The 72,089-nt window shown below is 41.0% G+C and overlaps 3 protein-coding genes and 1 non-coding gene across 4 annotated transcripts in view; all 4 read left to right on the top strand.

Annotated features, from left to right (window-relative positions):
- Positions 1-5,284, top strand: part of LOC124130953 (beta carbonic anhydrase 1-like) — a 15,915-nt gene extending 10,631 nt beyond the window's left edge. The window contains exons 2-4 of the mRNA XM_046494008.2: positions 1,202-1,426; positions 2,493-2,723; positions 4,912-5,284. Coding sequence (XP_046349964.1) covers positions 1,202-1,426; positions 2,493-2,723; positions 4,912-5,121 — 666 coding nt within the window. The 3' untranslated portion in view covers positions 5,122-5,284. The remainder of the gene's footprint in view (positions 1-1,201; positions 1,427-2,492; positions 2,724-4,911) is intronic.
- Positions 5,285-26,896: 21,612 nt separating this feature from the next.
- On the top strand, positions 26,897-49,889 carry LOC124130925 (monocarboxylate transporter 2-like). The gene is made up of 6 exons (XM_048390383.1): positions 26,897-27,092; positions 27,232-27,264; positions 27,582-27,725; positions 28,643-29,041; positions 29,403-29,453; positions 49,522-49,889. The coding sequence occupies exons 1-6, from the start codon at positions 26,897-26,899 to the stop codon at positions 49,887-49,889; spliced, it is 1,191 nt and encodes a 396-aa protein (XP_048246340.1).
- Positions 49,890-50,003: 114 nt separating this feature from the next.
- On the top strand, positions 50,004-50,696 carry LOC124130924 (protein fem-1 homolog C-like). The gene has a single exon (XM_046493980.2). The coding sequence runs from the start codon at positions 50,004-50,006 to the stop codon at positions 50,694-50,696; it is 693 nt and encodes a 230-aa protein (XP_046349936.2).
- A 4,999-nt stretch (positions 50,697-55,695) lies between these two features.
- Positions 55,696-55,767, top strand: Trnaa-ugc. The gene has a single exon. It is a non-coding gene; the product is annotated as a tRNA-Ala (tRNA).
- Positions 55,768-72,089: the final 16,322 nt, after the last annotated feature.

The raw sequence follows: 72,089 nt of genomic DNA, 5'->3' as shown, positions 1-72,089 counted from the left end.
CACACCCTACTATTGTACAATTTGATAATCTGTCTGTCTGTCTGTCTGTCTGTCTGTCCATCCATTTCATCCATCCATCCACACCACACCCTACTATTGTACAATTTTTAATAGATTCGGAAATGCATACCACCTGTGGTCTTAACTTTTGAAATTATCAGAAATTTTGAAATTTGTTTTATCATATTTCAAGGTGGAACTTAAAATCTTTTTCATGTCTATATACATGTTTGTATGTGGCTGTTGGTCCGGAAACAGATAACCCAATTGCACTTCTTATTTTGGCTGCTGCTACGAGACAATCGGTGGATGGACTGCAAATGTTAACATGGTTCAGTTTGTTTTAGGCTCCCTGTCCACCGGGCATTGGATGTAGTATCATCTGTTGTTTGTTTGCGTTCCTGGTGCTGGTGTTGTTTGTTTGTGTTCCTGGTGCTGGTGTTGTTTGTTTGCGTTCCTGGTGCTGGTGTTGTTTGTTTGCGTTCCTGGTGCTGGTGTTGTTTGTTTGTGTTCCTGGTGCTGGTGTTGTTTGTTTGCGTTCCTGGTGCTGGTGTTGTTTGTTTGCGTTCCTGGTGCTGGTGTTGTTTGTTTGCGTTCCTGGTGCCGGTTAAAGTGTTAACTAGGGCTGGGACGAGTCCAAATTTACTACCCGGGTACCCACACCCCTATGACCCGACCCTACCGGGGTACCTGCTGTTGGTGTCAAGAGTTAGGTACAAAATGTCCGAGTGGGAATAGTTTGACAGTAGCCCTGGCAGAATGTATCTAGATACACGTATAAAAAGATGTGCTCATGCATACACCATGTACACTGAAGTTGAATGAAGTTCTAGCTTTGTGCAAACATATATAAGTCAGAAGGAACGTGTTTGTTGTCATAAAGAAATGTGAACATTAGAGACTTAAAATTGTTGTGTAACCATGTAGTTATATAGTGAATTTTCGTCATGAAACTATATATCATGTGACTAACCACGGGTCGGGGTAGTACTGTGGGTACCCGGGTCCTTCTCAGGACCCATCCGACCTGAGTACCCGAGTTACCCGTCCCAGCCCTAGTGTTAATGTGTTGCAGTCTAATCATGTCTAACTGCAGTTGAGAAGGAGTATATCTTTCATCTTCTAGATTGTACAGGGAAAATATTCAGCTTTTTTTTATCCGAAGAACAGAGTCATGAATGTCTGCACTTTCTGCTCTCAGCCTAGCTCGGTGTTCTTCACATGCATGGACAGCCGAATGCTGGCATCGAGGTTCACCACCAGCCATGTTGGGGACAACTTCTTCGTCCGTAACGCCGGGAACCTCATCCCCAACGCCAAGCACTTCAGCTACGAGTCTGTCACCACAGAACCAGGTGCTCTAGAGCTAGGCTGCATCATCAACAACATCAAGCATGTGGTGGTTTGTGGACACTCCGACTGCAAGGTGGGTGGCATAGCTAACACATTTGTACATTGCTGGTGATTATAAATTTTGTTTTATGAACAGGTTGGGAAATCTTATTCGTAGGACAGCGGTATACCGGTAAAGTGCGATATACTTTTCAAACTCTATCAAACTTCTGTGTTCTGGTAGTTGGAGAAAAAAATATGTAAAATGTTTCTTATTATTTGTATTGTAAAAACTAAAATCTACACAGAAATTCATTCTCAAATGATGTGTCGCTCCGAAATTTATTGACAAAATGGCAGAAAAGCAGAAGTTGTTTTTCTCTCTTGTTGTTACCTCCCCTGTATCCATGACTACAAAATGGCAGAAACGCGAAAGTGATTCTTCTCTCTTGTTGTTATCTCCCCTGTATCCATGACTACAAAATGGCAGAAACGCGAAAGTGATTCTTCTCTCTTGTTGTTACCTCCCCTGTATCCATGACTACAAAATGGCAGATACGTGAAAGTGATTCTTCTCTCTTGTTGTTACCTCCCCTGTATCCAGGACTACAAAATGGCAGTGACTGACAATATTTACTTTAGTATGTAGAAAAGAGAATCTACATGTACAATCTGTCAAACACTGTCAAACACTTCAGCTCCCAATCTATTGCATTACAGATACCTGTATTGCGATATATTGCAATACAAATTGTTTGCCGATGCACAGCCCCAGTCTTTACAACATAGGAGGTAACATATCTGTTGTAAGGAATATATTATGATATAGCAGGATCTTCCCTGAAAGACCTCTTACCAAGCAGGACCGTCTCCATGATCTAGTGGAGAGCAGAAGGTCCGGGGTTCGATCCCTGGCCGCATCATAGCAATAATGGTACTTGTTGTTACCCTGTATGGCACTTGCCATTAAGGGAATCAAAGAAGGACTGGTTGCCTCAGAATATCGTATACTGTGTCTGAGTCTGGTATCCATTTTAAACTGCGACATGCACGCACGCATGCACAGACGCACGCACGCACAGACGCACGCACATCATAATATCAGTGCAATAATCTTGAATGGTATGTTAAACCCCATTTCATCTCACCTTTTATTTCAGGCTATGAATGCACTGTACGGCCTCCGACACGACTGTGAGCATCACGTGGGCACGCCGCTACAGATGTGGCTAAAGAAGCACGGCCAGCCTTCAGTGTCCAAGTTTGAGAAGCTGGTACCAGGAAATAACTACTCAGGACCTCTGATGTTCCAGGGGGAGACCGAGGAAAGCAACTTTGAGGCCTACATTGATCCAGAGAACAAGTTCTCAATGTCTGACAAGTTTTCTCAGGTAGGACAGCTGACAGTTTTCTTGATTGATTTTATACCATGTATGCATCTACACTGCATGTAATTTACACAGCATTCTTTGAAATGCTTGACTGACCATATGTTTGACCAGTATTGTGAAAGATCTTATGGGAAGATCTGCCAAATCCTCGATAGTGGGTGATGTCTATTCATCCAATTAGCATCAAGGTTTCTTAGTACGAGTGAACTATCTAATCATCCAATCAGCATCAATGCTTCTTGGTACGAGGTGAACTATCTAATCATCCAATCAGCATCAAGTTTCTTGGTATGAGGTGAACTATCTATTCATCCAATCAGCATCAAGGCTTCCCAGTACGAGGTGAACTATCTAATCATCTAATCAGCATCAAGGCTTCTCAGTACAAGATGAACTATCTAATCATCTAATCAGCATCAAGGCTGCTCGTTACGAGGTTAACTATCTAGTCATCCAATCAGCAGCAAGGCTTCTCAGTACAAGATTAACTATCTAGTTATCCAATCAGCATTAAGATTTCTTGGTACGATGAACTATCTAGTCATCCAATAAGCTTTGAGATTCTTGGTACGAGGTGAACTATCTAATCATCCAATCAGCATCAAGGCTTCTCAGTACGAGATAATATATCTAGTCATCCAATCAGCATTAAGGTTTCTCGGTACGAGGTGAACTATCTAATCATCCAATCAGCATCAAGGCTTCTCAGTACTAGATGAACTATCTAATCATCTAAACAGCATCAAGGCTTCTCGGTACGAGGTGAACTATCTAATTATCCAATCAGCATCAATGCTTCTCAGTACAAGATAATATATCTAGTCATCCAATCAGCATTAAGGTTTCTCGGTACGAGATGAACTATCTAGTTATCCAATCAGCATTAAGGTTTCTCGGTACGATGAACTATCTAGTCATCCAATCAGCATCCAGGCTTCTCAGTATGAGATAATATATCTATTCATCCAATCAGCATTAAGGTTTCTCGGTATGAGATGAACTATCTAGTTATCCAATCAGCAGCAAGGCTTCTCGGTACGAGATGAACTATCTAGTCATCCAATCAGCATTAAGGTTTCTCGGTACGATGAACTATCTAGTCATCCAATAAGCTTTGAGATTCTCGATACGAGGTGAACTATCTAATCATCCAATCAGCATCAAGGCTTCTCAGTACGAGGTTAACTATCTAATCATCCAATCAGCATCAATGCTTCCTAGTACGAGGTTAACTATCTAATCATCCAATCAGCATCAACGCTTCTCGGTACGAGGTAAACTATTTAGTCATCCAATCAGCATCAAGGCTTCTCGGTACAAGGTGAACTATCTAATCATACAATCAGCATCAAGGCTTCTCAGTACGAGATATGCTATCTAATCATCCAATCAGCATCGACGCTTCTCGGTACAAGGTAAACTATCTAGTCATCCAATCAGCATCAAGGTTTCTCGGTATGAGTTACCGAATCATTCAGAGCAGCATATTTGGTTGGCCATCTGATTGGTCCAAGAATCCGTCCATTGTTCATTTAACTTGGGGGGTCACAGTTTGATCTGTGTTCGCCTGAGACAACCTTCCCTGTAGTGGAGTAAACAAATGATTTTGATATTTGCTCAGCAAGCTTCTTCATTGTGAGAAACATTCAGATTTAATGTTCAGTTATTCCCATGGGTAACTTATCTGAAGTTCTGATTAATATTGTGAATTTTAGCTCACCTGACAGAAAGTCGAAAAAAGTTAGATTTGCAATGTGGGAGGTTATCATTATAAAAGTTCAAAAGTATCACAACTGTCGTATCAGTTTTATGAAGTGATTCCTGCATTAGTTAGAGGTCATGATATATGTCCATAAATATTGTTGCATCGAGCCCATGCCTCCCACTTTTTACCCTCAGATAAACATTCTGATTCTTTTGAGCTCCCCTTTAGAAAAATGCACTGATCACGACCACTGTCTATTTGGTGATGTCAACATTCTTCAGCTACGACGTCGTTTCTGGTGTGCCGTCACTCCGTCCTTATGTCACAATCAGATTCAAACGACGTCAACAATGCCATCCAGATGACATAAAAAATACACTGGTGTGGGTTAAGTGATATTTGTACTAATGCACATACCATTTTATTAACTGATATTTCTAACCCTGTGGGTAATAGATATAATTATGTCCCCCTCTGTTCCAGGTGAACTGTCTGCAGCAACTACAGAACATCGCCAGTTATGATTTCCTGAGAGAGAAGCTCTACCTGAACCACGTGCGACTCCATGCCATGTGGTTTGACATCTACACTGGCAACTGCTTCATGTTCAGTAGAGAGAGGAAGAAGTTTGTGGAAATTTCTGATGAAAATTATGCTCATTTGATCAAAGATGCACACAGTGATTTCCACTAGCAGCTAAAGTGTGGTACGGCCGGAATTCTAGAACAAGAGAATTTATCATCCAAAACTGGCTCCCACAGGAGATATCGCTTGGAGTAGATCAAGCGATATCTACACTGTAGATATGCCTGCAATGAAATTGCATCACAATGCTTTGCAGACCATTGTGACGTCATTGGTCACCATGACGTCACAATCAAATGACATCACTAATGGCTCTGCTACTGAAGCTATTAGCAGTACTTTTTACACTTAAGACACTGCTAATTACTATCTACAAACTGAAAAAGTTGGAAGAATGATGTTGGATGATAAATAAAATCTCACCCTCGTGTCTTTTGATATAAAATATATCAACACTTGTTGATAAGGAAAAGATCCTCGGCAAGCCTTGGAGTTTTCCCACTTTTATCAACTCGTGTTGATATATTTCATATCAAAAGACACTCGGGTGAGATTCTCTATATAATTGTACTGTGATATTACATGGACCATCTTTAAGTGACTAGTCCAGAAACTGTTATATAAGGCTAGTAAAGCTAGTTGATGATACAAACAGCCTTGCATCATGAATGGCACATATGTAGAATACTATATGCAAACTAAAAACTATATCATTGATTTCTTTTTCTCTCAAACTAAGATGCAAAGGCAAATTTATAAATAATTGTCAGTTGTTTCTTAGAGTTTAATTTAAGAAAACACACTGAAATTAAAGTTACAAGAAATATAAAAATAAAAACTTGTTTTCAGAATAGGAATTCCATCCCTTTCGGACCTGTTTTTACTTTTGCTAAACTCAGAGGAGCTCATTTGTGAAAAAAAAGATAAAAGAAAGATTATCCTTATTGGTTTCATGTTTTATCTTGATAAGAACTGAAACCAAAGACTGTGATTCTCCCAACTGGGTGCCAGCATGTAGAGGCATGGTGTTAAGCAGACGTGGGCTTAAGGCTGTGTGAATAGTGACTACACTGGTATGTTGTCCAGCTTGACTTGTGTGTCCATTATTATGTTATGCTAGAAAACTGCCAATAGAGAAGTTATAGAACTCGGTGGGGGATCCAGGGGATATTGGTAGGGGCGTCATGGGGTTCCCTCTTTGTATTATTGAATTAAACTGAAGTTAAGAACCCCACCCTAACCCCACTCTCACCCTAACACCTCTTACCTCCCAACCACCTTGCACTTACCCACCCTCAGCCCACACTTACCCTCACCCCACCCTTACCCCATTCTTACCTAATACTTAACCCACCCTCACCCCAACCCACCTTCAACCCATATCCTATCTCCACACTTGCCTCACCCTTATCCTAACCACATACTGACCCCACCCCTTTCCCCACCCCTACTCCATCCTCACCCCACATTTACCCCACCCTTATCCTAACCCCATCATCACCACACCCCACCCTTACTCCATCCTCACCCCACACTTACCCCACCCTTATCCTAACCCCATCATCACCCCATTACCAAACAAATGAATATGCATTTGTGAAGTGTTTCGGTATATAAACTTAGGTGTTTATATAAAACAAAACACTGACATAAGAACTAGTTTATTAAGTTCCTGACATATACTGCATATTAATTTTTAATGCTGCACTGCCTTGGTATCCAGACACTGGTGGCCCAGTCGCCAAGGCTCCGCGATTCGCTGTACAGAGTTGCATCCCTTGTGCACGCCAGAAACCTATGATGGTGGGTTCGAATCCCTGTTCACCCTGATTATGTTTCTTGGTTTGTCAGCACCATACCCGTGCTCGTGGGTTTCACCGAAGTGGTAAACGTCTGAGACCTGCATCACTCCGGGCTTTCCTCCCACATTAAGCTGACAGGCCGTGATATAACTGGAATACTGTTAAAAGCGGCGTTAACCCCATCACACTCACTCCAGACACTGACTGTCTTGTTGGGAAAGATATATGTGCTGCACAAACTTGATATGTGTGAAAAATAATATTTGATGTGTTTGTATGTGGAACGCCCTTTTTAGAATGCAGGTATCACAAAATGATTCCAAGAATCCTTTGATTTTTAAGAACATGTTTTTATTCATATGCTATGTAAGGATTATTTGCAATAGATACCTGATCTTACACTATTTGTAGTGTTTATTTAGCAACACTTTGTTCTGAAATATATATTTACTTCAGTGTGATAAATGTTGATTTGTTACTAAGGAAGAAGGCTGATCTATTGGGTGTTGGAAATCCAAGCAGTTGATGTGCACTACGGGTAGAAAACTTCATTGAATTGAATCACGTTTAAGAAACATCAACTACACATAGCATGTAACCTTGTAATTTCAATTCTGTATCTCCAAATGAGTCTGACACGCCATGATGTGACTGAAATGCCAAGCAGTGTTAAACCTAACTCTAATTGCGATGGTGCACAGCTTGTAGCAGGGGGCACGGGTGGCTCAGTTGTCTTAGGTGCTGCAATATGCTGTGCAGAGTGGCATCCCTTGGGCACTCAAAGCTATGCTTGTGGGTTCGAATCCCGGTTCGCTCCGATTATGTTTGTAGGTTTGTCAGCAACATACCCGTGCACGTGGGTTTCACCAAAGTGGTAAACGTGTGAGACCTGCATCACTTCGGGCTTTCCTCCCACATTAAGCTGACACGCCGGGATATGACTGGTATACTTTCAAAGCGGTGTTAAACCCTACCCTCTCACTCACAGCTTGTAACGTGTACCTGTTGCAGCATTAATGCATTAAAGCTTGTAACATGTTCATTGTTTCCCTGTTACAGGTGTACCAATTCAGTGTGTACCTGTTACAGGTGTACCCATTCAGTGTGTACCTGTTACAGCTGTTTTCATTCAGTGTGTACCTGTTACAGCTGTTTTCATTCAGTGTGTACCTGTTACAGGTGTACCCATTCAGTGTGTACCTGTTACAGGTGTATCCATTCAGTGTGTACCTGTTACAGGTATACCCATTCACTGTGTACCTATTACAGGTGTACCCATTCACTGTGTACCTGTTACAGGTGTATCCATTCAGTGTGTACCTGTTACAGGTATACCCATTCACTGTGTACCTGTTACAGGTGTACCCATTCACTGTGTACCTGTTACAGATGTACTCATTCAGTGTGTACCTGTTACAGGTGTACCCATTCACTGTGTACCTGTTACAGGTGTACTCATTCACTGTGTACCTGTTACAGGTGTACCCATTCACTGTGTACCTGTTACAGATGTACTCATTCACTGTGTACCTGTTACAGGTGTACCCATTCACTGTGTACCTGTTACAGATGTACTCATTCACTGTGTACCTGTTACAGGTGTACTCATTCACTGTGTACCTGTTACAGGTGTACCCATTCACTGTGTACCTGTTACAGATGTACTCATTCAGTGTGTACCTGTTACAGGTGTACTCATTCAGTGTGTACCTGTTACAGGTGTACCCATTCACTGTGTACCTGTTACAGGTGTACCCATTCAGTGTGTACCTGTTACAGGTGTATCCATTCACTGTGTACCTGTTACAGATGTACCCATTCACTGTGTACCTGTTACAGGTATACCCATTCACTGTGTACCTGTTACAGGTGTACCCATTCACTGTGTACCTGTTACCAGTGTACCCATTCAGTGTGTATCTGTTACAGGTGTACCCGTTCACTGTGTACCTGTTACAGGTGTACCCATTCACTGTGTACCTGTTACAGGTGTACCCATTCACTGTGTACCTTTGACAGGTGTATCCATTCACTGTGTACCTGTTACAGGTGTACCCATTCAGTGTGTACCTGTTACAGGTGTACCCATTCACTGTGTACCTGTTATAGTTGCACCCATTCACTGTGTACCTGATACAGGTGTATCCATTCACTGTGTACCTGTTACAGGTGTATCCATTCAGTGTGTACCTGTTATAGTTGCACCCATTCACTGTGTACCTGATACAGGTGTACCCATTCAGTCTGTACTTGTTACAGGTGTACCCATCCAGTCTGTACCTGTTACAGGTGTACCCATTCACTGTGTACCTGTTACAGGTGTTGTCATTCACTGTGTACCTGTTACAGGTGTACCCATTCACTGTGTACCTGTTACAGGTGTATCCATTCACTGTGTACCTGTTACAGGTGTACCCATTCATTGTGTACCTGTTGCAGGTGTACCCAACCAGTGTGTACTTGTTACAGGTGTACCCATCCAGTCTGTACCTGTTACAGGTGTATCCATTCACTGTGTACCTGTAACAGGTGTACCCATTCACTGTGTACCTGTTACCAGTGTACCCATTCAGTGTGTATCTGTTACAGGTGTACCCATTCACTGTGTACCTGTTACAGGTGTACCCATTCACTGTGTACCTGTTACAGGTGTACCCATTCACTGTGTACCTGTGACAGGTGTACCCATTCACTGTGTACCTGTTACAGGTGTACCCATTCACTGTGTACCTGTTACAGGTGTACCCATTCACTGTGTACCTGTTACAGGTGTACCCATTCACTGTGTACCTGTTACAGGTATACCCATTCACTGTGTACCTGATACAGGTGTACCCATTCAGTGTGTACCTGTTATAGTTGTACCCATTCACTGTGTACCTGTGACAGGTGTACCCATTCAGTGTGTACCTGTTACAGGTGTACCCATTCACTGTGTACCTGATGCAGGTGTACCCAACCAGTGTGTACTTGTTACAGGTGTACTCATTCACTGTGTACCTGTTACAGGTGTACCCATTCACTGTGTACCTGTTGCAGGTGTACCCAACCAGTGTGTACTTGTTACAGGTGTACCCATCCAGTCTGTACCTGTTACAGGTGTACCCATTCACTGTGTACCTGTTACAGGTGTTGTCATTCACTGTGTACCTGTTACAGGTGTACCCATTCACTGTGTACCTGTGACAGGTGTACCCATTCAGTGTGTACCTGTTACAGGTGTTCCCATTCACTGTGTACCTGTTACAGGTGTTCCCATTCACTGTGTACCTGTTACAGGTGTACCCATTCACTGTGTACCTGTTACAGGTGTACCCATTCACTGTGTACCTGTGACAGGTGTACCCATTCAGTGTGTACCTGTTACAGGTGTACTCATTCAGTCTGTACCTGTAACAGGTGTTCCCATTTACTGTGTACCTGTTACAGGTGTACCCATTCAGTGTGTACCTGTTACAGGTGTACTCATTCATTGTGTACCTGTTACAGGTGTACTCATTCAGTCTGTACCTGTAACAGGTGTTCCCATTTACTGTGTACCTGTTACAGGTGTACCCATTCACTATGTACCTGTTACAGGTGTACTCATTCACTGTGTACCTGTTACAGGTGTACCCATTCACTGTGTACCTGTTGCAGGTGTACCCAACCAGTGTGTACTTGTTACAGGTGTACCCATCCAGTCTGTACCTGTTACAGGTGTACCCATTCACTGTGTACCTGTTACAGGTGTTGTCATTCACTGTGTACCTGTTACAGGTGTACCCATTCACTGTGTACCTGTGACAGGTGTACCCATTCAGTGTGTACCTGTTACAGGTGTTCCCATTCACTGTGTACCTGTTACAGGTGTTCCCATTCACTGTGTACCTGTTACAGGTGTACCCATTCACTGTGTACCTGTTACAGGTGTACTCATTCAGTCTGTACCTGTAACAGGTGTTCCCATTTACTGTGTACCTGTTACAGGTGTACCCATTCAGTGTGTACCTGTTACAGGTGTACCCATTCACTGTGTACCTGTTACAGGTGTACCCATTCAGTGTGTACCTGTTACAGGTGTACTCATTCAATGTGTACCTGTTACAGGTGTTCCCATTCACTGTGCACCTGTTACAGGTGTACCCATTCACTGTGCACCTGTTACAGGTGTAGTCATTAACTGTGTACCTGTTACAGGTGTACTCATTCACTGTGCACCTGATACAGGTGTACCTATTCAGTGTGTACCTGATACAGGTGTACCCATTCAGTCTGTACCTGTGACAGGTGTACCCATTCAGTGTGTACCTATTACAGGTGTACCCATTCAGTGTGTACCTGTGACAGGTGTACCCATTCAGTGTGTACCTGTTACAGGTGTTCCCATTCATTGTGTACCTGTTACAGGTGTACTCATTCACTGTGTACCTGTTACAGGTGTACCCATTCACTGTGTACCTGTTACAGGTGTACCCATTCAGTGTGTATCTATTACAGGTGTACCCATTCACTGTGCACCTGTTACAGGTGTACCCATTCACTGTGTACCTGTTACAGGTGTACCCATTCACTGTGTTCATCTCCTCATATTGGAGGTTACATCTCAACACAATGATGCAGTTCAGACATATTTCTGTACATAAAATAAATTACACAGAGCTTTCATGTCAATAATCATGAGCATACTAAAATCTAAAGGCTTAAGATATTAAATTTTGAAATATATTTGTATTGTTTCAAATGTGTTGTTTATTACATATATAAATTGCTTGAAATTTGGAAATTTCACAGATTATTCAAAATTTATGTGCATTTTTCTCTTATGTCATAATACATATGCACTGTTAGTTATGTCAACAGTATCAGCTACATAGTTTCCATCTCCTGGGGTTGGTGATTAAGGAACATAAATATTTTCCACAATTTAGTATTAAGGGGCCTATGAAGATGAGGGATAGAATTGGTCTTCAGCATCCCACGCTTGCCGTAAAAGTCGACTGTGCTTGTCATAAGAGGCGACTAATGGGATTGGTTGGTCAGGCTCACTGACTTGGTTGATAAATGTCATCGATCCCAATTGCGTGTCTCGATGCTCATGATGTCAGTCACTGGATTGTCTGGTCCAGACTCAATTATTTACAGACCGCCACTATATAGCTGGAATATTGCTGAGTGCGGCGTTTCACACAGACTCATGTCATTAGCTGATGTGTGTCACAGATGAGGTGTACATAGGGTATACCTACCTGTGCAGATTTGACAATGACTTTGCGCCAGATCTTATTTTGTTGTTCATCAGACAATACTGTCTCACCATAATGACATTTTCCCAAGGCAGGGGAGTTAAGTTACTGTAAAAGTCCAGTTTCCATCCTTGCCGGACTAGGCTGCAATTATGTAGTTATATTTTGCCTGGACTAATGAGTCTATGCTTAGTACAATAAAAATTGTGTTACGAAATCGACATCCAATTCATAAATAACATTGATTTCAACGTGCAGATTTCGGTTGTCTGCATGATTTGCAATGGCTGTGTATCGTAAACTGGGCGAGGACACATTTTTTCCAAATCTTTTCATGTTTTTAATCAAGGTGTTCATGTGATTTGATGCACTTAGCAAGGTAAGACTCGTTTTATTATGATATATATCTTGATCATCGATCAAATTGTCATGACTGGGCGCCGACATTTTGTTTGAAGCAAATACAAGTAATATGAGAGGTGGAATCTGATTGGTCAATAAGGGGGACATAGAAGGGACATAACTCATAATAGCCACTGGTGGCGCTACAATCGAGCCCAGAAATTCCAGCCTAATTCGGCAAGGATGGACTTTTAAAGTCACTTAACTCCCTTGCCTTGGGAAGATGCCATTATGCTTCTAATACATCTACAGTAATACTTGTTGATTTGTTCATTCACATAGTCCATGTATGGTGCTCACATGTAATGTATATATAACATTATAATATTCTTCATTATTTCTGTATACAAAGATGTTTGTACAAATGACATATAAATAGTTTACATATGTAGTTATGATAGCTTATAATTGTTATTGTTTTAAGTAATTTTTTTCTATGATTAATGAAATTAGTAAATTATTTTTCTCTTAAAGAAATCCAGAGATGAGGTGTATTGTTTCTGAATGAGACCTTGGTACTATACTATACAGCAGTTGTCTGTATGGTACTTATGTAGGGTATACATGTTACGGGACATCTGGATACAAACTTCAGTAAACCTGTCACTAAACACAGCGTGTGTGGTGGTTGGAGTTTCGAAGTTAGAAGTGTTTGCATGGTTGAAATAAGTACCCTGCAAGCAGACCATTGGTCAAATCTTGTACATTCTTTCAAGGATCCGAGTGAGTGTAGTTTTACGCCGCTTTTAGCAATATTCCAGCAATATCATGGCAGGGGATACCAGAAATGGGCTTCACACATTGTGCCCATGTGGGGAATCGAACCCTGGTCTTCAGTGTGACGAGTGAACGCTTCAACCCCTAGGCTATCCCACCACCTTCAAGGATCTCCCCAAAATCTTTGGGGAGATGTGAGTTAAGTTGATTGGTATTGGCTGAAGTCCAGTGATTAAAAAAACTCACTCACTCACTCACTCACTCACTCACTCACTCACTCACTCACTCCATTAAGCAAAAACCCAGATCGATATGATCTTATTTTGAATGTTTGTCTACCTCATATGATTGTAAAACATTCCTTGTTATCTGAGAACAATGTTAGGTATCACATATTCAGTGTTAAACGAAATGCTGTACTTGGTTTGAATTGTCACTGCATATTAATACATTTCTTAACAGGTATCTTTTCTTCTCAATTACAAATTTGAAAAAAAACATGCCAACAGCTTGGCAAATGGATACTACAGTTTGATATATTTAGATGCACAACTTTGATTTAGTTGGATTTTTTTCACATGTACCGTTCCTGGGTGACATAATAACATTGCAGATTGATGTCATGTCTGTAAGAGTTTGCTTAGAGAGTCTTTCAGAAAATGAAATATTTTTTCAAAGTTGATAAATTTTACGAGTTTTTAGATTTGCGGGTATTATTGAGTATTCAATGCTGGAAAATTTTAACATTTGAAACGTCCGTCCAATGGCAGCAGTTCCAAATCAAATAATAAGGTAGTATTGTGTTACGATTAGATACTTATCAGACTTCATTTATACTTCGGACACAAAAGTGATGACCTACATTATACTGGGACCAGAAGGTGAGGCCTCCTGAGATTTCACAGTATACATGTATAAACCAGCGTTGAGAGTCTAGCCTGATTTGTAGGAAATGTTTGGAAACTGCTGTGATTGTGCTTTCTAGAAGTTCTTTGTTTTCTGGGGGCATTAAGGAGCCGCATTTCACAAGGCAGAGTTGGTTAATTGGTTCATTCAAAATCACTGTTGATTGAATCTAATTCTTCAGCTTAGATGGAAATTTTATGTTACTTTTGCCATCTTTTTTCGCTTGGATTTTTTATTGCTTGTATTTGCTAGTACATTTTTAGCACTTTTCTTGCTTGTATCTTTGAAAGTAATATTTGTACCTAGGAACTGGTGCTGGTGCTGGTGCTGGTGCTGCTACACCAGGGTAGTGTCAGGGTCGGTCTGTGTTACCTTGATCTCGTACCCGTGAAGATTAGGGGTAGAACAGGTCTTCAGCAACCCGTACTTGCTGTAAAGGGTGACTATGCTTGTCGTAAGAGGCGACTAACAGGATCGGGTGGTCAGGCTCACTGACTTGTTTGATGCATGTCATGGTATCCCAATTGTGTGGATCGATGCTCATGGTATCAATCGCTGGATCGTCTGGTCCAGACATGATTATTTACAGACTGCCGTCATATAGCTGGAATGTTGCTGGGTGCAGCTATAAACAACAAACAAGCAAACAAACCTTGGTCTAGTGGTAGCCCTATGGTTACAGTGTTCCCTTGTCCTACTCACACCTGTGTTTTATTCCTCACATGGTTACAGGGTGTGAAGCCTATTTTTAGTGCTCCTTGCTCTGATATAGCTTGACCATTGCTAAAATCCTCTGAAACCCCATTCAGTCCAGAGGCAAACCCAAACTTGGGGCAAAGAGAATACCTGGGATAAATAAGGTCTTAGATTAGTAATTAGTAACAGAATTATTTTGTATTGCATTTAATCATACAAACCACTAGCAAAAATTGAATTCTAGTTCTGGAATCCTAGATTCAATTTCTGGTGATTTTTCTGATTTAAACCATGTTATGGTTGGTGTGTAATTTCTCTATAATTTTGCATAAAGACTTATGTTGCTTCAGCTTTGCTTGTTAAATTGCATGTTCAGAATGGACAGTGATTTACTGGCTCAGAATCAACTGCAACAATTTCATGATGGCATCACGCTGGTTTTATAATTGGTTGTCTACACATTACTTGTTGCAAGGTTAATAAGTAGTCTTAATTACCAGCAATGAATTTTGACAACATTTATGATATATTTCACAAATATCAAAACATGTTCAGATGTGTGATGTTTGAGTGTCGAAGTACATAATGTGTGGGTATGTGTTTAAAGATGTGTGAGTACATATGAAATGTTCCAATGCATTTTGATATTTTGCAATTTGTTTTATTACCTTTAGATATTGGTGTCATGATCAGTGATTTGATATAGCTAAAATGGTTGTGCAATAGTGAAACTTGTATCAGATACATGTTTAAATGGGGTTACTTTGCAACAAAGAAACACAGATCTTCCAAATTTAATAAATTATCACTTTATTATACACAGTCTTAAATTGATTCAATTAAATGAAAGTTATTGATGTTTGGCAAATAATCTAAGCATATATAAATTGTGTTTCTGTTTAGGCTAACTAAAATAATAGTCTTGGTTCTCAGGCACTGCCCACATCATCATAAATTTCATTGCATGTTTTGTTTTTGTTTTCATTTTCAATTTTTTTTGTGCATTGTGTTTAAGTCTTAGGATTTTTATATTTTTTTTAAAGTGGAAATAAAAACAAAAGGTGCGACAGACTTTAAGATGATGCAGCTGGTGCCAGAGAACCAAGACTATTAATCTTTTTAGCCTTACAAATGTTAACTGTTGACATGAGGTACAAGACATTTCTACTTCAAGTCGAGATTAATTTGCTTCCAATGCTGACCTACCTTAACTTAACTGTTTCATTGGCATTTGTAGAAGTTGATAAGTAACAGTAAAGACAATATGTTTTATTGATGACAACTTGTTTATTAAATAATGATGCTTCTTTTTGTTCTTACAATGTCGATCAATCCTTTGTTGTTGTTAATCCCTTTGCAGCATATGCAACTAACGGGATCGGGTGGTGAGGAACGCTGACTTGGTTGAAGCATGTCATCGATCCCAATTGAGTGGATTGATGCTCATGATATCAATAATTGGATTGTCTGATCCTGACTCGATTATTTACAGACCGCTGTCATGTAGCTGGAATATTGCTGAGTGCTGCGTAAAACAACCAACCAACCTTTCCAGCATAATCTCATGTTGTCTTTGTTAATCCTTATCAGATGTTTATAAGTTTGCACTGTGCTGTCTTACTTTTACTTCACTCTTGCCTGACAACAGTATAAGGATCTACACCAGAACATTGCATGATATTAGAATAATGAAGTTATCATCCATAAAATATCTTGTCTTTACTAGTACTTTCAATAAGTGAAGCTAAAATAACTGCTGTCAAAATTACAAAATAGTTTCACATTTGTGAAAATTTGGGTTGGCAGATCCTTAAGCCAGGTAATACTAAATAACCTGTGAAACTTTCCGGATTTACTGCTGGCATCTCTGATGATGCAGGATTCGTATTCACTCACCATCTTTATATTCAATTGGGTTTTTTTAACCCGGAGATCTGCTGACCGTAAAAATCAGGAATGTGGAAAACAATGTTCTGGTTTGAATTTTTTTGTATTACTGCTGAGTCTGAAAATTACACTTATGTGTGAGTGAGTGAGTATTGTTTTACACCGCTTTTAGCAATATCACGGTGGTGGACACTGGACATGGGCTTCACACATTGTGCCCATGTAGGGATACGAACCCGGGTTTTCGTCATGAGAGCGAATGCATCAACCAATCGGCTACCTGACCGCTCTTCACGCTTATGAAGAAGATAATGAGAAATTGTTTGTCAGTCTGAACCACGTTAGATTACTTGTACAAGGTGAAGAGTATATCATTGCGCCATCAGAGCTCCAGCAGTGTGTGGCCATCTTGCCATGCAAACATTCTTTAATTTAAAACATTCCTGTCACATTTCACAAAAGTAGTAGATGAAAAAGAAAGAATTTGAAATTTTATCTTTTGTCTCATCCTTTTGACCTTATTTATATTTTGACTACAAAATATAGGTTTTAAGAATTAAGCTAACTATATAAAATAAGAAAAGTCAACCCTGAAAATTATTTCCAAAAAGCTGACTAAATATTTGTGAATAACAATTCCTCTTCAATCACAACTCCACTGCAAGCACTGAGCTTGCTGACAACTGTACCCTCTGTTATCTGTGTTAAATATTGTCCTCCTGATTTATGGAATGGCATACTTACATGTTATCTCTTTTGAATACGTCCCTCCAGATTTGAAGATTGTCAAACTTGCATGTTATCAGGCACAATGTAGCCAGGATATAGGGTTGTCAAAAGTAAGATTTTATGGTGCCAATCATGTATTTCATGCATCAGTGTACAAAGCACAAAGCACAAAGCACAAAGCAGAAATATGTATTTACTTTACATTTTAGCCATATGTTATTCTGTTATGTGTTCTGCAAGAATAAAATGCTCTTAAAGTAATTGTTGTCTCTACTTTATCATGTGAGTATTAGGCATAGATAGCAATCATAAAGGGTGTGCAGAAGGTGATTGTGTCAGGAGTAAAAGTAAGGGTAGGTAGTGGATGATCTTGTCCGGGATCAGGTGGTATAAGTAAGGGTAGGTAGTGGTGATCTTGTTCGGGATCAGGTGGTATAAGTAAGGGTATGTAGTGGATGATCTTGTTCGGGATCAGGTGGTATAAGTAAGGGTAGGTAGTGGTGATCTTGTTCGGGATCAGGTGGTTAAAGTAAGGGTAGGTAGTGGATGATCTTGTTCAGGATCAGGTGGTATAAGTAAGGATATGTCGTGGATGATCTTGTTCGGGATCAGGTGGTATAAGTAAGGGTAGGTAGTGGATGATCTTGTTCGGGATCAGGTGGTATAAGTAAGGATATGTCGTGGATGATCTTGTTCGGGATCAGGTGGTTAAAGTAAGGGTAGGTAGTGGATGATCTTGTTCAGGATCAGGTGGTATAAGTAAGGGTAGGTAGTGGTGATCTTGTTTGGGATCAGGTGGTATAAGTAAGGGTAGGTAGTGGATGATCTTGTTCGGGATCAGGTGGTATAAGTAAGGATATGTCGTGGATGATCTTGTCCGGGATCAGGTGGTATAAGTAAGGGTATGTAGAAGTGATCTTGTCCGGGATCATGTTGTATAAGTAAGGGTATGTAGTGGTGATCTTGTCCGGGATCAGGTGGTATAAGTAAGGGTATGTAGTGGTGATCTTGTCCGGGATCAGGTGGTATAAGTAAGGGTTGGTAGTGGTGATCTTGTCCGGGATCAGGTGGTATAAGTAAGGGTATGTAGTGGATGATCTTGTCCGGGATCAGGTGGTAAAAGTAAGGGTATGTAGAAGTGATCTTGTCCGGGATCATGTGGTATAAGTAAGGGTATGTAGTGGTGATCTTGTCCGGGATCAGGTGGTAAAAGTAAGGGTATGTAGTGGTGATCTTGTCCGGGATCAGGTGGTATAAGTAAGGGTATGTAGAAGTGATCTTATCCGGGATCATGTGGTATAAGTAAGGGTATGTAGAAGTGATCTTGTCCGGGATCAGGTGGTAAAAGTAAGGGTATGTAGTAGTGATCTTGTTCGGGATCATGTGGTATAAGTAAGGGTATGTAGTGGTGATCTTGTCCGGGATCATGTGGTATAAGTAAGGGTATGTAGAAGTGATCTTGTCCAGGATCAGGTGGTATAAGTAAGGGTAGGTAGTGGATGATCTTGTCCGGGATCAGGTGATATCAGTAAGGGTAGGTAGTAGTGATCTTGTTCGGGATCAGGTGGTTTTAGTAAGGGTAGGTAGTGGTCTTGTAAGGGATGGTTGAGGGGGTAAAAGTAAGTGTATGTTGTAGGTGATCTTGTTAGGGGTGGGGAGAGGGGTATAAGTAAGGGCATGTAGTGGGTAATCGTGCGTGTGGTCAGTAGTCGGGTGGTATGAGGGCATCTAGTAGGTGATCTTGCGTTTGTTGGTTGATACGTAATAATATGCCACATTGAAAACAACATCCCCCACAACGGCGTGAGCTAGCGACACCCAGTGAACGTAGTCATGACTCACTGTTAATAGATCAAAATTGCAATGTCACTTCCACATGTTGGCCTGCAGGAAACCAGACTACGTCAGTCTCTATCGACTGGATGTGACAAATGTCACACGACTGTCTTTCTCGTTTTCCATGGCTTTCTACAAGATGAATTCGAACCCACCTGTATACAAATCCAAGGTCCCGGTTCGCCCCGATTATGTTTCTAGGTTGGTCAGCACTATACCCGTGCTCGTGGGTTTGACCGAAGTGGTAAACGTCTGAGACCTGCATCACTTCGGGCTTTCCTCCCACATTAAGCTGACACGCCGCGATATAACTGGAATACTGTTAAAGGCGGCGTTTAACCCAACTCACTCACTCACTCAATTCCAAGGATCGCATATCATCGATCCCAATTGTGTGGATCGATGCTCATGATAATAATCACTGGATTGTCTGGTCCATACTCGATTATTTACAGACCGCCGTTATATAGCAGGAATATTGCGGCGTTAAACAGCAAACAAACCAAATCCACGGATCGCAGTTTCGTAAATGAAAACAGCCTGAATTAAGTCTACGAGTGTTCTACTTTGCGTCCCTAACATGTCCATCCTTTTTAAAGAATAAACTGGGTAAAATATGCTACAGATACTGCAGATGTTCCAGCTGTCATGATGATTTGCATCATTTATTGTGCCAATTGGTATTCCTAAGCTGGCGCTACAGCAGGAGCACCATCCACGAAACAGTAAGTAGAGGACTTATTGTCACATTGCCATTAGTGAAGGGCAGTGAAGTGAGGTAAAATTGGGTTTAACGTCGCTTCCAAGATTATTGCATTTATAGCGGCGTGTGTGTGTGTGTCTGTTTGTACAAGTCCGGACTGATGCCGAGTTATAGTGCTAGCTCTCTACATGAATACCCCCACTCGGACACAGTATACTGACTCCGAGCCGACCAGTCCTTATTTTAGCCCACTATGATACCATGTCGCAGTTTAACATGAATACCCCCACTCGGACACAGTATACTGACTACGAGCCGATCTGTCCTTATTTTAGCCCCTTAATCCCGAACGCCAGACGTGGTAACAACAAGTACCTACCTCTTTTAACGCCTTTTGGTATGACGCGGCCGGGGATCGAAACCTTCCGCTCTCCGGGCGGACGCTATACAACTAGACCACGGAGGCGGTCCAAGGATAATTATGGCTATTTGAATAGGCCTCCTATTATTTGTTATCACATAGTAATAGCAACAGCAGGTGACTGTTTGGAACTTTTGGAATGTTTATCGAAAGCAGGTGTTTTGCGTAATTAAGCGTGATTAAGAGTTGGGAGACGTCGTCTCCAAAGCAACGAGTTCACCAAATTAGGTGCGAAAATTTATAAATTATACATGTAGATTAATTCAACAATAATATGTAATATTTAAAATGGCAAGATCCAAAATTCGTTAAACTTTGCTTAACCGCAGGTACAAAATCAGGAAAAATTCTTGCTCTCGTCATATTTCACTAAAACCTTTGTATGACTGTCTAGTCTTTACCTGTTACGCCATCCTCTTAATAACATGGGTCTCTTCCTCGTCATATAAGTGATAATAGCATCCACCTAAAATTAATTTTCTGACTCAAGCAGTTTACACCAGTATTACCAGATCATATTAATTATTAATTGTCCCTAATATTAATAACGGGTAGTGAAAAGGTTCTACGTACACTATAGAATTACAAGTAGATCTTTTTACTCCTAATAACCTATTACAAGAATCTAATTGCATCCGTTCAACATAATTTCCTTTATTGAAACCCCAGATTGGTTTGTCGTATTTTCGCACATAATATTCATCGATAGGGGGACGAGTTCTCTTGCAGGTTACGGAAAGGGGAGTGGTGACGAATGGTGATAAACCGTCTCATTTACTCGTCGGTCGCCTTGGAAATCTTCCCAATCCTGATGTTTTAGAACTTTCCAGTTCAGTCAAAGAGAATATTATTGTTTGGAAACTGAAAACACGTGTACCCATTAGACTACCACTACATTAGATCAGCTGTTTGACATGACGTCAACCACGTCAAAACCAGCGAGGTCCAGACGACAAATTCACAGCGGCGGGAAATCACAGACCGTCTACTAGCCTACACAAATAAAATTGCAGATTGGACGAAAGTCATTGAACGAAAAAATATAAAGAGTTTACTCATTGCTGACATTTCAGATAACATATCAAATAAGAGTTGAAGACTCGCAATAGATTATCATACGTTAATCGAGAATACAATTTACAACAACAATTTCTAAATCTAATATAAATTACATATAATATCCATGGCATAATGTTGAAATACGAGCTGTCGTGTTATGGTAATATATTCAATTTTCTGGGAGATTTATAATGAATATTTGATGATCTTTATACAAACACAATTGGTTGTCAATTATCTTGTACAGTCACAGTATGTACCATGTTCATTAGACTCACGGAAAGTACTATTTCAGCAAACCAATCACAGCGCAATTATCGAAGTTTCAATTAAAGGAAAGACAAGTCGAAATTGAACTTTACAGCACATCGTATCCATAAGCGGTTAACCCAAATGCTACAAGGTATTGCTGTCATCATTTTCGAAGTTATGTTGATCTCTCAATAGTTGTATTATGTCTGTATCGCGTGTACCATCGACAGAAACGGGGGCCGAGCTACCACTTGTCAAACCGACCTTGACACAATTTGTTTACAATATGGCGTCGACTCACGTTAGATGTTGTGGCCACACTTTTGAAATCACCTTTTGCGACAAAATGTCAAACAGTTAGAGCAGTTCATTCCCGCGGTCAGGTAGTTCGAGCAATCACACATGACTCTCAGTCATTTCATATGGAAAAAAACAGCAGTTTTTTGTCGAAACATAAACAGAAAGACAATCTGCGTTGCCGTTTCGTCTCCAGCGCCGTGCTAAATCGCAATGATACATGGTCGATAAAAATATGCAATACTTGAACAAAACACTTCCGTTGCGGACTTAACGTTAGTTGTCTTACGCCAATAACTGTGCACTGGGGAAAAGTAAATATTTCTGACCCGTCTGATCAATTTCCTTTTCAAATTGGCTGTGGATATTATAATAGTTGCGTGTATGTAGCATGGGTGCATAATAACAAAATCGCCGTCTTTCGCATGAAATTCAACCTGGCAGAAAAAGACCGAGAAGAGCGGTTACCATTTTACTAATCTCACCATATTTTGCAAAACGTAGCACTGTATAAAATATGAGTTACACGATGTAAAGGTGAAATGGTTTGGGTGACGATGGTTATAATTTTGATTTTGCGCACTCAGTGTTTGACATCTTAATTCACAGTTGAAAAGGGACATTTTTGCGGTGCCTTATATGGTCCCGTGGTAGTAAGAAGAAGGTGTGAAAAGCGAGGGACCATATATGGCCCCGTGGCACCAAGAGGGTTAAGAAACCACGTTCGTGACTTCATTGATAACTATTACAGAGAGAAAAAACTTAAACGGAGGTCACTGAGTTACAAATAGCAACGTCAGAGAGCATTATATAGGATGACGTCACAAACAAGAAACGTGACGCTGATGACGTCAAATAGCAATAGAACAGATAGCAGCCCGTCGTTAGGGAAGAGCGGACTGCTATCAAGTTACGGTGGCCCGCAGATTTCTGCTAACATGCGGGCATTTTTATGATAATTCTATCGATTTTAGCTTAAATACGTTCATATTAAGTGCATTATATATTTCGTTGCTAACGTTTGTTTTTACGTTAAAGCGTTGTACATCGGAAACGTAGGTACGGGTCTTGTCGTTTATACCGGTTGTAAGTGTCAAGTTTGCATTTTGACATGACATGAGCGACACTGATACCAAATAGTGTAAACGTTTCGGCATGGTAAATTCGTTATGGTGTCTTTAGTTGCCGTATACGGTGTCATATTAGGTTAACAGAAAACAAAATGGGCGAGGCGTTATATTTTTCTGCTAACCTAATATGACACCGTGTACGGCAACTAAAGACACCATAAATAATATTGTGGTGGCAGTTTCATGAAAGTCTCCCTGACCTTGGATCACCTTGAAGGATCTCTCTTCCCGTCATCCCCTAAACGTGACACCGTTGGTTGGTTGGTTTGTTGTTTAACGCCGCACTCAGTAATATTCCAGCTGTATGACAGCGGTCTGTAAATAATCGAGTCTGGACCAGACAATCCAGTGATTAATATCATGAGCATCGATCCACTCAAATGGGATCAATGACATGTATCAACCAAGTCAGCGAGCCTGACCTCCCGATCCCGTTAGTCGCCTTTTACGACAAGCATAGTCACCTTTTACGGCAAGCATAGTCACCTTTTACGGCAAGCATGGGTTGCTGAAGACCTATTCTACCCCGGAATCTTCACGGGTCAACGTGACACCGGGTCCTCATGCATGGCTGCTGGAGTCAGTCCTGTCTGTTGAAGAAGGCCGCACCAATTTTGACCATTTTCGTCAACAGATTACCTAGTTGCTTTGATTCCTGCAGAACTATGCTGCCTAGTAGTGTATTTGGTTCAAATGGAGCCTGGGCACCTGGTTGGTGGGTTGTTTGGTTTGTTTAACGCCGCACTCAGCAATATTCCAGCTATATGACGGCGGTCTGTAAATAATCGAGTCTGGACCAGACAATCCAGTGATTGATATCATGAGCATCGATCCACGCAATTAGGATCGATGACATGCATCAACCAAGTCAGCGAGCCTGACCACCCAATCCTGTTAGTCACCTCTTACGACAAGCATAGTCGCCTTTTTACGGCAAGCATGGGTTGCTGAAGACCTGTTCTACCCCGGATCTTCACGTGTCCAGGAAAAGCATTGTACCTAATACAGGCAAACTGTTGAGATTGTACTAGACATCATTCAAAGTTGATCTCATAACTTTTCAGACACCTTTGGCCTGTGTATTTTTGCCATCAGCGTAGAAAACAATGCGGACACTTCACATTCGTAAAACTTGAATATTCAAATGTTGATTATCAGTTTGAAACCTCTAGAGTACATGTTTGTAATAACAAACAAGGTTGAAGTTCAGTACGCACACCTGTTACATGGAATTGTTGCTTATCATATATCATGATGCAGATACCATACAGCTATTAGACTGGCAGGTCACTGTTTAGTAATCACAAGAACAAGTAAAGCTCTTGGATTATGTGCATTTATATCGCAGGCCTATTGTTGCTATTTGACAATGCCCTGCTAATAATTCAGTCAGAGAAGCCAGTGAGTGAATGAGTGAGTTTGGTTTTATAGCCGCTTTTAACAGTATTCCAGTTATATCACGGCGTGTCAGCTTAATGTGGGAGGAAAGCCCGAAGTGATGCAGGTCTCAGACGTTTACCACTTAGGTGAAACCCACGAGCACGGGTATGGTGCATAATCGGGGCGAACCGGGATTCGAACCTACAATCATGGGTTTCTGGCGTGCCAAAGGGACGCAACTCTGAACAGCGAATCCCGGCGCCTTGGACGACTGGGCCACCCGTGTCCCCGAGAAGCCAGTGATTGGTATTACAGTAGACTCTGTCAAATACGACAAACATTTTTTTTCTGCCCGGCGCTGGCTCCTGTAGTATCATACAAAAACAAATCGTTAAAACACCCTCTGTGTAATCCGACACCTGTCTATTCCGAATTCCGACATTGTTTTGTGGTCCCATGAGCAAAACCCCTCTCTGTAATCCAACATCAGCACAAGACCAATCTTCCATGATGTTTTAATGTGAACTTAACACGATATACGGCTTTTCAATTGGATGAGGCACAGGTCACATGGCCGCGAAACTGGCGTTCATACGTGTGTGAACGACACAGTTTGACAGTCCATACGTTTTTCACGAGACTGTCTTCTTGAAATGACGTAAACACTGACAGACTACTTGAACATTCCGAGGGAAAACCCTTGGAATTCCCTAAAATGAATACACGCAGAAGCGTTGTTTCTAAACGTTTGGACCCTTTAATCCGGAACTCAGGGTTTTCGCATACATTGAGAAACGTCTTTGTTATAAACAGATGACTTATACAAGCATAGGTATTACTTTTATAAAAACAGATTGCGAAAACAAGTGACTCTGACATTGGGACCTTTTTATATACTGATGGCTTATACAAGCAACATCAAATATAGGTATTGACCATAGGATCACCTGGTACTTTTCTATATACATATGGGCTATACAAGTGACGTTGACCATTGATATTACTTCTTTATATGCAGATGGCTTATACAAGCAACATTAACCATAGGTATTGACCACAGGATCACCTGGTACTTTTCTATATACATATGGGCTATACAAGTGACGTTGACCATTGATATTACTTCTTTATATGCAGATGGCTTATACAAGCAACATTAACCATAGGTATTGACCATAGGATCACCTGGTACTTTTTGATATGCATATGGGCTATACAAGTGACTTTGACCATTGATATTACTTTTTTATACGCAGATGGCTTATACAAGCAACATTAACCATAGGTATTGACCACAGGATCACCTGGTACTTTTCTATATACATATGGGCTATACAAGTGACGTTGACCATTGATATTACTTCTTTATATGCAGATGGCTTATACAAGCAACATTAACCATAGGTATTGACCATAGGATCACCTGGTACTTTTTGATATGCATATGGGCTATACAAGTGACTTTGACCATTGATATTACTTTTTTATACGCAGATGGCTTATACAAGCAACATTAACCATAGGTATTGACCACAGGATCACCTGGTACTTTTTGATATGCATATGGGCTATACAAGTGACTTTGACCATTGATATTACTTTTTTATACGCAGATGGCTTATACAAGCGACATTGACAAAATGTATTACTTTCCTATATACAGATGCCTTATACAAGCGACGTTAATTATTGGTATTACTTTTCTATACAGATGCCTTATACAAGTGACTTTGACCATAGTTAAATTACTTCTTCATACGCATATGGTGAACTCCTGGTATCAAAACTATTGGATAGTGATTCATACACACATGCTGATGATAAATCGACTCTATTTTCTATTGGATATGGAAAGGGTTTTGTCACGTTATTAAGCTTTTATATTCAGATTGCGAAAACAAGTGACATTCGTGACTATATAAAGTGACTTTTTATATGCAGATGGCTAAAACAAGCGACAATGACGAAAAGTATTACTTTTCTATATGCAGATGGCTAAAACAAGCGACATTGACCAAAGGTATTACTTTTCTATATACAGATAGCTTATACAAGTCACTTTCTCCAAAGGAAGTTCATTTAATTATACAGATGGCTAAAACAAGTGCCTTTGACCAAAGGTATTACTTTTCTATATACAGATGGCTTATACATGTGACTTTCTCCAAAGGAAGTTCATTTAATTATACAGATGGCTAAAACAAGTGCCTTTGACCAAAGATATTACTTTTCTATATACAGATGACTTATACAAGTGACTTTCTCTGAAGGAAGTACATTTAATTATACAGATGGCTAAAACAAGTGCCTTTGACCAAAGGTATTACGTTTCTATATACAGACGGCTAAAACAAGTGCCTCTGGTCATAGGTATTACTTTTCTTTATACAGATGGTTCAAACAAGTGCCTTTGACCAAAGGTATTATTTTTCTTTGTACATATGGCTTATACAAGCGACATTGACCATGGGTACGCCTGGGTGGCACTGATGGCCACCTTCAGCATCCAGTTCATAATTGGAGTCACCATATGCTCGACAGGAGTAATAAATATTGCAATAATGGAAGAAGTTGAAGACGATATTACGAAAACATCATGGATTGGTTCAACTCTCGTCGGAACATTCACTTTACTAGGTTAGTATGTCCATTTATTCTGACTATGTACAGCCACAAAGGATGCAAAGTCCTTGGATTTGAACCGATGGCGTCCAACCATTAAATATTGCAATAATGGAAGAAGTTGAAGGCGATATTACGAAAACATCATGAATTGGTTCAACTCTCGTCGGAACATACACTTTACTTGGTCAGTATGTCCATTGATTCTGACTATGTGCAGCCACAAAGGATGCGAATTCCTAAGATTTGAACCGCTGGCGTACAACCATTAAAATCTGTCCGAAATGGCAGACATGACCGCATGCCGAGCAAAGCATAGAAATATGTATTTTGGGTGTGTAAAAGTAAAAATGAATGTAATATATCATTGTAGTTATTTGAATAAACAATATGTTATTATGACCATGATAATGGCCAAGACAGTCACCTCTGTTAAGATTGTAGCACGAATCATCTACACATTTCATTTTGTTATTCTCACATAACATGTTCTCATTAATGCAGGTCCCATTGCTGGAGTCGTTCAACAGAAGGTTGGTGCAAGGATCACAGCTATGGCAGGGGGTCTGCTGATGCTTCTGGGAATGTCTGTAGCCTCATTCTGCCAAACTATCATTGGCCTGTTACTTACATATGGCCTTCTTGCAGGTGGGAATGGTTTAACATGAATATATATCATAATTACAGTGAGTATATTGTAATTCCTGCAGTCTGATTGGTAAATCAATGTAAATAAATAAACCACCCTCAAAGAGAATAGGTCTTCAGCAACCCACGCTTGCCGTAAAAGGCGACTATGCTTGTCGTACGAGGCGACTAACGGGATGGGGTGGTCAGGCTCGCTGACTTGTAGATGCATGTCATCGTATCCCTATTGCGTGGATCGATGCTCATGATGTCAATCACTGGATTGTCTTGTCCAGACTCGATTATTTACAGACCGCCGTCATAAAGCTGGAATATTGCTGAGTGCGGCGTTAAACAACAAACCAACCGACAACCAACCAATGTAATTTCAGGTGTGGGTTTAGGACTTGGTGTCAATGTGATCGGAGTTATACCAGGGCAGTACTTCCGGAAACGAAGGCCTGCTGCTTATGGAATCTGTATGGCAGGATGTGGAGCTGGCTTGTTTGTAGGAGGTCCACTCAGTCAATACCTTCTCCACTACTATAAACTTCACGGAACACTATTGATAATGGGCGGCATTGGTTTCAATATGTGTGTGGCAGGTGCATTATTGAGACCAGTGCACCTGGTTAGAACATGCCCATTAGTAGATGCGAAAGGGTTGCAAACACAAGAATGTGTTGTCTTGAAAACATCGGAAAATGACGACACCACGGTGATGTCCCAAGCCGACGAACGGTCATTTTGTTTGGTAAATATGAAGACGACTGAGTTTTCTAAAGGACGACAATACGTTGCAACACAATTACATGAAATGGATTCCAGAAATAAAGCAGCACAAATTCAGAAACGGCGTCGGTTGATGAAAAGATTTGACATTTTCAGACAATATTCGTTTTGGATGTATTGCTTGAGCATTATGTTTTGGAGCGTAGGTGAAGCTACCTGGATATTCCATCTGCCCAACTACGCGGAACACAAAGGACGCTCTCCAGCGGAGGCTGCAAGTCTCCTAACTGCTATGGGAGCAGGGAGCATGTTTTCACGGGTATTTGCAGGAATAGCAGCCTCAGACTCCAACATAGATGCCGTGGTGCTACAAGTGGGACTATCGGGTTTGGCAGGAATAATATCTTTCTTGTTTACTGTTGGCCAATCTTCATACGGTTCACTACTTGCCCGTAGCTACTTTTATGGGACATACAGTCAAGGCATCAATTCTCTCATCGGACCAATCATCATAAATCTGCTTGGTTTGCCCCACGTTCCTGTTGCATATGGAATCGTGTGTTTCTTCTGCGGGCTTGGTCATTTGTTAGGACCTCCTATAGCAAGTAGGTACATGTGTAGGGGAAAATAGAACATGTGATCATGATCATGACAATATTTGATACAGTTTTCATGTAGCTCTATCTGTCCGGTTATTTCGATTCTTACTGCTGTCTGTCACAAATTTGAATTAACACTTTTGTTCTAATTAATGTCATTGACAACTAATTAATGTCACTGAAAACTAATTAATGTCATTGACAACAAATTAATGGAATTGACAACAAATTAACGGTATTGACAACTAATTATTGGTACTCTTGAAGTGTGCCAAGTCTCTGATAATACTGGAGATGAGATACACTAATGTAATATCATTTGATACCTGCAAAATGTTCTGCTTAACGTTTAATGCGTTTGTTCCAGGCACCTTGTACAAATGCAGTGGTATATACGAGTACACATATGTGTTTGCAGGTATGGGTTGATGTTCTTAATGTTGTCTGTACTGATTCACGGATTTAAGTGTACATGTAGCTCTATAAACGCCAAAATATATTGAAGTTAATTCTTATAAGTAAATACGTCAAAAATAATAACTTCACAGACTGCTTATTTATTTATAAACACACACACACACACACACACACACAAACACACAAACACACACACACACACACACACACACACACACACACACACACACACACACAAAATATAAACAACAATACGAAATCAGTGATATCATTCAGCGCAATTACACAAAACAAGCCCCGCCCATTCTATTATTCTATTGTCGTCTCGAGGTTTACTGATAGTGATGGAAAGCATCTGTCAATTCACGTCAAAATGTAACAAAAAACACACCCAAAATAATTTATATTTTAGTCCTGTCAGAGTGAGCTGGATTTAAGGCCGCTTTTAACAGTATTCCAGTTATATCACGGCGTGTCAGCTTAATGTGGGAGGAAAGCCCGAAGTGATGCAGGTCTCAGACGTTTACCACTTAGGTGAAACCCACGAGCACGGGTATGGTGCTGACAAACCTAGAAACATAATCGGGGCGAACTGGGATTCGAACCCACAATCATAGGTTTCTGGCGTGCCCAAGGGACGCAACTCTGCACAGCGAATCGCGGCGCCTTAGACGACTGGGCCACCCGTGCCCCTTATTCCTGTCAGAATGCTAATTGCGTATCTGTTATTTGTGTTAAATAAACGGATGTTTTGTATGACATGTGCTGTATGTACAGAACTTTGTTTCTTCATTTCAGGAGCATGCTTGGTCCTCGCCTCCATATCAACAGCATTAACCAAAATGTGTTGATAGAACAAACCTCGGCATTGCAGTACAGAAGTAGTAAGAGTAATGGTCGGGGTTGATGAAGAGATGGTAGTTGGTTTTGAGGTGAGGTGAGGTGAAATTGGGTTTAACGTCGCGTCCAAGATTATTGCACTTATATAGCGACGTGCATGCACGTGTGTGTGTGGCTGCTTGTACTAGACCGGACTGAGGCCGATTTATAGTGCTAGCCCACTGAGATACCATGCCGCAGTTTAACATGAATATCCCACTCAGACACAGTATACTGACTCCGAGCCGACCAGTCCTTGCTTTAACCCCTTACTGCCGAGCGCCAGACAGGGTAACAACAACTACCATCTTTAACCGTCTTTTGGTATGACGCGGCCGGGGATCGAATCCCGGACCTCCCGCTCTCCGGGCGGACGCTCTACCACTAGACCACGGAGGCGGTCGAGTTGGTTTTGAGACTGGGTGGTGAATCGTTATGCGAGCGGAGTCAATCCGACAATCAGACATGGCGGGGCTCCTGTACTTCTGTTTTTATATTTATTATAAATGTTATATTATTTATGTTCATGTCAATAGGGTCCATAAGTGATTTTCAAAGTGGTGGTGGGTGTGGCTGTCCTTCCATATTACGTTCGGCATAGTCAGCATGGGTACTGATAGGAATCAGTGACGACACCTGATCAGTATTCAGGTGACCGTGCCTTCCCATGTGTTTGTGACGTGTGCAGGATACGCTCAACTATTTGCGAACACATGACATCATCACTATTTCCTGGTGATTCATAAACACATGCTTGTGATAAAGTAGGAATCGTAACATGGACCGCTCTCAGCAGATATTTCTTATGATTGTGGAAACGGGTTTGTAGCTTTTATTTATTGAATACTGAAATTCCATACAGCTTCAAGCGACGAACAAAGTCGACTGCACATGAATTTGGAAATGTTCAAATAAACATACACATGCAGATATGGAGTGATGAGTACTTTTAGCAATATTCCAGCAATATCACGGCGGGGGACACCAGAAATGGGCACCACACATTGTACCCATGTCGGGAATCGAACCCGGGTTTTCGGCTTGACGAGCGAAAGCTTTAACCACTGGGCTACTCGACCCTCCCTGCAGATATGGGATAGGTTTTGTATCATAACTGCACAGCAAATACCGGTATATTAATTTCATTCAAGACAGTAAGTTTCTCATTTTATAGATATCAGAATGAAAAGAAAACACAATCCAAGTATACATTATATTATACATATATTCCGGAGATGTGATTTATGGGACGCGGAAGCATACTCGACAAACAAAATCGACAACATTCGTCGGCATTTAATATGACGTTATGAAACATGTAATTTTAACTCATCTTTTAAAAGGTGATGGCTAGACGTAAACATCCACACACACATAATTCTGCAATTTATCACGTTTTTGTGGATTATAATGTAAGCCTGTTTCTTCCATTTTCCAGTTTCATTACTTACGCAATTGTATTTTCTCAACTGTTATTGTTTTATGTTTTTACGTGAAATGAAGTCATTTTAAACAATGCCATGTTATTAGTCTAAATTTTGTTCTCAACTGTTATTGTTTTATGTATTTACGCTTGCTTTGCTTACACTACGTGAAAGGAAGTCATTAAAACAATGCCATGCTTTTTTTCGGAATTTTGGCCTCAACTGTTACTTTTTTTAATGTACTTAGGCTTGCCTTGCTTACACTACGTGAAAGGAAGTCAATAAAACAATGCCATGTTTTTAGTCTGAATTTTATTCTCAACTATTAATGTTTTATGTGTTTACGCTTGCCTTGCTTACATTACGTGGAAGGGAGTCATTAAAACAATGCCATGCTTTTATTCGGAATTTTGGCCTCAACTGTTACTTTTTTTAATGTACTTAGGCTTGCCTTGCTTACACTACGTGAAAGGAAGTCAATAAAACAATGCCATGTTTTTAGTCTGAATTTTATTCTCAACTATTAATGTTTTATGTGTTTACGCTTGCCTTGCTTACATTACGTGGAAGGGAGTCATTAAAACAATGCCATGCTTTTATTCGGAATTTTGGCCTCAACTGTTACTTTTTTTAATGTACTTAGGCTTGCCTTGCTTACACTACGTGAAAGGAAGTCAATAAAACAATGCCATGTTTTTAGTCTGAATTTTATTCTCAACTATTAATGTTTTATGTGTTTACGCTTGCCTTGCTTACATTACGTGGAAGGGAGTCATTAAAACAATGCCATGCTTTTATTCGGAATTTTGGCCTCAACTGTTACTTTTTTTAATGTACTTAGGCTTGCCTTGCTTACACTACGTGAAAGGAAGTCAATAAAACAATGCCATGTTTTTAGTCTGAATTTTATTCTCAACTATTAATGTTTTATGTGTTTACGCTTGCCTTGCTTACATTACGTGGAAGGGAGTCATTAAAACAATGCCATGCTTTTATTCGGAATTTTGGCCTCAACTGTTACTTTTTTTAATGTACTTAGGCTTGCCTTGCTTACACTACGTGAAAGGAAGTCAATAAAACAATGCCATGTTTTTAGTCTGAATTTTATTCTCAACTATTAATGTTTTATGTGTTTACGCTTGCCTTCCTTACACTACGTGAAAGGAAGTCATTAAAACAATGCCATGCTTTTAGTCTGAATTTTGCCTCAGTGGGCACAGAAAAACCGTCCTTATTCCAGTTATCGAAGGGATTCCTAGATCCCATCCTTTCCAATCAGACCGCTACCGCAGTCAAGTGGTAGAGCGTCTGCCTGGAGAGCGAAAGGTTCGATCCCCGGGGCGTCATACCAAAAGACGTTGAAAGACGTTGTTGCTACCCTGTCTGACGCTCGGCATTATGGGGCTAAAATAAGGACTGGTCGGCTCGGAGTCTGAGTGGGGTATTCATGTTAAACTGCGGCATGGTATCTCAGTGAGCTAGCACTATAAAATCGGCATCAGTCTGGACTAGTACAAGCAGCCACACACACACGCGCGCATGCTTGCACGTCGCTATATAAGTGAAATAATCTTGGACGCGACGTTAAACCCCATTTTACCTCGCCTTCAATTCAGGTGTCATCCCGTGTCTTCCTCCACTGTTGATCTTCACGATGTCTGATATTACATGCTTTACCATTTCAACGTGTCCTCAATCACAGGCCACATGAAGGATATTGTTACCTTGATCATCTATTGAGGAAACATCACAACATTTACCCACAAGAAAGTCAAACACTTCTTTATGCCCGTAGTATGCCGCTTTCATTACACATGTCATCCTCTGTCCTCCTCTACTGTTGATGTCCACGATGTCTTTTGAAAGGACATACTTTACGATTTCAATGTTTCCTCCTTCACAGACCACATGAAGGATATTGTTACCTTAATCATCTATTGAGGAAACATCACAACATTTACCCACAAGAAAGTCAAACACTTCTTTATGCCCGTAGTATGCCGCTTTTAATACAGGTGGCATCCCGTATCTTCCTCTACTGTTGATGTCCACGATGTCTTTTGAAAGGACATACTTTACGATTTCAATGTTTCCTCCTTCACAGACCACATGAAGGATATTGTTACCTTAATCATCTATTGAGGAAACATCACAACATTTACCCACAAGAAAGTCAAACACTTCTTTATGCCCGTAGTATGCCGCTTTTAATACAGGTGGCATCCCGTATCTTCCTCTACTGTTGATGTCCACGATGTCTTTTGAAAGGACATACTTTACGATTTCAATGTTTCCTCCTTCACAGACCACATGAAGGATATTGTTACCTTAATCATCTATTGAGGAAACATCACAACCTTTACCCACAAGAAAGTCAAACACTTCTTTATGTCCACAGAACGCCGCTTTCAATACAGGTGTCAATTTATATGGATGAAAAACGTCTTTATTAAAATTAGGAGCGCGTTTCGACGTAGGTTTTAACACCGTTATCAAGCAAGCCGCTTGATATGTAATATAGAAGTTGTTAATCCTTATATCTTATCCTTACTTTACATATTTGATATTAAAAACCGGTTTCTGCTTAACAATTGACTTGCCTGGGCATGTGTTTGTGACGGGTGTCACCGGTGTGGCAGGATACGCTCACCTTTTCGTGAACAGTGATGCATAAACACATGATCATGATGAAATCGGAATCGTACAATCAACTTCGTTTTTAGCAGCTATTTCTCGTGGCAATGGAAAGGTGTTTGTCGTTTTGATTGATACCGACACGGACACCCCAGCTGTTCTTTTTAAAGGCGCCACTTTTTATTGCGCATAGTTGTTTCTCAGAAACGTATGACTGTGGGTTCGAATCCCAGATTCGACCAGATTGCCATGCGTATCTGCACAATATTCAGCTCATGGGTTTCACCGAAGCTCACGTAGTACATACATCCACTCACTTAACCCAAATCGTCGTGAAATACTGGAATAGTTATTATCAAAAGACGCTACAATTCGCAGTGCCTAGCCGCGTCCCTCGGGCACACCAGAAACGTATGATTGTGGGTTCGAATCCCGGTTTGCCACGAATATGTTTGTGCTCGTGGGTTTCACAGAAATGGTAAGCGTCCAAGACCTGCATCACTTCAGGCTTTCCTCCCACATTAAGTTGACACGCCGTGAAAGAACTGTTAAACTGTTCTATGTGGCGTTAAACTCACTCACTCAAAGCGAAGACCGTCACTTACTCGAGTGCGGCGTTGAAAACCTATTTGTTTAGCCTGACATTATACAAACTGACGTCAGTCGGTGTCATTCAATACAACCCCCTCGAATGACTATAGTGACGGGATCGGGTGGTCAGGCTCGCTGACTTGGTTGATGCATGTCATCGTATCCCAATTGCGTGGATCGATGCTCATGATATTACTCACTGGGTTGTCTGGTCCAGACTCGATTATTTACAGACCGCTGTCATATTGCTGAAATATTGCTGAGTGCGGTGTTAAAAACAAACAAACAAATAAACTACTGCAGTGAATAGTGTACAACTTTTATTGCAACCTATTGGACAGGTGTCACTGTTATGGCGTGAAACGACATTTAGCCACTTCGGCAGCACACGAACACATGCTAATTAGAAGTTACCTGAAACAGCATAGATGTAAATCTGAATTAATATTTAAAAGGTCCTCTCGTCGGTTTTCAAAATCATACAGGTTGTACATAAGATAGTAAACATATATTGAAGAACTATTCATACCCAATGTAAATGACAACATGTAAATAAGTGATGCTCAAACATTATCTGGGGCCCTGGGTGAGTGAGTGAGTGAGTTAGGTTTAATGCCGCTTTTAACAGTATTCCAGTTATATCGCGCCGTGTCAGTTTAATGTAGGAGGAAAGCCCAAAGTGATGCAGGTCTCAGACGTTTACCACTTCGGTGAAACCCACGAGCACGGGTACGGTGCTGACAAACCTAGAAACATAATCGTGGTGAACCGGGATTCGAACCCACAATCATAGGTTTCTGACGTACCCAAGGGACGCAACTCTGCACAGCGAATCGCGGCACCTCAGACGACTGGGCCACCTGTGCCCCCCTGGAGCCGTGGGCCCCGTTCCACAAAGCGATCGTAGCGCTAAGATGATCGTAACTCCCATTCTTTATCATACGCTTATGACAGTCGCAGCTCTACGATCGCTTTGTTGAACGGGGCCCTGGTCTCTCTTCCTAAAGACGCATAGCAATCCCCATATCTGTTCACAGTAATGCTGTTCATCGATCGAATGCTGCTAACACCTGTTATTGAAATACTTTATCACTGTCTTAGTTAGTCCCAACAAACAGGGTCTTCTGTTATTAAGACAGCAAATCGGAACTAATTCCTGAAACGTCTCCATCCAGGTGTGATACGTGAAACCTGATCTGATGTCTTTTGTAGCCAGCAAAGGTCGCACGGAAGCACGCCTGATGTGACGTGTAAGTGGCTGTCACCTTGTGCGAAGAGACGTGCTTATGTTTGTTTTTTACAAACTTTTTATTCTCATTTATATTGACGAATTACATTTCAATGTATTTTAATGATGATGAATACAATGAAACAGCAGAGTTTTGCAATTAACAAAATATAAAGTAGATAAAGAAAACGAACGAACGAACGAATATAATACAAAATTTTTATAACAACATTACAGATAAATAAATAAATGAATAAATACATACATTAATTTATTAATACATTAAGATGCATAAAGTCCATAGTGAATCAGCATCCGTTTCACTAGAACTTGTGAAAGAAGGTCGAGAATCCTTGCAAGAAGTGATGCGTGAATACCATCTGTGTGATATTTTTAACTGTGACGAAACGGGTTTGTTCTACAAAATCGGGGGGCACGGGTGGCCCAGTCGTCTAAGGCGCCGCGATTCGCTGTGCAGAGTTGCGTCCCTTGGGCACGCCAGAAACCTATGATTGTGGGTTCGAATCCCGGTTCGCCCCGATTATGTTTCTAGGTTTGTCAGCACCATACCCGTGCTCGTGGGTTTCACCGAAGTGGTAAACGTCTGAGACCTGCATCACCTCGGGCTTTCCTCCCACATTAAGCTGACACGGCGCGATATAACTGGAATACTGTTAAAAGCGGCGTTAAACCCAACTCACCCACTCACTCACTCTACAAAATCGAACCAAATTCAACACTCAGTACTGTCCCCGTTTCTGGCAAAAAGCAGGCCTAAGATCGCTTGACAGTTATGTTGGCATGCAATGCGACAGGAACATAACATAACAATATAAATGTTTCGTTTTTAATGATTCTATTACAAGGTACACACGGTTATTATCTATCGTGAAGACGTCCGATATTCGATCACAAATCACTTAATTTCGTTAATCCGACATACTCGTTAACCCGACACAATCATGTGCAACCAATGATGTCGGATTAAAAAGACTTGACTGTACTCTCTTGTGTCGAAATTTTCGTCACCCTTCATCCGTATTCACGCACTGTAGATCTAGATATGAAAAAGATTAGACTGTCTCAGTGGTCTCCTTTAATGCTAGATTAGGTGGGTAAATTCAGTGGAAGGGAATTGGCATTTTGACTGTTATTGAAGATATCAGATCATTGATCTATCTGAAGCTTGAGTTAAACTACTTGGCCAAATGCCTTGTTTTGACTTTGCCAAACCGAGCAGAAATTCTGATTCATATGCATAAAGAAACAGCTTACGAAAAGGGGAGCACAATTGGCGCCCATGGGAATGCGTTTGTCTTGCCTAAATGTCTAACGCCCAAATTTCACATAGATGTTATCAGTGAGGAAGTCCAACATTTCAAATATTGTTTCTCAGTAAACTTGACAGATGACATTTACTTTCAATTTTGACAAATTGTCCTGAACCTCTAAAGATAGACAGGAATACATTGTTATTAAATATTACATTTTCTTTATTAGATTGTGAAAATGTACGTGTGTCGTTATCAACTAATTTCATCTTTAAGAGATCATTGCTTGTGTTAACTATTCGGTATAAAAAAACTTGCATTGGAATTCAAAACTTTACTTGCTTATGTCAAAAGGCGGTGTTATGTACTAAACTAAACAAAATGCGCTTGGGTAGCGACAGAAAAAGCCTATAACAAAAGAATACTTCAAGGGAACATGCACTGTAATTTTATACACTTTGACTAAACAATCCATCCATTATTGAAATAAAAACCATTTTTTAGACATGTACATATGCCACTGCCAAACGCCTTACACAAGGACTGTGTGGAGTTAAGGACTCTTTATCGTGCATTGCATGTATACAGGTTACAGGTGCGCTGTAAAAGGTAGTTTGGTCAAACTTACACATGCTTCAGCCTCAAGTTAGTAGTCATTTGACTGTACCTGTCTCTCCGAGATTCACCATGGAAACCGACGTGGATGTAGTACTTTCAGTCTTCCCGACGGATGTACTGCTACTAAACACAGTAGGAACGCCAGTTTCTGAGGGGATGCGGCATTGTGGTGAAGCTTCAACCCGTGCTTGGATGCCTCGTGTTTCAGAAGGTGCTTGTCCACATGGGAGCATCTTCCTCCACACCATCCGTATTTCTCTATTCATCAGCCCGTACACGATAAAGTTGACGAAAGAGTTTGCCGTTGCTAGGAGGGCGAGAGGTTTCGCGAGGGACGCGTCTGTAACACCTAGGATACGTGACACCATTCCATTTATTGATGCCGGTGCCCAGAAGGCAACAAACAAGAGAAACACCAGGAAAGATGCAATGGATCGTCTACGTTCAGCCACCACACTTGCACTTGTCATTTCTTCCCTCATTTTTCTGTTTTTTCGGATCACGCAGAACACACGGATATAAATAAAGAAGGTTGACAAAGTTAAGGTGACTTGATAGATGGTGAGTACACGGCCATAGGCATGTGACAACATGGCTCGCAGGTAACAATGATATTCCGCATTCCATTCCCTCTGAAGAAAAAAAGCACCTGACCCGAAGCCGACACAGATTGTCCAAACACAAGCAGCAACTTTAACACTCCTCGACTTTGTGTACGATGTCATGTAGATAAATGGATACTGAGTAGCTAAAAGACGTTCAAGAGCAATAGCAAAGAGATGGGTGATCGACAGTCCTAGTCCACAAACCCACATACATAGCTTTATCACACATCCAGATTCCAAGCTATTTAATCCAGGTTCTAAGTCATACAAAAGATCATAAGGAAGGACGACAGCACCGAAGGCGAAGTCAGCGGTGGAGAGGCTTGAGACGAGGATGTAGCTGGGTTTTTTTCTTAAAGGTGCTGAGAAAATGACGGCGCCAATTATGAGTATGTTACTCACCAGAATTACGGGTATCATGCTTGCTTTTATCATTAATAAGTATGTAAAAGACTGGTTGGTTGATATCACGGATGTACCATTTGAAGTGTTCGCAATTTGTGTCCAATTCTGATCAAGATCGGTTGAAGTTGTTACCATTTGAGTCACATCCATTGCTTAAGATATGACAACACTGCTTACTGACTTCTTACTGCACTGAACACAACTGCCTGTCGAGTGCTGACGACTGACGACTGACGATTAACGACCTACTTCTGATGACTGTCGTCTCACATCCAACTACTGACTGTTCCTTGGAGGTTTGAGAACTGAAGGCTGACTGTTGGCTGTATACTGCTGACGTCTGAGTGTCGACTGCTGACCAGTGACGATTAACGACCTACTACTGATGACTGCCTGCTCACATCCAACAACTGACTGTTCCTTGGAGGTTTGAGAACTGAAGGCTCTACTGTTGGCTGTATACTGCCTACGTCTGAGTGTCGACTGCTAACTACTCACGACTAACGAACTACTACTGATGACTGCCTGCTCACATTCAACTTCTGACTGTTCCTTGGAGGTTTGAGAACTGACGGCAGACTGTTGGCTGTATACTGCTGACGTCTGAGTGTCGACTGCTGACTACTCACGACTAACGAACTATTACTGATGACTGCCTGCTCACATCCAACAACTGACTGTTCCTTGGAGGTTTGAGAACTGACGGCAGACTGTTGGCTGTAAACTGCTGACGTCTGAGTGTCGACTGCTGACTACTCACGACTAACGAACTACTACTGATGACTGCCTGCTCACATTCAACTTCTGACTGTTCCTTGGAGGTTTGAGAACTGACGGCAGACTGTTGGCTGTATACTGCTGACGTCTGAGTGTCGACTGCTAACTACTCACGACTAACGAACTACTACTGATGACTGCCTGCTCACATCCAACTACTGACTGTTCCTTGGAGGTTTGAGAACTGACGACTCTACTGTTGGCTGTATATTGCTGACGTCTGAGTGTCGACTGCTGACCACTGACGACTAACGACCTACTACTGATGACTGCCTGCTCACATCCAACTACTGACTGTTCCTTGGAGGTTTGAGAACTGACGACTCTACTGTTGGCTGTATATTGCTGACGTCTGAGTGTCGACTGCTGACCACTGACGATTAATGACTTACTTCTGATGACTGCCTGCTCACATCCAACTACTGACTGTTCCTTGGAGGTTTGAGAACTGACGACTCTACTGTTGGCTGTATATTGCTGACGTCTGAGTGTCGACTGCTGACCACTGACGATTAATGACTTACTTCTGATGACTGCCTGCTCACATCCAACTACTGACTGTTCCTTGGAGGTTTGAGAACTGACGACTCTACTGTTGGCTGTATATTGCTGACGTCTGAGTGTCGACTGCTGACCACTGACGACTAACGAACTATTACTGATGACTGCCTGCTCACATCCAACTACTGACTGTTCCTTGGAGGTTTGAGAACTGACGACTCTACTGTTGGCTGTATATTGCTGACGTCTGAGTGTCGACTGCTAACTACTCACGACTAACGAACTATTACTGATGACTGCCTGCTCACATCCAACTACTGACTGTTCCTTGGAGGTTTGAGAACTGACGACTCTACTGTTGGCTGTATATTGCTGACGTCTGAGTGTCGACTGCTGACCACTGACGACTGACGACTAACGACCTACTACTGATGACTGCCTGCTCACATCCAACTACTGACTGTTCCTTGTTGAAGGTTTGAGAACTGACGACTGACTGTTGGCTGTATATTGCTGACGTCTGAGTGTTGATGGCTGTCCTCTGGCGAGGCGCGACCGCCACTGAGTGTTTCAAGAAGCCAATGATCAGGATCCTCCTCCGTCATTAAGCTCAAATAATTAACAACGGCTATGATACGAAAACACCAACGGGTGTCTATTTAGGTAAATGGACAATCACCATGACGTTTTCCTATTTGAACTTGTCTCTAATGAAGCCATGCGCTGGAAGTTGCTTTTCTGTTATCAACAAGAATAATCAATGTCATTTATTTAGTTTTTAGATAACAAGACAGACCTATACAGGCATGTTTTGTGAGAAGGCAAAAGGTCGTGTCTTTATGGAAAGACGGTCCGGAAAATCACATGTGATTTTGATAGTAGATAGATTAATAGGATAACAGTGCCAAACCGACCAGTGTGTTCAGACTATGTACAAGACGTGGAGAGTATCTTTCCCACGCTGTCCAATATCCGGTTGAGAATGTCAATTTAGCGAGTGATAAAGTATTCATTCGGTAATTGGAAGATGACTCTCTGAAGAAATCTATTGAAAACTAAAGCCAATGTACTCGGAAGAATTAAGTATACGTGTGTGTCATCCGGCTGTAAGCATATTTTGGCTCAAAGACTGAAGTTAGTAGGTCTCATAAATTAAAAATAAAAACATTCCAATTTCAAATATTCTTCTTTATTTCCTCAAACATTAATGTAGATCTCTCGCCATTCGTCATAATACATTGTTCTTTTTTTAGTTTTTAAGATCAGACTATTCAACATGTTTCAATTTAGTTATAAATGATTTATTTACATTGATAACGACAGTAAATGAGTTTGGTTGCTTTCTACATTTTACTTCTGTCCTTAATGATATCACTTGAGGTCAACTTTGGACGAAAAGTTGAGATATCAATCTGCGTCAAGATAATGTAGATCTCGCCTAGACTACCTTTTTAGCGGGAAGATACGGATGTCATTTATGAGTAATCTCTGTGTAGATTGTATACAGTATATAGTATACATTATTATTGGATAATGTTTGACTTTCGGTAGGAGCACCCAATACCTGAAGTTTGTGTTTGTTTGTTTGTTTGTTTGTTTGTTTGTTTGTTTGTTGTTGTTTTTTGTTCTCCACCGCAAATCGAGTCTGAACAAACCAGTGACGGATATTATGAACAACGTCCCATGTGGTATGATAACACGCATTCAACCGTGTGACCGACTCGCCACGCCTCGTGCTAAAGTATTTTTATGTCCCTCAATGTTTATTTCTGCACATTACCACGAAACCGTTTCGAATACATTCTTTGTTTGTCACATATGACTATTCTGATTACAAATAGTCAAAGGTAGTTTTCAGGAATTTCACCAGAGAGCAAATAACATTACATAGTTTCGAAAAGGTGTTTAGCCAAAACGGGAAGCAGCCATCATCTTTCTGATTTAGGATGGTCACCTTTACCATCGTGGTGTCTCCCGCTCCCTTGTCTAGGCTCATTGCCTGGTCCTCTGTCAGTGTAATAAGTGTTGATATTACAGACTACCAAGGTTATCCTTTGGTATCCTAATAATACCCAGGTCACACCCATCTCATCCCTGGAAAGAACTCTGATTATTCTAATGTCACTTTTAGTACAAATACTTGGTGGCCTCTGACATTAACCTTGTAACCTACCTGTGTCCTCAGTGTTATGAGAACCACGGTGTTTCTTCAAGATTTCTGTTGAATACATCATGTGTGTGATACCTGTTTCTCATTATATGTCGCAACTGAGCAGCTTTACACTAATGGCATATTGAAGTTTGTTCACTGACGATAAGGCGTAGTGGACTGGAAACATTGACAAGTTTGGTTTCCCTGAAAACTCGTTTAATCTTTCATTGGTTTAAATATTTGAAGACCACGAAAGGCAAGATAGGATGTGGGGCCAAATTTCGTCAGCGAGAAATGTTAAAGTTGCGGAAATCTTGAGACATGTTCAAATGGCTGACAGCTAACCCTTTTTCTTTAACTTGTAGATTTTGGACACATTGTATACATGTGTACATTGTACTTAAAATGACAATGGGTTCTCTTCTTCAGGTGAAAATTTAATAAGGAGTAAGTCTGTGACCCTAGAGGAATGTTTTAGCATATGTTTATGATGTTTGTGTGAGTGAGCTAAAATTGTACATCTTCTAAAAACTCAGCTTTGGTCTCAGAGCGTGTTCATAAAGATTTGCAAAAGTTTTCCTCAATTCAACTGAATGTATATCTCATGGACCAAAAAGGACCTTACCATATAATGTCCTTTTAAGTTTGGCGAGAATGAAAACCATCAATCGATACTCCAGGTACGGCGCTGCATGTCTGCTTGATGGAAAAGCCCAAAGTGATTCAGGTCTTAGACGATACTCACAGGCACGGGATATTGCTGTAAGTGATCATTATGCAGAGTGAATATGGGTTTCGAACCAACAATCAAAGGAACATGGGACCAGTGAAGATCCGGGGTAGAACAGGTCTTCAGCAACCAATGCTTGCCGTAAAAGGCGACTATGCTTGTCGTAAGAGGCGACTAACGGGATCGGGTGGTCAGGCTCGCTGACTTGGTTGATGCATGTCATCGATCCTAATTGCGTGGATCGATGTTCATGATGTCAATCACTGAATTGACTGGTCCAGATTCGATTATTTACAGACCGCCGTCACATAGCTGGAATATTGCCGAGTGCGGCGTAAACAACAGACAAACAAAGAAAGGAACATGGTGCGTTTATGGGACAGAAATCTGCACAGCTACGGCGCCTTCGCGACTTGTCTAATTGCGAAATTTTGTTTATTGGATGAATATACGATGACGGCATCACCAATAAAAGTAACAAAACACTTTCCATAATTATTACAAAAATTTGCTAAAACAGAGTCGACTGCATGACTCCGACTATATCCTGAGTATGTTTTACTTATATATCTGCAAGTAGTTGTTCAGCTTAGCAGATGACTTGCTTTGCCATGTATTTGTCAGAGAGCCACCGGTGAGACGAGACACGCTCACCTTTTAGCGAACACCTGGTATTATCTGTTATGTGTCGATTCCCAAATGGAAACAATAAGTTGACCCAGACATCTGTACGCAAGGGAAATCATTGTGAAACCAACAAAAAACAAAGAAATGCTATGCAATTAACAATTGTATTATAAAATGAACCAGGTTTACAAATGAATATAAATAAATGCAAAGTATTTACAATGTCAGTATACAAGAGAATGGCAGTGCATAAGTCAATGGCAGTACAAGTACAATGGCTACATAAATATAAGATGGCAGTGATAATATTCACCTAGCAGCAACAGTGGCCAAGCTTACGAGATATGCCTAGGTACAAAATGTGGTCGTGATGTAATGTGAGATGAAATATGAGATGAGAGAGGCACGCACTCGTCTCCTTATATAGTCTAACATAATGCTGCATCAGTCCATGCTGAGGTTAGTTGGTTGGTTGGTTGGTTGGTTGTTTAACGCCGCACTCAGCAATAGTCCAGCTTTATGACGGCGGTCTGTAAATAATCGAGTCTGGACCAGACAGTCCAGTGATTAATATCATGAGCATCGATCCACGCATTTGGGATCGATGACATGTATCAACCAAGTCAGCGAACCTGACCACCCGATCCCGTTAGTCGCCTTTTACGACAAGCATAGTCGCCTTTTACGGCAAGTATGGGTTGCTGAAGACCTATTCTAACCCGGAATCTTTTCGGGTCCCATGAGGTAGATTCCACTACACACCATATCAGTCCATGCAGTCCCGGAAGTTTCCACATCTCACTAGCACTTTAATATGGTAACTTCTTTACCACTGGTTACATTCCTGACAACTAAATATTGTCAAGACACACAACCATGAACTTCTACTGAATCTCAGCAGATACAATGTAAAATTCAGTTACAACGTTGTCCAATAATATACCACGCTGCCATGTTACAAAACACTATTTGAAAGGGATTCATGAACACATGCTAATCATATAATAAGAATCGTGCAAATGATTTCTTATTAGTATGGTAATGGTTTTGTTACTTGAACTTTTCCACCTCTCATTCTACACAGGAGGTCGATAGGTCTTCAGCAACGCATTCTTGTCGTAAAAGGCGACTATGCTTGTCGTAGGAGGCGACTAATGGGATCGGGTGATTTGGTTGATGCATGTCATTGTATTCCAATTGCGAAGATCGATACTCATGATGATAATCCTTGGATTGTTCGGTCCAGACTCGATTATTTACAGACCGGCGTCATATAGCTTGAATATTGCTGAGTGCTGCGTTAAACAACAAACAAACAAACAAACAAAACGAGTGGTACAGTAAACTCAGACGATGTAATTATGTATTCAAAATTGAGATCCTTTGTTCAGGGTCAGATGATCAGTTATATCTATATGTATGTATTTTCATTTATTCAAAAGAAGTACATTTTATATAAAATGTGTTTCCACCCAGGGTAGCAGAAAGCCCATGACATATAGCACATCAGTACTTCTTAGTTTTTGTTATTTACAAAAGATAACATACTTTTCACTCACACATTCACTCTAGTAATACAAACATACTGCATTTATCAAGTATACATAAACTATTAAAGTGTATATGATCATAGGAGTGTAGGAAAGTACAAAGTGTCAAAAAGTCTTAAGTACAAAATTAAAATCAAATTGAAAGCTGCTCTTCATTTGCGAAAAATAAAAGCACCATAGAATTTCTGTTGATTACCTGTCTTGAAAGCAATATCTTTTTCAATTTTGTATCGTGAAAAAGCTTCCCTTTTACAAACATGAAAATAAGGTTTTGTATTTTGGAATTTGCATCTATAAATATAGAATTTTGCAATTAGTAAAAGAAATCAAACAATTATGTTCTCTTTAACTCCAAAAAAGTATCAATTCTGCACAAACTTTCATATTATAATTATTTCTTTTTCATTGTGACAGAAGGAGCACAAATCACTTTGAACATAATTGAGTATATACAGAAAAGTTTTAGTGGTGAGAGTTCTGTGGGTAACTGTGTATTGAAACCATCGCAGTTTGACATCCTGTGTTGTACTGAATATTTTATTACAAATATTGTTCCAATTTAAGTTTTAAATTGTAATTCACACTTTTCCTGCCCTTTAGTTTATATATATCATTATGTGAGTGCTTAGCTAACAGCTAACACAACATGTGTTTCTCCTTGTGGAAGTTGGACTGCTTCTGTCCATTAAATGTTATTTGATAAGACTCTAAGTGTCTTTGATCCTACATTTTGCCTACTGTTAAAAGAGGCCTTAAACCCAACACACTCACTCACTCACATTTTGCCATTTCCGTACTTCAGGCGTCATATGATCTCTCACCAGAACACGTGAGATGTCACATGACGTTACCATAACTACCGCAACGGGATCATAAGTGTGTTTGACTGTATAGATCCTTACATTAGAGGCAGTTTCTGATGACCAGTTTCTGGTAGTTGTGTAACGCAGTCCTGTGCTAAGATGATACTGCTGTGTTTGGGTTTCTTTGGAAACCTGCTCATTTTACCTCATGATTGTACTTTCCACGTGCATCACTAAACAACGCGGCCATTTGGAAGACAGAGATATCACTATCAGGAACATTGGCATCAAAATGTGTCAAGTAAAATGTGTTGAAAAAGGTGGTTGTTTGAGTTTTGAATACAATTTTGAAACTTTAACCTGCCGTCTTCCAACTGGTGAATAAAAAAAAACTACGGAGAAACCATGGTCTATTTTTCTTCTTAAGAATCAGCCAAACGTAAGTAAATTAATGAAGATGTGTTCATTTATCTCGGCGTTATTACTGAATATTACTGAATGAGGATAAATGCAAACATATAAAATATATTTTAAAAAGTCCATGTGATTACAATATTTTCAGAAATCAGTTCTTACTATCGCTCGCTTATAAACAGTTGCTTGTAGAAGCTGGAAATTGAATATTTCAGAGAAACCTAAAACTAAAAGATTTAGAAGTTCAAAAAGAAAAGTAGGAGAGAGAAAATCTGACAGAGAAAGAGGAGAGAAGAATAAGACTGAAAGAATTAGAATTTCAGAGAGAGAGAGAGAGAGAGAGAGAACCAATTTCAGTGAGAGAAAGAAAGGGAGGAGAGAGAGAGAGTTGAAATGAAGCGAATTGGAAAACAGAAATAATTCCCTTCAACATTGGTTTCTGAAAAAAACACCAAAAAAAACAATTAAACAGTTCAACATGATCAAAATTACTTAAGGAGACTTCCATCTTCCATAGTCGGCATTGTAGCCTTGCTTGTATTCATCCTCACCATAGAGGCTGTTTCTGATGATGGTAGTCGTGTAAAGCAGTCATGTGCTCCTCTGTGACTATTACAAGATGGTACTGCTGTGTTTAGGTGACTTTGGAAACCTGCTCTTGACGTTTATCATTCCACCTGACTGCTGTAACTTCCAATGGCAGAACCTTCTGGTGCTTCAAAGGGGCAAGAGGAATTTTCTGATCAGATTTTCTTCTCACCTGACATGAATCGCAAGGATTACAAAACTTTGACACATGCAGACACATGCAAGGCCTGAAGATATGGACTAAATCATCAGCTTTGTTTACACTCAAATCATAAGGCCATAGGAGTAAGGCCATAGGAGTAAGGCCATAGGAGTATCAGGGAAATGAGTAGTATTGCTCCTCACAAAAGTACTCTCGGGTTCCCGGGGACAATAATTTATGACATAATCATCAAGATCATGAGTGGCAGATTTTGAGTGGAAAACAGGGGATAATAAATCATGGCTAAATCATAACAGAAACGAAACAACACGGCTATTGTGGTTAAACAGCTCCCGTTGTTATACATGCTCTGCCGTTTGAACAATTGGGCAAGTGCCCAGCCTTCCCGTTTCCACCTCTGGTCTTTTATTTGCAAAGCAGGACTTTTCGTTCTGCTCATCCATTGGATTACTGTTTACACAACTTAGAAGATGCAATCTCTAATCTCCAAGGCTAGCGGGTGTTTTATGGTACCCAAGCGTCATGTTAGCCATACATAGCTAGTTACAAACATCACTTGTGATTGTAATTATTCCCAATGTCAGAATCCAACGTCGTTTCACACACTTAACAATTATGCACTGTTGTTGTGTTTTTGTTGGATTAATAGAAATAGGCACACCTTTAGGTTTTCTTATGACTGATATTTGAGTTGCGTCGACCGCCTCCGTGGTCTAATGGTTGAGCGTCCGCCCGGAGAGCGGAAGGTCCGGGGATCGATCCCCAGCCGCGTCATACCAAAAGACGTTTAAAGATGGTACTTGTACTTACCCTGTCTGGCGCTCGGCATTAAGGGGCTAAAACAAGGACTGGTCGGCTCGGAGTCAGTATACTGTGTCTGGATGGGGTATTCATGTTAAACTGCGGCATGGTATCTCAGTGTGCTAGCACTATAAATCGGAATCAGTCCGGACTAGTAGAAGCAGCCACACACACACACACACACGTGCATGCACGTCGCTATATAAGTGCAATAATCTTGGACGCGACGTTAAACCCCATTTCACCTCACCTTGAGTTGAGTATGCTCACTTTAGGGTCTGAGAAGATGTGGTCATTTTTGTTCAATGAGGACTGTCTTGAAGCATTCTGATTAATTGTAAATGATTCCAATAAAAACGAAACATATTTCATTCAATTAAACATATCAGATCAGTTAAAGGTAAATTGTTGCATAGTTGTTAAGCATAACAAGATAGATTATATAGTACATAGACGCTTTCAACAAATGAAAACGTTTCTCACGCTGCACCGATATCTTTAGCCAACGCCCTCAAATTGATTTGTGTTGGATACTGATTATGGAGCATGTGTTTTCTTCACTTTACTGTTATGATAATTTGTCTCCCAAATGGCTCAATGTATCTTGGAAAATTGATATTCGCAACAATATCAATTCACCAAATGTAGACACTAAAAACCTTTCGAAATAAAAGGCAAGTGCTGATGTAGCTCCTAAAACATGCTCCTCCTCAGTGTTAATGGCATCAGGAATAGGCAATGACCTTACATTCACAAAGGCATGGAGAAGGGTTTCTGCCTGATGTTTTGGACTCAAGTATACAAAAGCAAGATAAAACATATCTCAGCTACTTCTGTTTGCAGGTCTTGACTGAGGTCTGTGTATCTACGTCTTGCGATCAAGGTTCAGAATGTTTGAGGACTCGATCCGGAAAGGATGTTTGCATAAAAGGTAATCAGTATAATTGTTTTTTTCTTTACCTCGTTGAATGTGATGAATGTGAACTGGCATATTACAAGGGTGACAGAGCAGCTACCCTCTTTTAGAGATAATGGCGAATTTCAAAATATACATCGCAAGAATTGTCTGGTCCAGATTCGATTACATTCAGGAAACCCTCATATAGCTGGGAACACCCAGCATGTCCAAAGAACGAGGACGATATGCCTGAAATATTGCTGATGTGACGTTAAATTTTAACTCACTCACGCACCTCACGCCTAAGGATATGAACTGAGTTGTTGGTAATCATACAAACAAAACGTGTAATGTTAACATGTTATCTTACCTTGGTATGCTATTGCTAATAAGAGCTAACATATCTATAGGTGGGAAGCAGTATTATCCTGAGAGATGTCCACTAAAGAAACCTACCAAGAATGTAAAGCAAGTGGACAAGGTATTTCATGATGCCTGCATGGAGGGGGACATGTGCCAGGTGAAGAACATTTTGTCCGAAGGAAAGGTAGACATAAACGGTAGAGAGGGAAAGTACAATAGGACACCAGTGATGGAGGCAGCATATAAAGGACATGTGGATGTGGCTGACCTTCTTGTGAGTAAAAGATGTGATTTGTCACTAGCTGACACTAACAATAACAATATTCTCCACCTGGCCTGTGACGGAGGAGATATTGCGACAGTGGAGTATATCCTATCACAGGGCATCGTGGACGTCAACAGTGAAGGATACTGAGGACGGACCCCATTGCTAAAAGCAGCTGAGGGACATAGAGAAGTGTTTGACTTGCTGGTCCGTAAGGGGGGTAATTTGTCACTAGTTGACAGTTACGGTAACACCATTCTTCACATGGCCTCTCAAGGAGGAGATATTACAACGGTGAAGTATGTTCTCTCACAAAACATCGCGGACATCAACAGGGGAGGAAAGCACCAGAGGACACCTGTACTGATGGCGGCATACTACGGAAATATAGAAGTGTTTGACTTTCTTGTGAGTAAAGGAGGTGATGTTTCCTCAGTAGATGATAAAGGTGACACTATCCTTCATGTGGCCTGTAAAGGAGGACACGTTGAAATGGTAAAGCATGTCCTCTCAAAAGACATCGTGGACATCAACTGTAGAGGAAGATACGGGATGCCACCTGTATTGGAAGCGGCATACTACGGGCATAAAGAAGTGTTTGACTTACTTGTGGGTAAAGGAGGTGATGTTTCCTCAGTAGATGATACAGGTGACAATATCCTTCATGCGGCCTGTGAAGGAGGACACATTGAAATCGTAAAGTATGTCCTCTCAAAAGACATCGTGGACATCAACAGTAGAGGAGGACAGAGGATGACATGTGTAATGAAAGCGGCATACTACGGGCATAGAAAAGTGTTTGACTTACTTGCTGGTGCAGGAGGTGATGTTCCACGGAAAGGTGTTAATAGCACCATTCGTGTGGCCTGTCGTGGTAGACATTTGGACATGGCAAAGTATGTCCTCTCACAACACGGAGTGAACATCAGCAGTAAGAGGTGTCGTAAAAAACTGTAAGGAAACACGTGTGTCCACTGAAGCTTAAGTTACATTTCTTGGCAAAATTACCTTGTTTCAACTTGCAGGGAAATTTGTTTTCTCAGTGAAACTTCAGATGGCATTTGCTTTCATTTTTGACAAATTGTCTGAACCTCTAAATATAGATATGTAACTATATCTATGATCACTATGTTTAGTGACAAATGTCCAATGGATCAAAGACGGAAGTTTTTCATTGAGTTCATTGTCATGTGAGGTGATCGTATGTACATAAATCAAGGGGGCACGGGTGGCTCAGTCGTCTAAGGTGCCGCGATTCGCTGTGCAGAGTTGCGTCCCTTGGGCACGCCAGAAACCAATGATTGTGGGTTCGCCCCGATCATTTTTCTAGGTTTGTCACCACCATACCCGTGCTCGTGGGTTTCACCGAAGTGGTAAATGTCTGAGACCTGCATCACTTCGGGCTTTCCTCCCACATTAAGCTGACACGCCGTGATATAACTGGAATACTGTTAAAAGCGGCGTTAAAAACCAACTCACTCACTGACTCACATAAATCAAAAACACCCCAGCATAGAATAGATACTGAAAGAAGCGTCGAGAAATCATGAAGCATCCCCAAACAGTAGACATCCAGAAGAACCTACATGGATATTTTACGTATGCATAATACAATTAACACGTGGTTTCTGAATTTTACATTACACTAGAATTCTAACATACTTAATATACAAAAGAATATAACATGATTTACATTCAAAACATATTTAAAAGGTTCTTAAATATATAATTGATGAACTTACTGTATCGATTGCTAACTGTGTTATATTGTTTCTGTTGAGATTCGGTAGACGCTCATTCCATTGCATTTGGGTAGTGATTAGTCGTCAGGAATGTAATACTTATTTAGGTAAACAGTCGTCAAGTTACTATATTTCGATGCTTATTATAAGTAGCAGGTAACTTCCGGAAACGGCAAGACTCTTCCGGCATTGTAGAGAGCCTTACAACATTGTCTTGAAAGTTCAAGAAATTTGAAGTAGTTAGGTGGGTTGTATATAAGGAGACAAGAGCGTGTTTACGCATCTTTCACACGTATCAACTCACACGCATTTCATCGCTTTGGAACCAGCTTTCATGTGAGTATCGATCACCATTCTTGATTCCCTGCCTAGTCCAACTCGGAAGCTTGACCACTGTCGCCGCTGGGTGAATATATATTATTATCACCGACTTTAGCTATCACAACTGTATTTTTGTATTTGATACTGTCCACTGCCTTCATATTATTTACTGCCATTGGATATTTGATATCCCAATGCATTTGAATAAACATCGTTTCATTTCAGCTTATGCGAGGAAAGCAAGTTTTCTTAGTTTAGTTCCGACTCATTTCCCAGCGGGTACATGACCTCCTCAACCAATCAGAATGCTATATGAAATAAATATACAGCTAGCTGCCAATATGCCAAAATGATATTGATTTTGTTACGTGTAGGGTATGACATAGATTAGAGGGTACATGTGTGTACACTCCCGCAATGTTTTATAAGTCAAACCAACAAAGAATGGTATTCATCGTCGGGTCAGTCTTCATTAGAAAGAGAGCACTTGCCAGTTTCTAGTTTGAGACCATGGGTACTGCAACGAAATTTTGCGATTGTAACATGTTTAACGAAAGTATCTTTTCTAGTTTTAGAATTGTTAAAAAGAAGGGCGTGAGTTCAAACAAAAGTGTTAATCTTGCCATTAATTTCCTGATAAAGGATTCTTCACTACTTATTGTTTGCGATTCACAGCCAAAACCAAGTCGAAACAAAAACCATTTCAAATTTGAAACCTAATTACTTTTGCCATTACTTACTGTTTGAAAGAGCATATTATGACATATATTTGACATATGCAATCATCTAATCTAAAATTTTATAGAACGTCTAAATGCACAAACATGCAAAAGGGTATCTGTTTCTTTACCAAATACTTTGTAATTTGGTGATCGTCACTCCAAGGAAGCGTTTACTTGCAAATATGTGAATGGCTCTTACACAATCTATTCCACAAACCTCAGACACATATAGAAACATAAATAAGCATAAGTTTAGTATGAATTAAAATTAATTCATTTAAGCATTCTATGTGTATTTTTTCGGTTCATTGAGGTATGAATCGAAAAACCGATGTGCAAACTGTATGAATCTGCGCCTCGGTGGGCGTGGCTTATTTTTTTACATTCATTGGGAAATGAATGCAATACCACCTGACCAATTCAGCTAATCAGAATGCAGGAATTTCAATAAACACAACGACAATTTAATTATATGGAATTAGTTTAAAGCTATGTGATGTCATTCATATGCCCAATTAACTAACTTGTTCTTGCTTAGGAAACCTCGCTTATCTCAGGATCAGGTTTTACTAAATGTTATACCAAAATATTTATGGAAATACAGTATTTCTTAAATGGTATTATTATGTTGCTAACGACCAGTTATTATTAACAGTAAGAAACGAAAAATTGATAATGTTTAAAAAAGGTAATTATATTCTTTCTGTGTAATTGTCAAAATCAGACACCGTGTCGACGTGTGCAATTACTAGCACTGTAATCTCCGTGAGTGGTCCGATCCCTTGTCCGCGTCATACCAAAAGACGTTAAAAGACGGAGCTTGCTGATACCCTGACTCGGTTGCTCGGCATTGAGGGGATGAAACAAGGACTTGTCGGCGAGGAGACTGTGTTATCTATCTCAGTGGGACATCTCATCCTAAACAGCGGCATGGAACATCAGTGGGCACCACACAACCGACAGGAGTGAGTGAGTTGGGTTTAACGCCGCTTTAACATTATTCCAGTTATATCGCGGCGTGTCAGCTTAATGTGGGAGGAAAGCCCGAAGTGATGCAGGTCTCAGACGTTTACCACTTCGGTGAAACCCACGACTACGGGTATGGTGCTGACAAACCTAGAAAAATGATCGGGGCGAACCGGGATTCGAACCCACAATCATAGGTTTCTGGCGTGCACAAGGGACGCAACTCTGCACAGCGAATCGCAGCGCCTTAGACGACTGGGCCACCCGTGCCCCCACAACCGACAGGAAATGTCGACACTAGTATAAGCTAGGGCTGAAACGATATCCCGGACACCGATGCATCGCGATTCGCTCCATACGATACGGTGCGCGCTTTGTGAGTTGCTGTATCTAGATTTTTCACGATACGTTGTTTTTAATAAACTTTTATCACAGATACATTTTAAATGTATTTTAAATGAATTTCAAATTCGAACGAGTCATAAAAACGTGGGGACAATATAGTTTTCGAAACACACACGTACGTCTTCGAAATACAGCGGCTATGCAAGCTTTGTATATCAGTAGCAGTTCAAGCTTTCTGATTGGCTGAGCGGTCTCTAACACAAACATGTCGGGAAAAGCAGACGCTTGTCCTTTGGTAGAGAAGCCACCGGGGATCTACTGAGTAAATAGCAAGTTACTGGTACTTATTTAGTTCATGTAGGACTGTTACTTTTGTGTTTGATAGCCATGTGATGGAAATGGCAGATGATTCTATAGTTAAAATACTGATTACTGTATATGTTTTATGACTCACGAATATTCATTCACTTTCATTTAATTTTTCATTTTAATAAACTAAGTTTAATTCATTTATCTACTGTCTTCTCTTGTCTCTATGTGTATCGTAGCGTTTCGAGATACGTATCGAATTGTGATGTAAGTATCGAGATACGTATCGTATTGTGACCTAGGTGTGTCGTTGCAACCCTAAAAATTAGCATCGTTCAATTTACGTCATCAAGTTGCCAGCGTATGTTCGAATCTCTAACACTTACGATGAAGGGAGACGATGCAAGGGGAGGTAATTCTTGTATGAAAATAGTCCCGTCAGTGTTATGTTCACTGCAGTGAAATATCAAGTGTTATGTTCTCTGCAGTGAAAATATCGTTTTTCTCAACTTCAGAAAATTGAGTCTTTCACACTGAAGTACATAATTAAAAAAATTCGTGTAGAATATGTAACGCTTTAAATAAAAGATAAATTTATTTAGTAATGTCTTATGTGGTTCATTCATTAGTCAGTACTTACATGAATTATATACAGCTTTCAAACAAAATTAATTCGTCACGCAGTTCTTTTATCGATGTACGATTAAAAGATGCGAAATTTGCTGGGGTTTTTTGCAAAACAAAATTTAGAACATTACAGTGTCTTTACAGTGTCTGTTTTTAAAACAAATCTTATATTACTTCTTTCGGTGACATTTAGAAGTTAGTGTGATGAAGTAAGACGAGTTCTATGGATGATCATGAACAATTTCTTTATTACAATTAGTGCGACGTTTCGGTGTAGATCCTGAAACTAGTTATATTCTCTGAATAGGAGGCACTCAGATATTCAAGTGAAAAGCAGTTGTTAAGCCGACAACGTCCTTTACAATGTGCTCTCGCGTTCTTAAGCTTTCCCTTCCAGGTCCCTCGAGATCAAAAAGTCACAGCAAATCTTCGGGTCGAACTGGTCCTTTCTCGAAGGATGAAAGAATAGAGATAACTTGAACTGTCAGTAAAGTTACCTCCCTTGTTATGAGCTCCGCGAACGGGCTATCGCTGTGAAGAGCTTGATCTGTTCCCGCTTGATTGAATGCTCTCTGCGCTTCAAAGACTTTGGAGAATGCTTGTGCATACATACATTCGTTGTTGGCCTGATGAGATTACAGAGGGTGCAGTCATTGTTTTGTAAGCCGAATATGCTGTTGTATATATGCATGTATATTTGTTGACATTCATTCATTCTTCGATCGAATCTCACGTGTAAAGTGAGTTCCCAAACAAAACGCATTTTGCAGATGTCTGATATTGGTAACCTACTGGTGTCTATTTAAACATATAGATGTAAATTATGAATGCGGTCCTCTGAAACAACGTCAAAATTAAGAGAAATGGACCTTGAAATTATGTAATAGAATATTTACTGAAAAATGCCTGAATTTAGTCAGAGTTGGGGATGTAGCTCAGTGGTAGAGCGTTCGCTTTGCATGTGAAAGGCCCCGGGTTCGATCCCCGGCATCTCCACCAAAATTTTTGCACTCTGTTTTTTTTCTTTTTCTTTTCATTAAATAACAAAAAAATAGCTATTTCTTTTAATTAATTAATAGTCCTGCACCATGACCGTGGAATATATTTATTTTATTAAAAGAAATAATCTAGAAATGCATACAAAAGCAAGTCTAGCCAGCTCAAGCTAGCTCTATTCCACAGCATAGGGAATTTCTTTTTTATATTTAGAGTCAAGAAGGATATTGTTTAATATAAGATTTCAGAGACTAAATGTTAGTCTAATTAATTAAGAATAACCCTGGTTAGAAGAAAATATTGTTTGTTGCATTTAATTGTCAAACACGAATGTCTTTCTATGTGTCTGGCAATACAGCTGACTTTGTCTACTGCTCATAAAAAGTGGTACAGCGTTCTTATTTCTGCACACAATGTTACCAAATTGTATAACATTCAACGCGAGTTGATTGTCTTTCCAACAGTATCGAAATATTCAGCTAACTAAAAAGGTATTATGCACTCCCTAGCCATCGATGAAAGTGCCGAACCAAAGACCCGGGTTCGATTCCCGACATGGGTACAATGTGTGAAGCCCATTTCTGGTGTCCCCCGCCGTGATATTGCTGGAATATTGCTAAAAGCGGCGTAAAATCCATACTCACTCACTCATCCTTTTGGTACGCCGGTGCCGTGCCGTGTGCGGTTTATACCGAAAGACGTTAAAAGAGGTACTTGAGGGGATAAAACAAGGACCGACGGCTCTAGTCCGTATAATGTGTCTGAGTGGATATCCATGTTAAACTGAAGCATAGTATCTCACTGGGTTAGCCCTATAAACCGACATCAGTCCGGACAAGTAAAAAAATATAACTTACAAGCAGCCACACGGACACACACACGCACACGTGAATGCACGGTGATTTTACAAGTGCAGTAATCTTGAACGCGAAATTGGACCTCATTTCATCTCACCTCATCTGTCAAGTAGTATTCCGATGCCGCAGTGCAGTACGCTCGATGCCTTGGCATGTTCATCTGGTACGCGGAGACTATTATTTCAATGTTGAATGATATATATATATTTTTTTTATTTTTTTTATTTATTTATTCAGTTTATTTTATTTTATTTTATTTTATTTTATTTTATTTTTATTTTATTTTTTTTATTTATTTTTTATTTATTATTTATTTTATTTTTTTTATTTATTTTTTATTCTGGGGGGGTTCTGGCAAAGGGTGACCAATAAATAAAATAATAAGCCGTAACCTTTTTGAGCACGCATGGTAAACATTCTATGTGAATTCCCTGAATTCTGATATTATTCAAGAGTTCTTTAAGTGGATGCCAAGGCAAATTAAGGGGTATGCCCGATGCCAGGGTGGCTGGGTTGGCACCCTCATTCATGCTGAGTTATCGCTTACTACCCAGAGTATTGTAAACTACACATAATCCTTTAGGCTTATGTCAACACGCATACAGTGTATAGTTTTGCTTTATCATCATAAACATATGAAAACTATTTTGGGACGAGTGAAAAGAGGGACAGCCCAACTAATCCAATTCTACAACCTGCAGTGGATATTTTGTGGTGGGGATAATTTTATGACGCTTCATTGCGATCTCTGTCAAAGGGACACAACTCTGCCTTTCTTAGCAGACACTGAGGTTGACGCACATCACGCCGAGGCGGAGGCGGTTTAGAGGAGGCCACCAGCAACCTGTGCAGGTTCTAACGTTATATTCTTCAAGCGTAATTAGACCATCAACTTTCATTTGATGCACATATGTGCAGAGCTGCAACAGAAAAATAAAATATGACTCCCATCTCCATCTCCATCTCCATCTCCTTCTCCATCTACTGTATTTTTAAAATATCTGTGTACATATTCACCATTCGTGATGATGGCAAACTTACAGGCTAAATATTGAAAATATAGCCGGTTTAAGTACTAAGTGAATGCAGATTTTGACGAAACTTACATGTCTTAAATCCAATCATAGATAACAGCTTCTCTCCTGAACCATAGTTCCGTGCTGGATGTCTATAGGCCTATTTCGACAGTATCCCTTGACTAATGAGACAGAACACATATGATTCAGCGTCAGGCGAAGTGAAGCCTTAGAAACCCCGTCATCAAGCTTGTCGAGGGCGGTAACAACTCAACTGTTCTCCGCCGCCGGCGCTGCTAAACGACACCTTATTTGTATGCACGTCCACCATACACAGGGCCATGAGCCCAACACGTAGATCGATGCTCAGGATATAAATCACTGGATTGTCTCGTACAGACTCGATTATTTACAGACTGCCGTCATATAGCTGGAATATTGCTGAGTGCGGCGTTAAACAACAAATCAACCAACCAACCAACCAACACGGCGTTACACCGAACTATCACACACCTGGTGTTCTAACATGAATGAATTGCCATCGGAACAAAGTTAATTGCAATTTATGATAATTGTTACATCCATTTCATTCCGCAGGTGTGACACATATGTGTGAACAATTTTTTTACATATGTATGTACATTCAGTACATTATATGCTGTCCACTGGTCTCGAGGGGAATTGTGTTGATGTACCCTGTATCTTAGTTCATGTAGAGGGTCACTCAGGGACCGCTGGACCACGCATTTATCTTACCCAACACCCAATTATCCTGAAGATGTATCTTATCCATCCATTCGGTGAGAATACCACAGTTAGGCATTTATATACCTCGTTCCTTTTCACATTCGTCGAAAACAAACTTAGAGTTATCCTCCCTTGATCTATTTCATTCGGAAAATGTCAAACCTATCCGGTATAAACAACATGCTGAGATTCTGTCCAACACAATTGGCTCGTTTTCGAAACACTGTGGAATGCCTTGTTTTCATAACTTGACTTGACATGTTTCACCAAAGAATCATCAGATAAATAAATGTGCACAATAAAATTGACGTTAATTAAACCACGCCCTCCCGATTTGTTTGATAAGTATAAGAGATCGGGGATGTACAGATAAAAATATAAAATGCAGCAAAGAGGGTTTGGGTGATCCTGGCTCATCATCAGTTCAGGGCCCTTGCCCCCTCTACACGCAGCCCAGACTTCTCCCAGGAAGCGCTGCCTAGTCAAACCAACCCAGAACTTTTCTGAGAATGTGAAGACTCCCCAACATTGCAGCCTTCTGCATTACCCAGATTGTCAGAAGGGCTGTGTTTCTGGTAGCAAACCCGGGTACTCTCCCAATGTCAGTCAACAGATTGGGTGGTACCTAACCCAAGGCAGCGAGAACAATGGTGAGTCGGACAACTTGGTACTTGGGATGCAAGCGTGACATTTCGAAAGCGTGGTCGGCATATTTGCCATTTTTTTTCCTGAATCTTGTCAATCACATAAGTGTCAAAGGGGACAGAAATTTCAATGATATAAATGACTTCATTGACCTGGTTTGCTGGCCTGGATACGTCTGACTATTTATTTATCATTTATTTATCATTTTCAATGACGCCCTCTACATATTCTGGGTCGTACCTTGGATGGACCTCTGAGGCAAAACCACAAGCATGGCGAAGACGGTAATAACAGGATCGAGCCACTCCATCATGTCGCTTAAGATGCTTTGTTTGTGCAAAAGCTGGGCATCCACTGACAATGTGTTGGACAGTCTTATTAAATTCATTGCATAATCTACATTTCATATTTACATTTAGATGCAAAATCACACATTGACGGCTTCGCGTGGGAAGTGACTGGTCCTGAGCAGCAAACAGAAAGCCTTCTGTTTCGGCCGACTTCATCCAAGGGAAGGACTCTGCAGGGTTGCTGATCTTTTCAACACACTGTACATTTACTCGATGCAGTGGTCGTTCAGATAGCCTCATCTTGAAAAACTGAGTCTTGGCCGACTTGATATCGCACTTTGCTTGGTTGATACTCTTTTCTGTACCGTCCAGCAGTACAGAACCACCATCAACAAAATCAACACCGATATTGAGATTATTATTATTATTATTATTATTATTATTATTATTATTATTATTTATTTATTTTATTCTATTTTTATTGTTTTTAATTTTATTTTTATCATCATCATCATCATTATTATCATTATTATTATTATTATTATTATTATAACGTTTGACAGTCCACAATGACTGGGAGAGCATGTTGGACCTTCCTGCTACGGTGATTCCTGTGAGAGAGTGTGGAGCTCCTCGCCACGCAAAGTCTCCTGTGTACGGGGACTGATCCTCCATTGAACAGACATAATTCCCGGTGTTAATTGAATCAAATTACGTACACTATGTGTTCAATTGTCTGGTATTCGATTAGAGACTGTCGGGGGTCGCCTTGTCGCCGGTCGTACGGTGCACGGTGTCGCTGGCGGCGAGATGGACAACGGCTGTCCTGCCATCATGGTTTGTGTGTACGTACAGTTGTAACCGGGAATCCAGGCAGTCATGCGATCAACCGTTGACTGGAGACATAGTCTTTCAGTGCATTATTGTGTGTTGATGGGTTAAAGTTTGCAACACCTGTTCAAGAACCTTTTGCGTTTTTCACATCATCGTTAGCTGCACTCGATGACCCGTCGATGGAATCCTCTGTGCGTAGTTGGGTTGGTTGGTTGGTTGGTTGGTTTGTTGTTTAACGCCGGACTCATCAATATTCAAGCTATATGACGGCGGTCTGTACATAATCGAGTCTGGACCAGACAATCCAGTGATTGTTGACATCATGAACATCGATCCACGCAATTGGGATCGATGACATGCATCAACCAAGTCAGCGAGCCTGACCACCCGATCCCGTTAGTCGCCCCTTACGACAAGCATAGTCGCCTTTTACGGCAAGCATGGGTTGCTGAAGACCTATTCTACCCAACAGGTGTACCAGACCCAACAAATCCACGACCGTGGGTTGGAATATCAGATTCTCGAGTATGTTTCCAGGTTTCTCAGCACCAAACCCGTGCTAGTGGGTTTCGCCTGCATCACATCGGCCTTTCATAACACATCAAGATAACACGCTGTGAGAGAACTGGAACGCTGTTCAGGGTGTTGGACAATACAACGTAATCTCTCCATCAAGGAATGAGTGACTCTTAATACCGTAATTTCCAAGGCTCAGATGACACCCTAGACTCGCATCTAATCTCTGAAATGAACATTTACAGACAAAAAACAGTTGTTAAATTATAGTTATAAAATGTAATAAAAAGGAGCCCAGAGACTCTCTTCATCTTCTGAATCTGCAGTAATCTAGACTTGCTAACTAGTATTGACTTGCATGGGCTTTATTGGATATATTTGTTTCAGGGTCTGTTTGACTGACGACTTATTCGACGGAATGAGTTTTTATCCCTATTTTATATGTTAAAAGGAAACTAAACTTGAGATGTTATCAGACCGCCTCTAGAGGTAGAGCTAGAGCGTTCGCCCGGAGAGCGGAAGGTCCAGGGTTCGTTCCCAGCTGCGTCATACCAAAAGACGTTAAAAGATGGTACTTGTTGTTACCCTGTCTGGCGCTCGGCATGAAGGGGCTAAAACAAGGACTGGTCGTCTCGGAGTCAGTATACTGTGTCTGAGTTGGGTATTCATGTTAAACTGCGGCATGGTATCTCAGTGAGCTAGCACTATAAATCAGCATCAGTCCGGACTAGTACAAGCAGCCACACACACACGTGCGTGCACGTCGCTATATAAGTGAAATAATCTTGGACGCGACGTTAAACCCCATTTCACCTCACCTGAGATGTTATCTTTTCCGTGCATGATGCCTGTCAAATGTGATTGATGCCTGAGCTATTTGCTTGACCTATGTGTAACCAGCTTTGGTAATTTTGGTTATCAATGCATTATCATACAGGATATATATTTGTTTCAGGGTCTGTATGACAGACTGACGACACCCTCTCTAAGTAGGTTGGCAAATGTGGATTGGTATGGATTAGTTCGACTCAGCAGACTGATGGTACATACGTGTACAATTGAAAAAGACCATGTCTTAATTGAAAACCTGTTTAATCAATGTTCTTCGGTGGAGCTGATACTTTAAGAACCGATTGGAAGTACTTTAAATCTATTATTTCAGAATAACATTCAGGTCACAGCAGCATCTATAGTGGCAAATTTCCGGGTCATTGCTATAGAAACACTAACAATAGCAGCATATAACAAAAACATATTCAAATGCATTTTCGTTGTCAACTAATACGCTTTTGGGTTCATATCGTCTAGATGATCAGGTACGGGAGAGTACGTGTTATCCAACCTTTGTGAACCAGTTCGCGGTACTTTTCCATGGTCGGGCCACGTGAAGATCCGGGGTAGAATATGTCTTCTACAACCTATGTTTGCCGTAAAAGGCGACTCTGCTTGTCTTAAGAGGTGACTAACGGGATCGGGTGGTCAGACTCGCTGACTTGGTTTGATGCATGTCATCGTATCCGAATTGCGTGGATCGATGCTCAAGATATCGATCACTGGATTGTCTGGTCCAGACTCGATTATTTACAGACCGCGGTCATATAGCTTGAATATTGCTGAGTGCGGCGTTAAACAACAAACAAAACCATGTATTTAACAATTGAATTTCCCACTACATGTTATATTTAGCGGAATCAAATCTACATTTTGTTTAAAATCGAAATTGAAAAAGGTGTAATCAATTCCAAAAAAATGTTACCTCGCAGGATTGACTCCAACATTTCAAAATATCAATTTACGAATAATGTGAACGGAAAAATTAAGAAACTGTTTAGCTGATTTCACATAATATCGTGAATAACATTCATAACGCATTTATATAACATGGATTCCACGTTATACAAGCCTGTATTGTCGGAAAGGTCAAGACACTTAATACTAATACGTATAAGGGTTTATTGCTGGAAGTGTTTATTGATGAACTATCCTATAAAATACCATGATGAACACAAGGTTAAGGTGTAAATGATCCTTTGAACTATCTTCATTGTCCTTCTTGCGCGCACTTAGCACCGGGAATTTGATATCCACTGCAACAACAATCAGTTTTCTGCAAACATTATTATGAGGTGGGCATTGTCCATAGGATTACTTTCTGCTTAATCAGCGGCCAAAGACAAATTGCATAGGAGGCCATTGTTTGCAAGCATGGGAACTGTCAATGTCTGTCACGCTGTTGGCAGGGCTTGTCGCCCTGGTCGGGATAAGACGTCCGAGTTTACTGTAGTTCATGTTTGCAAGCTGGTTAAGGTGATCAATTATCGAGCGAAACATTTACACAAATTGATAGCCAATATCGACAGAAGAAATTGAAACGCTTGGCGTAGAAACGCGGAACTCTTGCAATATTTTCACCATGTCCATACATTTCTGGAAATTGTACCTTTTCAATTTCACCTTATATTTAAACGAGCAATTGCATGGCGCCACGAGTAGTGTATTCGATACAAAAGTTAATATTCAGTAGACTTACATCGCTTAAGTATTTTTGCCTCCATTATACAAACAATAACGTCATGGTATTATTGCGTCGACTATGCTATCACCGGAAGTTTACTACCCCAAAATACTGGTTCTGTATGATCTGTGCCTTTGCGCTGAGGGTCATAGGGGGCCCAGTCGCCTAAGACGCCCCAATTCACTGTGCAGAGTTGCTGCCCTTGGGCAGGCCTTCGACTATGATCGTAGATTCGAACACATGTTTGTGTTGATTATGTTTCTAGGTTTGTCAGCGCCATACCCGTGCTCTCGGGTTTCACCGAAGTGGTAAACGTTCGAGACCTGCATTGCTTCGGGCTTTCCTCCCACATTAAGCTGACACGCCGTGATATAACTTGAATACTGTTAAAAGCGGCGTTAAACCCAACTCACTCACTCACTCCATTGCCGTGACTGCATACATGTTGATATAACCCTGACTCTAAAATATCTATACATCTTGTAAAATACACAAATAAAATATAGTATCGTTTTATTCAATATGTGTCTCGTGCACAAACCGCCCAGTGCCTGTTCTCTATTTGCAATGACAATGGTTCACATTTGAGCGTATGATTCAATGAAAATATTTGTCGTACACCGCAAATATTCAATTCATATTTAGTCCAAAGTCGACCCAGAATAATGCTTTGCAAGCTGTGTCGTATTACTATACGTGCGCTATTAAAAAAAGTTACACAAACCATTTCTTGAACACGTGTTTATTCTGATCTATTAATCCCGGGTCAGTGGCTGAGGTCCAGGACGAGCGGATGTGAAAAGGAGTGCGGCCAGGAAAGACATACCACTTCTTCCAGTTAATGGGGCGCTGATACCATAAGATCTCAGGAGCTGAAGAGCGCTGAAGTGAGCTGAACCCCCTCATCTGCCTATTCACAGAATTCCATTCTATGTCCACAGAGGCCAATTTGAATTCTTTTGATCTGACCTTCCTTTTGTCGCTTGGTTTACCATACTGTCTCGGTCATAACAATAACCGCGCGGTCAGTCCTCAGAGAATCAGGTTATTTGCGCTTGCATTGCTTCTGGGCCTGTATCACATTGCCAACATAGGGGCACGGGTGGCCCCGTTGTCTAAAGCGCCGCTATTCGCTGTGCAGAGTTGCGTCCCTTGGGCACGCCAGAAACCTATGATTGTGGGTTCGAATCCCGGTTCGCCCCGTTTATGTTTCTAGGTTTATCAGCACCATACCCGTGCTCGTGGGTTTCACCGAAGTGGTAAACGTACGCGACCTGTATCACTTCGGGCTTTCCTCCCATATTAAGCTGACAAGCTGTGATATAACTGGAATAATTTTAAAAGCGACGTTTAACCCAGCTCACTCACTCACTGTTGCAAAACATTCAAGGTAATTGTTGAACCTGTTGTTCTAATATAACTGTGGGGTACGAGGAATTGAGTCAGTTCTGTCCAGGCACATAGATACTTTTACTTTTACTATCAAAATTTTGCAAACGCGTTCTTGGAATTTCTCTTGGAACAAACACATAACTGGGAATAAAGGGCGGAACTTGGTTTGTTTCCCCTACTGTTTAAGGTAATTAAATCGAGTGTTCAATTCTACAAACATATTTTACAATCACCCAATGTTGGTTATAAAAAATGCTTTTAATGAATCAATAACTAAGGCAAATCATAAAGTTGGATGCAGCTACAAATTCATTTGCCTCCTAGATAGATTTGACATACAAGAAAATGATCTAATTTCTTCCTCATTAATTAAGGACCTACAATCAAACTTTACAGACATGTTCCTCTCATCTCGTCAAGATAAACCAAAACAAAACTAAGTTCAAGAAACAAACTTATAGAACAGATAGAAATTAAACTTGAACTATATTTAGTACACTGCAAGATGAAAAAGACCACCGGAACCACTTCCCAAAGTTAAGACGGAGTGAGTAAGTGAGTGAGTTGGGTTTAACGCCGCTTTTAACATTATTCCAGTTATATCACGGCGTATCAGCTTAATGTGGGAGGAAAGCCCGAAGTGATGCAGGTCTCAGACGTTTACCACTTCGGTGAAATCCACGAGCACGGGTATGGTGCTGCTGACAAACCTAGAAACATAATCGGGGCGAACCGGGATTCGAACCCACAATCATAGGTTTCTTGCGTGCCTAAGGGACGCAACTCTGCACAGCGAATCGCGGCGCCCTAGACGACTGGGCCACCCGTGCCCCCTTAAGACGGAGTGATCACTGCTCAGTCCTTGAGGATGAAGAACACTATCTGATGTCTTGTTGTAACCTTTCAGATGCAAGGCACTCCTTTTTTAGTTTCCGTTCCTCAACAAATATTTATTTTGAAAATCTTAACCTCGACAGAAACATTTTATCTATGTTTTCAAATATTAAACCAGGTAACATAGAAATAATGTACTATAAATATATACAACTTCTAACAAGTCTGAAATACTTATTATAGATAATCCTAGGTCATAACATAAGATTTTGTATTGGTACTTTGTTTTGGTATGAATATCGTTACTTACTATGTATCTGTTTAATATAGTTTATAGAATAGGTTCTACATGAACTTTGTGCGCAATACAATATCTTCTATCTTGTAGCTTCATACATTATTTCATCCAAATCCGTCACAAACACGTGCAAAGGCATGGCAAATTGTCCCCTGAAATATCATCTAACATCATATTGGTCACTCACTTTTGGAAACGCCGTGTCATGTCTACCATAAAACCTTTTGAAAGCCTAACTGAGGCATTGAATGTTGTAACCAAGACCAAACAACGTTGTGAAATGTAAGTGCTAAAGGCTAGAGCTACTGGAATAATTCTCGCCATAAAGGGAACGTTGACTGCTGCAAAGTTCAAGTCATCACTATAAGCATACAGTCTTGTTTCTTTTTTGTCACTCTGAATTTTTATGTATTGATCTAAATATGAAACTAATGGGGCGTCTGGTCTCTTTTTATTGCTTTCTCAGGTGGGTAAATCAGTGGAAGGAATTGGCATTTAGACCATTATTGAACGAGACAAGATCATTGATATACATGAAGCTTAAATTTAACGCCTTGGCTCCTGTTTTGAGTTTGCTATTCGTGCATAAATTCGGATTCGTATGCGTCAAGCAACTGATCAACAAGAAGGGGTACCCATCGGATGCCTACGTCTTGCTTAAATGTCCGAATGATGAGGATTTAGCTCAATCTTTGAGACAGGGATTTGGTGGTACATTTGCTGGACCCAATGTGTCTCTCTTTGGTAGGGCATTGGAATCCAGTACAAATAAAAATGACGTGTGTTCGTTTTTAGAGTCAAGCCAACAGCTGATATTACCGATGCGTGTGTTTCAGATTTCTTCCTCAGTTAGCCTTAATTGTGGCATTATTTGATTTGTCACTATACCGAGTTCTTTGATCAGACAATTAATGTCGTGAGGCTTTCGTATAATGGTTATATTTTTTAGGTTTTGTCTGTGAGAACAACAACTTTTCATGCAGGACATCAAGACTTTGGATAACAGCTGGCTGAGACAAAATGGGTTTATTGCAATTCCGATAGGGCAGGCAGTGCTTGCATGCATTTTATTTGGTCTCTTAAACTTTTACATGTGAAAATTTAACGAGTCGAAAACTGTCTCCGACCTTTGTTTTAAACACAGATCAAAAGCATGAATGAATATACTGGTACAGAAAAGCAGACACAATCTTCAAAAAGGTATCTAACTTTAATTTTGCTTACTAAGGTTTGGTGAAGATGCTTTGGTTCCGTATAATATATAAACTATCACACATACCTTAATGGTGAGGTGAAACGGGGTTAAACGTCGCGTCCAAGATTATTGCACTTATATAGCGACGTGCATGTACGTGTGTGTGTTTGTGTGGCTGCTTGTACTAGTCTGGACTGATGCCGATTTATAGTGCTAGCACACTGAGATACCATGCCGCAGTTTAACATGAATCCCCCACTCAGACACAGTATACTGACTCCGAGCCGATCAGTCCTTGTTTTAGCCCCTATGCCGAGCGCCAGACAGGGTAACAACAAGTACCATCTTTTAACGTCTTTTGGTATGACGTTGCCGGGGATCGAAACCTCGACCTTCCGCTTTTCCGGGCGGACGCTCTACCACTAGACCACGGAGGCGGTCACATACCTTAATGAAAACAAATACAATCGATACTGTCTGTTCAAAGTTGAAATACTTTTGTCAGTACAAAGACTTTAGTCCGCAAACGTAGTACTTCATTAAAGTGTATGGTCCACGCAACGATGTAACTCGGAGAAACATGAGCCATTTACAAACATCCTTTTCTATTTTCTTAACGGCACGAACACGATGAAAGATACCACTGTCTATTAAGTATCCCTCATCAGACGCACACACCGCTCCTATTGTTATTCCGGTGAATAATTAATGATTCAGTCACATTCCTGTGATCTACATAAACATCACAGCCCTTTGTTGCTGTTCAGCAATGAATGATTCATATCTGACAAAGATTAATACAATTTCATTAACAGCTGACCAAATCTGGCTGCCACTTGTCGTGATTATCATTATGCGTTGTCAAAGCTCGTGTCAAGAAATAACTTCGTATGGTCTGCCTGTATGCACACTAAGGATGTCGTTGTTATTTATTCAGCCCATGCTTATATTGATTTAGGATTGATAAGGATATCTTCGGGAACTGTTAGTGGGTAGAGATGAACTTGTCATAACGTTTGCGGAATGGTAACACTAGTTTGTTTATTCAGAGTATTTTTAGAAATGCGTAGTCGCTTAAGCATTAGGTACCATGGCATGGAAAACATTTGAAAGAGTTGTGTGTGCAGTATAGTTTTAAGAACGTATTAAGGTGGTGAAATTAGGTTTAACGTCGCGTCCAAGGTTATTGAACTTATATAGCGACGTGTGTGTGTGTGTGTGTGTGTGTGTGTGTGTGTGTGTGTGTAGCTGCTTGTATACCAATACCAATTTATAGTGCTAGCCCACTGAGATACCATGTCGCAGTTTAACATGAATACCCCACTCAGACACAGTATACTGACTCCGAGCCGACCAGTCCTTGTTTTAGCCCCTTAATGCCGAGTGTCAGGCAGGGTAACAACAAGTACCATCTTTTAACGTATTTTGGTATTCCGCGGCCGGGGATCGAACCCGGACCTTCCGGTCTCCATGCGGAGGCTCTACCACTAGACCGCGGAGGCGGTCGGGAATGTATTAAAGGAAAGCTTTCATTGTAACAGTTTAGAAATTTACCGGTTTGTTTGACACCTAACGTTTTTTATCAGAAATGGACTTGAATGATTCGGAACTGCTAACCAGAAAACAGTCTACATGTGTCATACTGTGAGTACAGGCTTAAGTCTGCTACCTTGATTTATAAAACCAATTCGTGTCAAATTATGTTGAATCTTCATACAGAAGTGAGTTGAATTGCGTGCAATTCTTTGAATTTTAAAACAGAATTATTGTACAAACTTGCAACTGTAACACGCATCATAGCGATTTCGTTACGTGCCAAAGTGGACCAGTCGTCTAAGGCGCCGCGATTCGCTGTGCAGAGTTGCGTCCCTTGAGCACGCCGGAAACAAATGATTGTGGGTTCGAATTCCGGTTCACCCCGATTATTTTTCTAGGTTTGTCAGCACCATACCCGTGCTCGTGTGTTTCACCGAAGTGGTAAACGTCTGGGACCTGCATCACTTCGTGCTTTCCTCCCACATTAAGCTGACACGCCGTGATATGACTGGAATAATGTTAAAAGCGGCGTTAAACCCAACTCACTCAAGTCAAGTACCACCGAAGCTAACAATGCACATTGTTATACCCTACCCTACTAACAATCTTGCAATTCCATTGGTTATTCCGTAGCACCTGACGAAACAATACATTTAAATGCTGACCCCCCAAATCAAGTGACTGACACTAATCGCGAATATTGACTCGTCTCATGATCTGGATTGACATGTCACGTGATGAATATTGACACGTCTGCTAGAAAACCAGACGGCGTCAGGTCCTGACATTTCACGGTTCGTCGCAAGGTTACTGAAATGAAAATGAAATGATGGTTTAAAGCATTCATAAGCTTTTGGTGTGACAAAGCTAATGATTACTCTTGACGAGGTCAATATGCGAAAGCAAAGACGCTCGGACACGACCAGGCCCTGGGGTGGTCTGACCGGAGCGAGGCTCAGTGGTCGGGTCCCCCGGGGCGTGGTTTTCGCATTTTGACCTCGTCAAGGGTAATTTTGTTTATATTGTACACTTGTAATCCGCCAAGTTCTCCCACACCCTCTTCCCCTTTCATTCACTCTCCCTCTTCCTCTTCCTCTCCCACTTCCTCGCCCTCTCCTTTTCCCTCTACCTCATCCTCTTCCCCTTTCACTCACTCTCCCTCTTCCTTTTCCTCTTTCTCGCCCTCTCCTCCCACTCCCTCCCCCTCTTCTCCTTTCATTCCCCCCTCTTTATCTTCCTCTCCCACTACTGCGCCCTCTCCCCCCACTCCCACGCCCTCTCCCCCCACTCCCACACCTCTTCCTCTTTCACTCCCTCTCCCTCTTCCCATTCCTCTCCCTCTCCAACTCCCACACCCTCTTCCTCTCCCTCTACCTCTTCCTATCCCAAACCCTCTTCCTCACCCTTCTTGCACTTCTCCATATTTATCTCCCTTTACCTCCCCATTTCCTCTTCCTCTTTCCTTAAAGGATTCGTAAACTTTTAAGTGGATTTTAGTGTGACAAAGCTAAAGATTACTCTTGACGAGGTCAATATGCGAAAGTGGTCTGACCGGAGCGAGGCTCAGGGGTCGGGTCCCCGGGGCGTGGTTTTCGCATTTTGACCTCGTCAATGGTAATTATGTATGTATTGTACACTTGTAATCCGCCAAGTTCACGGCAATCGTAGGCTGCATGTTTATTATTTCATGATGTACATTGACTCCTCTGTCAGATATGTAAGAGCGAAGGAATGAAAAAGTCTTGCCAAATACAAATGGAAAAAAAACATTATGGCCTAAAAAATGAATCCAGTTGACATTTTTTTAAATGTTGATGGCACTTGTTATCATTGAAGATTTGACAAAACGATATGGTGATTTACTGGCATTGTCTACATCTCCTGCAGATGCGCCCACTGGCGGAACTAATGTCAATATTTCACTTCAAACACTCCTACATTCCTACATTCACTCACACCCACACCCACATATCCCAAAACACGAACTGTCCACCACCGTCACCGCTCTCCCACACTTCCCGACAACTCTACACGCACACTACTAAAATATGAATTTGCAACATGTATATGTAAGTATGTTTTCATTAGTGCAATACTGTTTGTTTAGTCCCCGAGGAACACCACAGTTTTAATCATTGTGGCAACATGACACGATGCAAATGAAAACCTTGTTGCACTTTTGCTGAAAGTACTGATATTAGCTCGCATCCTCTTACCCTCCCCCTTCTTCTACCACTCCATCTCCTACTCCCGCTTCCTCATCCTGTTTGTCTCTCCCAGTCTCTTCTTCTCTCTTTCCCTCTCCTTTTCTCTCTTTCCTTCTCTCTCTTCTTCTTTTCCCCCCTTCCAATCCACTCTCCCAATCTTTTTTCCCCATCTCATTCCCGCTCCCTCTTCCTCCTTTTTCTCCCCTCTCCCCTAGCCTTTCCCGTTCATTCCTCTTCTTCATGTTCTTCACCCTTCTATCCCCCTCCCTTCCTAGTTCTCTCCCCTCCCTATCTCTCTCCTTTCTCCTTCTCTGCTCTCCCTCTTCCTCTCCTCCCACTCCCTCACCCTCTCCTCCGACTCTCACCCTCTTCCCCTTGCACCCTCTTCCTCTCCCTCTCCTCCCACTCCCTCACCCTCTTCCCCTTGCACCCTCTTCCTCTCCCTCTCCTCCCACTCTCACCCTCTTTCCCTTGCAACCTCTTCCTATCCCTCTTCCTCGCCCTCTCCCCCCACTCCCTCACCCTCTCCCCTTGCACTCTCTTCCTCTCCCTCTTCCTCTCCTCCCACTACCTCACCCTCTCCTCCCACTACGAACCTCATCCTCTTCCCCTTGCACTCTCTTCCTCTCCCTCTTCCTCTCCCTCTCCTCCCACTCCCTCACCCTCTTCCCCTTTCACTCACTCTCCATCTTCCTCTCCCTCTCACTCTCCCTCCCCCACACCCTCTTCCTCTCCCACTCACTCACTCTCTCTCCCTTCTTCTTCTTTCCATTCCTCTCCCACTCCAAAACCTTCTTCCTCTCCCTCTACCTCTTCCTATCCCACTGCCTCTTCCCCACCCGTCTTGCACTTCTCCATATTTATCTCCCTTTACCTCCCCATTTACTCTTCCTGTTTCCTTCTCCATGGTCTAGTGGTAGAACGTCCGCGTGGAGAGCGGAAGGTTTGGGGTTCAATACCCGGACGCGTCATACCAAAAGATGGTACTTGTTGTTATCCTGTCTGGCGCTCGGCATTAAGTGAGTGAGTGAGGGAGTGAGAAAAGCCCGAAGTGATGCAGGTCTTATACGTTTACCACCTCGGTGAAACCCACGAGCACGGGTATGGTGCTGACAAACCTAGAAACCGGGGCGAACCGGGATTCGAACCCACATTCCTAGGTTTCTGGCGTGCCCAAGGGACGCAACCCTGCACAGCGAATCGCGGCGCCTAAGACGACTGGGCCACCCGTGCCCCCGCTCGGCATTAAGCGGCTAAAGGGCCTCATCCACTCATTCTTCCCCTTACTCTCCCTCTAGATCTCTCCCTCTCTCATTTCACCTCTTCCTCTCCTCCCTCTTCCTCTTCCTCATCCTCTCCCCACCCTTTCTCTCATACAAACATGGCATGTTTCTGAAAACTGCTGAATGAATTACATGTTGTTTCCTGGTATGTATTGCC

The sequence above is a fragment of the Haliotis rufescens genome, unplaced genomic scaffold (genome assembly GCF_023055435.1).
Source record: "Haliotis rufescens isolate VD_foot unplaced genomic scaffold, xgHalRufe1.0.p SCAF_9, whole genome shotgun sequence".
NCBI lineage: Eukaryota > Metazoa > Mollusca > Gastropoda > Lepetellida > Haliotidae > Haliotis > Haliotis rufescens.
This window is presented reverse-complemented; position numbering and strand designations above follow the sequence as displayed.

Bases quoted from the DNA above. Each gene is read 5' to 3' on its own strand.
- LOC124130925 (XM_048390383.1), top strand. From the start codon at position 26,897: ATGGCTTATACAAGCGACATTGACCATGGGTACGCCTGGGTGGCACTG. The intron at 27,093-27,231 runs GTTAGTATGTCC...CATCATGAATTG, and splicing joins CGGAACATTCACTTTACTAG to GTTCAACTCTCGTCGGAACA. The intron at 29,042-29,402 runs GTAGGTACATGT...CGTTTGTTCCAG, and splicing joins GTTAGGACCTCCTATAGCAA to GCACCTTGTACAAATGCAGT.
- LOC124130924 (XM_046493980.2), top strand. From the start codon at position 50,004: ATGGCCTCTCAAGGAGGAGATATTACAACGGTGAAGTATGTTCTCTCA.